Source organism: Cryptomeria japonica, chromosome 10, assembly GCF_030272615.1.
Source record: "Cryptomeria japonica chromosome 10, Sugi_1.0, whole genome shotgun sequence".
NCBI lineage: Eukaryota > Viridiplantae > Streptophyta > Pinopsida > Cupressales > Cupressaceae > Cryptomeria > Cryptomeria japonica.
This window is the reverse complement of record NC_081414.1, coordinates 294173232-294245320: the sequence shown is the minus strand read 5'-3', so window position 1 is coordinate 294245320 and position 72089 is coordinate 294173232. Positions and strand designations below refer to the sequence as shown.

The 72089-nt window shown below is 36.8% G+C and overlaps 1 protein-coding gene across 3 annotated transcripts; it reads left to right on the top strand.

The window, feature by feature from the left end:
* Nucleotides 1-18929: 18929 nt before the first annotated feature.
* Nucleotides 18930-66105, top strand: LOC131029350 (SNF1-related protein kinase regulatory subunit gamma-1). 3 transcript variants are annotated; one of them, XM_057959810.2, is made up of 6 exons: nt 18930-19370; nt 20098-20270; nt 31418-31513; nt 32176-32451; nt 65274-65437; nt 65560-66105. In XM_057959810.2, exons 1-6 carry the CDS (start codon nt 19187-19189, stop codon nt 65855-65857), a joined length of 1191 nt encoding a protein of 396 aa, XP_057815793.1. In that variant the 5' UTR covers nt 18930-19186; the 3' UTR covers nt 65858-66105. The 3 variants fall into 3 exon arrangements, with proteins under 3 accessions (XP_057815793.1, XP_057815795.1, XP_057815794.1); XM_057959812.2 differs by lacking the exon at nt 32176-32451 and having other exon boundaries at nt 18970-19370; XM_057959811.2 differs by lacking the exon at nt 31418-31513 and having other exon boundaries at nt 18971-19370.
* The last annotated feature ends 5984 nt before the right edge of the window (nt 66106-72089 follow it).

The window sequence follows — 72089 nt, the reverse complement described above, 5'->3', positions numbered from 1 at the left end:
TAACGGCAAAGTTTCTAGAGTCATGGGCAGTCCTGTTAGGCTCACCAGTAGCAAGGCGTAGGTCGCGTTCCTAGGGAACATTTCAAACTAATGGTTATAAAGTATGACGTAATGAAAAAGCCCTCTGAATATTGCTACTATTAAATGGGTGCTTGGGGAGGACTTTATTGATGATGTAGATAGATACCGTGCCAGCACGAATATTTGCTCACGCTTCGTGGCCTCATTGCTGGATGTTGGGGCAAATGATTATCTGGCAATGGAGCTGACGCAGACAATCTTCTCATTAGAGTATCTAAGCGGTCTTGAGGACGTTGTGCAATATTTTGTTCCTTTCAGAGGTCTTCCCTTGGCTTCAAACTTGCAACTCTTCATAGCCTCCGAAGAAGATGTGGACTAGCATCTGCTTATTAGCGATTTAAAGAAAATATCATTGTCTGCTCATTCCCTTCGAGTAGAGCATATTAGTGAGTTTCTTCTCTGAGTCCATATGATAGTGCCTGCTCCGACTGACACAACTTAGTACACTAATTTCTCGGACTACATCTTCCTGTGGATCCTAACACCACACATCCTTCCACATCTGGTAAATGTCTCAATTTTCCAGGAGTCAGACAGCAACTTAGGCTTCGAATGGATGAAGGAAGAAGATGAGGAGGATGATGATTCTGAATTCCTCATGGAAGAGGAAGAGGATGAAGAAGATGATTGAAGAACTGCATGCCTTGCCTCGACAACCTGCCACCCTACTTTGACAAACTTATGGGCTACGACCCTTTTTTATGCATTGTACAAAAAGATACTACAATATAATATAATGTCTCTCTTTTGCTTGTTCATAGCGTATCTTATAGTTTTACTTTTGTTCCTTACAATGCATGAAGGATCATAATTAAATAAATAAGGGCACACTAAAACTACACTATTTACATGGGAACACGAATGATTAATAGAAACATTTAAGGTGAAACCTGTTAACTGGGATTTCGAGGGACTCTCCTTGCATGTTTTCAAGGTCAAATGCATTAAACCCCTTGCAATTGGTTATGCGGAAAGGTCCCTCCCATAAACCATCAAATTTTGCATGCTGGACTAGCCTAGTTGCCCTCTCATTATATTTCAAGACGAGATCTCCCCACTTGAATCCTAGGTCAGAACTCTTCTTATTGTCAAACCATCTCTTAACAATTTGTTGGTGGTTTTGGAGTGACTCAAACGTTGCTTCTCTTGCCTCCTGTAATTCTATGAGTTCTGCTAACCTTACTTCCATAGGCTCATTTTCTTCCACCTCAATAGATTTGAGGAGCTATAAGGTGGGGATTTCCATTTATATAGGGAATAAGGTGTCTTACCCGTAACCCAACTTGTACAAAGAGTTCTTGAGGATTTGTTTAGGTGTGATCCGGTCTGCCCATAATGCACTTCTCAAGTGATGATTCCACTCCCTTTTGTATTCGTACCCGATCCTTTTGATGAATCTTATCAGGATCTTGTTAGTGGACTCAACCAGGCCATTTCCATGTGGATAATAGTTTGAGGAAGTTTTTAGGTAAATACCTTGGCTGAGAGCGAATTGGGTCACTCGGGAACCTGTGAATGCTCACGCATTATCTGATATTATAGTCTTCGGTAGGCCATACCGACATACTAGCTCCTTCAGAAATGCCAGGATTTATGTTTCTGTTGCATTTCTTAGGGGTACAACTTCAAACCATCTGGTGAAGTAATGACTGGCAGTGAAGATCCATTTGTGTCCAACTAAGCTTGGTGGATTAACCATCCCTATGAAATCCAGACCCCACTGATCAAAGGGCTCTTCGACCACTATTTTTCTAAGAGTCATCGCTGCATTTCTACGTCTACCACTGTAAAATTAGCATTCCTTACATTTCCTTACCAGAGCACGTGCATCTTTAAACATTGAGGGCAAAAAATATCCAGCACGGGTGTGTTGGCATAACTGATGGAGATGATGATGAGATGAGGAGATAATTGGTAAAGTTGATATGATCAATTATTTCTTATCATTGATGGCAACCATGTTTGTTTAGTCATCTAGGTCATCTAGACCAACCAGTATAGCCTAACCGGTAGTAGAATTAGTTAGACAACAAAACTGCTAAGTTGTTGTCAACCAGAAAATAGGAACAAAGTGATGATCAAGTGACTAGTATGGATGATTGGAGAAGATTTAGGTGTTGCGGTTCAAAATATATGTTCATAACATTGGCATGAGTATGTGATTGAAATCGCATCAAGTTTGGTAAACCGAAAAGCACATTTATAATTGATTGTTATGAATTTTGTGAAGAAGAATGAATACCGCTATCAGATCTTTAATCGGTAATGATTTAAGGTTTGGCGATGGATCTTATCATGATCATAACTTAGTGATGATGTGTCATAATCTATGTGTAATGATAAGATGGTATTTGAGTGCATACAAGGATCAGATTTCTTGGGAAACAACAAAGTGCTTAGAAGAATGAAACAAGGGTTTGATTGCTTATCAAATTGATGTGCGGTGATCATTCAACAACGAAAATCATCTAGAAATTTGGTGTAATGATATGTAATGCATTTTGGCGGAGTGTTTTGCCACACTAAATATAAATTCATTGTATCTTGTTGATGGAATTAGGGTTTGTAGCCGGCCTAACTAAAAAGTCTATTTAGGGCTAGTTGGAAGTGTCTAGATGTGTGTAGCAGAGTTATGTTCAAAAGGATCTGTACTAGCAAGCAAGGAAGTATTGTAATCGGATCATTTTCCATGTTGTTCCCTAACAGTTACAACAGTCTGAAATCCCTTAATTGGGTTAGGTTTCTAACTGGTCTGATATTGTAAATCCCTTCATTGGGTGGCTCATTAACTTGAGTTTGAAATCCTCTAACAAGGTTACTCTTAATAGGGTAGAGCTCCTAATAGGGCTAAGGCAAAATCCCTTGACCAGGTGACTCCTAACATGGTCTTCTCTTAACCGGGCTAGGCCTTTAACCGGGCGCATTCCAAAAGAGTGCAAATACATATTGTGGGTGCTAATTCCCACCGTGGTTATCCCAGTTGGGTTTCCACGTCAAAAATCTATGTGCTCATGTGGTGGATGCATTGTTGATTTGTGCATTTTATATCTTTACTTTGTTTGCATGTTGATGAACACTTGAATGAATGGTTTGTTAAATCAGTTTAGAAGATTGTTTGAGCAATTACCGTTACACTTTTGTGAAGTGTTGCAGATTTGTTTTATTATTGATTCACCCCACCCCCCTCTCAGTAATAATTGGATCATTATAATAACAATTGGTATCAGAGCACTAGGTCCTCTTTGTGCAGAAGCTTAACCACTTGAGGTAAAGATCCAAGATGATGAAGGAGGGTCCTAAGTTCACAAAGGGTAACTATAGAATCTAGAGCGATAGAATGAAGATCTGCATCAAAGGTATGGGGCCACAATTCTGGGAGCATGTGGTTAATCAGTACACACCTCCCATTGGTACTCCGATTGCATATTATCTCAAGGAACAACAAGAGAATATTCAAGCATTGGAAGCCATTGTAAGTACTCTTTTTGATTCCAAGTATATTGATGTTCATGGCTTAGAAACCGCTTATGAAGTTTGGGAAAAGTTGAAGTTGATTTAAGGTGGAGATGAGCATGTGCAAAAAGCTAAAGAAGAAGGCCTAAGAGGCAAATTTGATGACACAAGGATGATGGAAGGTGAGAACATCACCCAATATGGACAAAGAAAAAAAGTAGTTGGAGGAATCAAAAGTGTTGGTGGAACCATAGTAGAAGACACAATGGTAAGTAAAATGCTTAGAACCTTACTGCCTACTTATGCTATTAGAGTATCTGCTATCCAAGAATTCATGTCAGTCAGCAAAGATAAAGTTACAGTTGATTCATTGATAGGAAAGCTTACTACTTTTGAATTGAATTGCTTTGACAATAGTGTATCTAGAGAAGGATCTGCTTTCAAAGCATCAATATCTAGTGCACCACAAAGAAAACGAAAGGATATCTATCATAACCATGAATATAGGTCAAGTAATCATTGCAGTGGTAATGAAGGAGTGGATGATGAACATAACTTGATGGAAATTGAGGCTTTATTGGCAAAGAAACTTCCTAGAGGCACCGATAAGTACAAAGGCAAGCTTCCTCTTAAGTGCTTCTCATGTAACAAAATATGACATATTGCTGCTAATTATCCTAATAGTGATCAAAAAGTATAAGGGAAAAGGTAAGAAACAATGTTATGTTATAGTAGATGAAGGTGTTACCGATGGGGAATCAGAGGATGAAGAAAATGAGGAATTTTTTTTTGTAGAAGTTAAGGAAGATCTCTCTGACAAGAAAGCTTTAGTGTCCCATATTGATAACAGTGATGAGTGGGTCATTGATAGTGGTTGCTCACACCACATGACCAGTTACAAGAACAAGTTCATCTCACTTGAAGAATTTGATGGCGGAGTAGTGAGATTTGGCAAAAATACACCATGCTTGGTAAAAGGTAAAGGTTCAATTTCCTTAAATGGAAAAAGTAATGCTGATTATGTGTATTGGGTTGAAGGATTGAAGCATAACCTGTTGAATGTTGGTCAACTAAATGATAAAGGTTATCATCTTGAGTTCAAGAATGGAGTGTGCAAGATTTTAGGAAACAAAGGAGAACTGATTGCTACTGGTAAATAGACAAAAGGTAACTTATTCCATCTGAACACTAATGTTAACAATTGTTTGGCTGCAAAAGTTGAGGGCAGTTGGTTATGGCATAGAAGATTTTGTCATGTAAATTTTGATAATTTGGTCAAGGTTAGCAAGTCAAGTATGGTTAGAGGTATGCCACAACTAGTCAAACTAGACAATGTGGTTTGTAAGGAGTCTGAGTTGGGTAAGATGACTACTTCCTCTTTCAAAAGCAAATCATTTTCTTTTGAAAATATTTTAGATTTGGTGCACACTAATTTATGTGGTCCTATGAGGACTAGGAGTTTTCAAGGTGATAAATATTTCATGATATTTACTGACGATTGTTCAAGAATGACGTGGGTTACATTTTTTAAGGAGAAGTCTAATGCTTTCAGCAAGTTTAAGGCATTCAAAGACTTAGTGGAGAAAGAAACCGGTAAGAACCTAAAGTGCCCGAGATCTGACCGGGGTGGAGAATTCACATTAGCTGAATTTGTGAAATATTGTGATGAGAATGGAATCAAGAGACAACTATCTGCACCAAGGACACCACATCATAATGAGATTACAAAAAGGAGGAATCATACCATATTTGAAGCAACAAGAACAATGTCGATACAAGGGGATGTACCTAAAATGTTTTGGAGAGAAGCAGTTAGCACTGCAGTATACACAATAAATCAGATATTGGTCAAGAAAGGTAGTGACAAAACTCCCTATGAATTATGATATGGTCATACTCCTAATGTTAGTCATTTGAAAGTCTTTAGCAGAAAGTGTTACACAAAGAGAGATGAGTATACTGGAAAGTTTGATCCTAAAAGTGATGAAGGAACTTCCCTTGGTTACTCAACTAAGAGAAAAGCATTCAAGTGCTTTAACAAAAGAACCAAGAAGATTGTGGAAAGTGTTAATGTGAAAGTTAATGAGTATTCTGACAAATCTAATGATACCAACAAGTATGATGCAGTAGATGAACATAAGCTAGTGACCATTGAATCGAAAGTTCAAAATGATGCTGAGAAAAATAGTGCAGAGGATGCTGCTCAACTGGTGGAAGAAGAGGCTTCTACATCGGAACTAGTTATACCTAGATATGTAAAGTCAAATCACTCTATAGATCAGATAATTGGAGACAAGAATGTTGGAGTATAAACAAGAAGAAAGATTAGAGAAAGTGCTTGTTTGATTTCCATGATTAAACCTAAGACAGTGAGGGAAGCTCTCAAGGATGATGATTGGATAAAGGCTATGCAAGAGGAGCTTGATCAAATAGATAAGAACAACACTTGGTTACTTGTCGCCAAACCAGCTGATTAAAATGTGATTGGTACTAAGTGGGTGTTCAGGAACAAATTGAATAAAGATGGCGAAGTGGTTAGGAACAAGGTTAGACTAGTTTACAAAGGATATGCACAAGAAGAAGGTGATAATTATGGATAAAATTTTGCACCGGTTGCTAGACTTGAAGGAGTAAGAATGCTACTTGCATTTGCAACATTCAAAGGATTCAAGGAATACCAAATGGATGTCAAGTTTGCATTCTTGAATGGAATTCTAGAAGAAGAAGTTTACATTGAACAACCAAATGGGTTTGCATTGACTAAAGACAAGGGCATGGTGTGCAAACTTCATAAAGCTTTATATGGGCTAAAGAAAGCTCCGAGGGCATGGTATGAGAGACTCCATTCACACCTGATAAATATTGCATTTCAAAGAACTAGTGAGGACAACAACATTTACTTGAAGACAAAAGGAGACAAGTTATTGATTGCAAAATTGTTTGTAGATGATATCATATTTGGAGGAGATGATGACATGAGTTTAACTTTTACAGAAGAAATGAAAAATAAATTTGAAATGTCTTTGATAGGTGAAATCAAAATTTTCATTGGTTTGCAGGTCCAACAAATGAAAAGAGGAATCTTTATCAGCCAATCCAAATATGTGAAGGAGGTATTGAAAACCTTTGGAATGGAAGACTCTAAACCGGTTGGAACCCCTATGGTTATTGGTTGCAGATTATCCAAGGAAGATGATTCAGATCCAATGGATGAAACTGAGTGTAGATCAATAATTGGTAAACTACACTATGTTGTTCATAGCAAACCAGACATTTCTCGTGCAGTTGGTATGGTGGATAGATTTCATAAAAGTCCTAAAGAGACTCATATGGTGGCAGTGAAGAGAATTTTCAGATATCTTAGATTAACTATTGATTATGGATTATGGTATCCATACAAAGGAAACTTCTCTTTGAAGGTGTTTACAGATGCTGATTGGGCAAGTAATGTAGATGACTGAAAGAGCACAACCGATGGTGCATTCTTTCTAGGAGGAAGACTGGTATCCTGGACTAGTAAGAAACAAAGTTGCATTTCTCAATCTACAACAGAAGCAGAGTATGTGGATGCCTCTATGAATTGTACTCAAGAAATATGGATGAGATATGTATTAGAAGGATTCAAAGAGAATATGATAGAACCGGTGGTCATATATTGTAATAATACAAGTGCAATAAACATATCAAAGAATCCTCTATTGCATGCTAGAACAAAGCATATTAAACTGAAGTATCCTTATATGAGAGAAAGAGTGCAGGCAAAGAAAAAAATGATGGATCATTTGTCAAGAAAGGAGCAGTTGGCTAACATACTCACTAAGCCATTGCTTAAAGCAACCTTTGAGTATCTCAGAGGCAAGCTAGGGGTTATACCCCTATAGAAAATCAACTAAGATGTTATTGTAACATCAATCTAGTGGAATAATTGAAGATGTTTCACTGTGGATTGATGAGAAAAGGGCTACTCCTTAGGGGGAGCAACAGAGATGAAGATAACAATAGTAGTAGAAGATGATGAATTTGACACTTTGCACCTTTGGCATTGTTGTTAAAGGGGGAGAAGAAAAGTGATAAAGGGAGAAGAAAAGTGATTAAGGGAGAAGAACAGTGAAGAGCAGAAAGAGAAGAACTGATGAAGGGAGAAGAACAAGTACAACAGTCATAACAGTTAGAGTTCCAATTTTTCTTGGTGAGCTTTTGGTGTTGCCATCGATGCCAAAGGGGGAGATTGTTGGCATAACTGATGGAGATGATGTGAGATGAGGAGATGACTGGTAAAGTTGATATGATAAGGTCTTTGTTGTCATTAATGGCAACCATGTTTGTTTAGTCATCTAGGTCATCTAGACCAACCGGTATAGCCTAACTGGTAGTGGAATTAGTTGGACAACAAAACTGCTAAGTTGTTGTCAATCAGAAAATAGGAACAGAGTGATGATCAAGCGACTGGTACGAATGATTGGATAAGATTTAGGTGTTGCAGTTCAAAATATATATTTATAACATTGGCACGAGTTTGTGATTGAAATCACATCAAGTTTGATGAACTGGAAAGCACATTTATAATTGACTGTTATGAACTTTGTGAAGAAGAATGAATATCGCTATCAGATCTTTAATCGGTAATGATTTAAGGTTTGGCGGTGGATCTTATCATGATCATAACTTAGTGACGATGTGTCATAATCTATGTGTAATGATAAGATGGTATTTGAGTGCGTACAAGGATTAGATTTCTTGGGAAACAACAAAGTGCTTAGAAGAATGAAACAAGGGTTTGATTGTTTATCAAATTGATGTGTGGTGATAATTCAATGATGAAAATCATCTAGAAATTTGGTGTAATGATCTGTAATGTATTTTGGCGGAGTGTTTTGCTGCGCTAAATGTAAATCCATTGTATCTTGTTGATGGAATCAAGGTTTTTAGTCATCCTAACTAAAAAGTGTATTTAGGGCTAGTTGGAGAAGAGATTTTGTGTCGGTGGTTTGAGAAGAAGGTATTGCCGAACCAGTTTGAAGTGTTTAGATGTGTGTAGTAGAGTTGTGTTGAAAAGGATCTGTACTAGCAAGCAAGGAAGTATTGTAATCAAATCATTTTCCATGTTATTCCCTAATAGTTACAACAGTTTGAAATCCCTTAACTGGGTTAGGTTTCTAACAGGTCTAATATTTTAAATCCCTTCACCGGGTGGCTCATTAACTTGAGTTTGAAATCCTCTAACAAGGTTACTCTTAACAGGGTAGAGCTCCTAACAGGGCTGAGGCAAAATCCCTTGACCAGGTGACTCCTAACAGGGTCTTCTCTTAACTGGCCATATTGTAAGATCTTAACCGGGCTAGGCCTATAACCAGGCGCATTCCAAAAGAGCGCAAATACATATTGTGGGTGCTAATTCTCATCATGGTTTTCCTAGTTGGGTTTCCATGTCAAAAATCTTTGTGTTCATGTGGTGGATGCATTGTTGATTTGTGCATTTGATATCTTTACTTTGTTTGCATATTGATGAACACTTGAGTGGATGGTTTGTTATATCAATTTAGAATATTGTTTGAGTAGTTACCGGTACAGTTTTGTGAAGTGTTGCAGATTTATTTTATTACTGATTCACCCCCCTCTTAGTAATAACTAGATCCTCATAATAACAGGGTGATCTGAATGATAGTGTTTTATGCCGAATAGTGTCCCCCTAAGAGTCCATGATGGAATTCCTACAAGATCTTATGGGCTTGATCTTTGTCTACATAGCAGAGTAAAATTCCATCAAAATTTCTTTTGAGAAGCACCCCTTCAACCAGGCGGTATCCCCTATTTTGCATTTTGTAGAACCTCTTCTTTTCAAGGGAAATATGAGCTAGGAAGATCCTAGTCGTCATGAAATTCTTTTGATTTGTGACTCAACATGCTTTTGTTAGCTCAGAGGTGGCCATCATGACTTCCTCTGTAGTAGTCTCGGCTTCTCAAGGGCTTGACTCTTGGGCTATGTATTCACAAAGGCCCTTTTTGTGAATTACCTTAATCAATCTAACGTCGATGTCATACTCTAGGATTTTGGTAATCCAGTTAGCTCTTTTTTTTGTAATGTCACCTTCCATTATATATTCTTAGACTCAAGGATGAGCGACATATATAGTAGTTTTGTTGCAGGCAATGAAATGCCAAAATTTCTTAAGGCCTTTGACAATGGCCAGGGCTTGCTTCTTAACAAAGTTGTACTTAGCCTCATACTCTTTTAGTGTTTTGGAATGGAAGGCTATCAGGTGTTCACCCTTTTGATCTGCATCCTTATGGGTTAAAACCATGACAATGCTCTAATTGCAGGAGAAGACATACATTATGAAATCCCTAGACCTATCGGGATTTGAAAGGACCGGGGCTGTTGAAATGACGTCTTTGATTTTATTGAATGCCTCCTTTGCTTCAGGGATCCATTTAAAATGCATGTCCTTCTTGAGCATAAGTGTGATAGGCCTTATCATTCCGACGAAGTCAGAGATGAAACGGCTAACAAAATTAACCTTGCCCAGGAACGACTGAACACCTTTCTTGTTGACAGGAAGCGGGAGATCCTTTGTTGCTTTCACATGTCTGGGATCAATTGACACTCCTTCTTTAGACACTACATGACCCAACAATTTCCCTTGCGGGACTCCAAATATACATTTCTTTGGGTTCAAAGAGATACCAAATTCTAAGCATTTTTGGAAGACTAGCTCAAGGTGGTCAAAATAATCTTCCTTGTGTTTTGAGAACACAGTCAGATCATCCAATTAGATAAGGATGGTTTTTTTGATCAACTCCTTAAAAGCCAAATCCATGGCTCTTTGAAAGGTTGCACCCGCGTTTGACAATCCAAATGACATCTTCTGGTAAGCAAATGTTCCCCATTTGGTGGTGAACGTGGTCTTATGTTAGTCTTTTGGCTTGACTAACACTTGGTTATAGCACAAGAATCCATCTAACATTGAGAACATTTCTGACCCAGCCACAGTGTGCAACAACTGCTCCATTGGTGGTAAAGGGTAGTGATCTTTCAGAGAGGCTTGATTTAAGTCACAAAAATCTACACAGAGCTAGATATCTCCATTCTTCTTCCTGACTGGTACCAAATTTGATACCCATGTACTGTGCTCAATGGGATAAATGATCTTGGACTGTATTAACTTTTTTAATTCTTGCGCCATGAGAGCCTCAATCTTTGGATTAATGAGCCTTTATTTCTGTTGGATTGGCTTGGTGCCATCAACAAGTTCAATGGTATGCTAGATGATGTTAGGGTTATAACCTTTCAAATCCTCGTATGACCATGCAATCACACCAAGGTATTCATCACAATAGTGAGCCAACCTTTCTTTGTCTTTTGGAGAAACCTCCTTTCCAACCTTGAGTGTTCTCCCATTTCCCAATGTCATTTCAATGTAGTCACCCTTGTCAGCTGTGAATTTTTGTTTGTCATTTTTAGCATCATCATGATCAAATAGTTTCTCAAGGGAGATCAGTCCATTTGGGAGTTTATTGGATTTCAATTAAATGATTTGATCTCTGTAAGCCTCCCTTACTTTAGGTTGCATTTGATTAGCAAATTCACCAGAGTGCTGGATGAACATGGCAATTTTTTCATCACTTTTAAATACTTGCCAATGGGTGTCGTTGTTTGGAATAGATGGTCAAGCAACCACATAGACCGCTTGAGGATTGGTAAGCAAATATGTAGTAGGATCGAACTGTGACCCAATAGTGGCCATCCGATCAACAGTTGTATTTTCCTTGCGGGGAATCCTCTGGATGTTGAAAGCATCAAAATTTTTGATCAAATCCTATATTCTATGGTGATATGACCTCATGCGGACATGTTTGGCACTTGAGATCCCTCATACTTGGTGCACTATTAGCTCAGAATCTCCCAAGACTTTCAACTGTTTAATCCCCATCCATTCTACTAAGCTTAGGCCTTGAATTAGTCCCTCATACTCTACTTCATTGTTTGAACAATCAAACTACAAGCAGAAAGATCTCAGGACCTGATCGCCAGAGGGAGACGTAAGACGAATTCTAGCACCTAAACTTACTTTACATCCGACACCATCAAAGTGCAAGGTCCAGAGTGTAGAAGACAACTCCTCTTTGGTTAGTGGTTCTTTAGTCAATTTTGGAATAATCTGATCCTCATAATAAATACAATAGGTACCAAGAACTGTAGCATGGTAATTGGCATATGGGTCAGACTTTATGAACTCGTTAAGGAAAACCTCATGTTTTGGTGTAATGTCACCAATGACCTCTTTATCCTCTAGAAGCTCTACATTTTTTCTCTCCTCATTGGAGATGGAGGTATGGGTTGGCTTAAAGTTGATCATAGCTTGATCAACTATATGCTCGGTATGTAGGGGATTTGAAGGGATTTTGAGTTTGGCGCCATGCTGGGTCTAGAGGGATGAGATGGGACCAATCTAGGGATAGGTAACCTCCTATCTTAGCAGTAAAGTCGCAGGAGAGGCAAAGACTGAAAATAGGGGGGATATCAATGACTACTACCTCCTAGGATACACTGACACTAGGAGATGCAAACAGTGTCAGCGGGAGACTTTTGATAAGACCCACAATTTGGACTTTGTTTCCATGTAATTGCATAATGCCCCTACTTAGAGGTTCATATTTGATATTCAAAACCTCATCAATCTGCTTTGGCATGACGATGGTGCTAGTGTAGAGTCTATCATGAAATTATGCAAAATCTTGTCTCCTACTATGAGAGTCAAATAGAATGGATTTGGTTTAGGTTTACCCCCCGCTTGGGACTTGGGTGGTTCGGCCTCATTCATTAGCACAACTGATAGACGCGATTGCGTTGCGATAGGTCTCAGATCTTTCTTCATTAGTCTGCCTCTACCAAAGATTCTTTTAATCGATTCTTTTGTTATGGGATGCTAAGGATATCCCATAAGGAGACATTAGCTGGGGATTTCTTTAACTATTCCACCACGTCTAATACTGATGACACAGATGATTTTACTTCTCTCAACTTATAGGGGATAAAATGCTTTCTCTGATATGCGGTAGCAGTCGCGGGTTGTTCAGGAGCCTAATCTATGTTGAACTTCCCTTGTGCGCCTATAGTCTCTCCCGTGAACCATCTTTTTGACCAAAGGTTGTAGTATGACTGTACTTGGGGAGCTCCCGAACTTGATGCAATTGCATCATTTGTGAGTATGACATCCTCATCTTCCATCCAAGAAAATAAAGCATGATCTGGGGCTATCTCAGTTTCTTGCTCCATCGACATGCCTTGCATTTGAGTGATGAGGGTTGCATTGTCCATGCCAGGGAAAGCATAAACCTCTGCATATAAGGTAATACCTTGACTTCGCTAATCTACAATTTTTTGTTGCAAATTATCTCTTGGACAATTTCTTGGGGCGTGGGCATTATTACATGGGAAGCACCAAGAATTGGTGTCGTCAACTAGGTTATTTTGTCCTACAATTAATTCTTTATTGGTATTAGGATGGATGGTTTGTAGCAGGGTGGGCACTGGAACTATCTGGCCATTTGTTTGACTCGAGGAAGCTTGGTTGTTCGCGTATTGGTTTTGTTGATATGGGGATCTATTCCCTTGGAAATTTTGCTGGAAAGGAGGTCTAAAAGAGGGAATTTGGGATCTTTTTCAGGTTAATGATCTCATTAGAAAAATATCTTAGCAAATCTTTTATGTCATTGACTTCCGAAACCAGAGTTGAAGAGGAGGACGTACTGGCTTGTTGGGATGTGAGGTATACATACATGGATGGGGGTGCAAAAGTGCTAGGTACGACAGGCTCAAGAACTTGATTTGATATTTCGGGGAAGACCAACATGAGCGGTTGTGGTGTAAGCTTCAAAGCATCAATTAGATTGTTCTTAGCTTGGACTGCCAAATCATATACATTTGGGAGAGTGTTGCCTCTGAGAGATTGGATCATTACGGATATATCTGAATTGAAATCTTTCAAATAAAAGACGAATGCCATATCTATGGGTGGGTGAGCGGACAAAGGTATCCTCTGTCAGATTATTTAGAACCTCATATTGAAATTTGTCACCGCTTCATGAGGAGCTCTCTTGATAGTAATCAGCTGCTGCATCAGAGATGATCTATCCTCCTTATCTGAAAATCTCTCGAAGAAACGATCACCAAGATGAATTTGCAAGCAATCTCAGAGCTACATTTTGCTCTACAACATTGTGGACTATACAAACATCAACCACATCTTGTAGGTGCTCTCCTGGTGTCTTGGAATCTTCTCCGGTGAACTTAGGGACAACTTTTAGTGCAGAGGTGGGAATTGGGCCCCCTACTAGAGGTGAGATGGGGGGAATGAGGGGACTACCACTATTCCAAGTCACAAAATTCCTAGGAGGAACTTGAGCCATTGTTACGAGAACAGATACTGCAAGGATAACAGGTGGATTCTAAGAAGAAGTAGATGCAGACGACTGGATGTTTACGAGGGGTGGTAGAATAAAACTGGGGTTTGAAGTTGTTTAACTCCTGGTAACAGGTTTGTGGTTCATAAACATGCTTAGGCTTTAAGCACAAATTTGGGTCCCACCGGGCGTGTCAGAAAAAGAACTGCTGACTACTAATTTTGCATCAAACGCTAACAACCTTATGGGAAATTCAGTGATGGAGGACCTTTGTGCGAAGTTCATTGAATAACCTCCAAAGAAGTCGACTCTTCATTCAATGAGGGGGAGAAAAGGGAGAAATAAAACTTAAAGGCTACACTAATTAGGTGATGCGCTAGAATATTTTTAGAGCATTTGTAGCACTGAAAACCCAAGTAATTGCAGTTTTAAGGCCCATTCAATAATCTACATGCCCAATACAATTTGAGAAGATAATCAAACAAGACTCATTCAACATAATATGACATACACCGTTCATCTAACATATAACAAGTTTAACAACATAGTTTAATCTGCAAAGTCTCACAACATATATCATAGAAGTTATTGAATCAAAAAATAACACAAAAGTTAATCTATTAAGCTTCAAACAAAATAACCATAAAGGCCATAGGCACAGTCTGATATCTTTATCATCCACAAAACATAATCAACATAAAGACTTGATTTATAGAGCCAAAGTCTAAATCTCTTTTCTCAAAAATCAAAACCCCTAAAACAACAGAGGGAAGGCCAATAAATAGCCCTTGACCCTTAACCAATAGCAGGAAAGCACAAGAAAAACCCAACAACCACTCCCTGTTAGGAAAATCCTTGCGTGGCGTCCATAGAGATGCATGCAATCAAAAAGGCGAAAACAACCTTTTGATGTCATTATGCAAAACTGCATCATGGTGATCTTTGCACCTGCCAAAACAAGAAAATCACGACGACAACAACATTCTGGTTCATGAATCATCGAAGGGACATGTGGCAACTCAAAGGAACCTCAAAGTCGAGAGCAAAATGGGGACCAGGACATGAAGCGCGAAAATGCCAAGTGTCTTTGCTAGCACACGAAGAATGGTGGGGTCGGAAACACTTATACCAAAGAAAAATCCTGCGCCACGCGACACCTCTACGCTTTCTTAAGGCAAGGCGAGAAAGGCGAGCTTCTTAGAGAAACATCGTGACACCATGTGGCACGCACACACAAATGGAAGAGCAGGCCGAAAAGCAAAGGAAGATGATAAATACTTAACCAAAATGCCACCCCGCGAACAACCTCGAAAGAACATTATCATATATCACCAGGTAATTGGCCATGAAGGGTAACCCAAAGGCTAATGTGTTTACTATTTCAATCAAGGGGATATGGTGGAATAAAGATAAGAGTAGCACAATTTCCTACTATAGTTAAACATAAACTACTAATTGACTATTTACTCAATAATCTTAATTGATTCAAAACAAAATCCATTTTATTTTATAGATCATTTTCATGTTATATTAAAAATGAAATGGATTTAAAATTAAATAAAATTTAGTTATTTCGAATAAATTACAAGTTAAACCCTAATCTACATTCCGATTCCAACTTTATTATACTCCTAAATCTAATATATTTTTAAAGAATACAAAAAATAAAGATTAAGACAAAGATAAATGAGCTTCTTTTATAATGATGACAAATTTAATTTAATTGAGATGACAAATCCTTGAAATCAATCTCTTCCTTGACTGTATACACATAACAATAAGTACAAGATGATGTAGACATCTAAGAATAACTTGATACTGAGGAAAAATAAACAAGAACACCAAATATCATGTAAACCATGAACCTAGATATTCACAGTGTTCAATTTAAATGACATTCCATAAAGAACTTGATATCATTTATTAATAATTTGTTCAATTACAAAAATAATAACCATAGAAGAATAACTCATGTTTATAAATTAGTGAAAATAATAAAAAATATCTATGAAACTTGAAAATTGCATTCAAAAGTCTAGTTTCTAGCCCTTAACAATGTCCTACCATTTGTCTTAAAAAGATTCCTATCTCAAATTTTAGTAATCTTTTCCATCACCAAGGTGGTTACAATAATTAGATTCAAATTATAGACCTTAAGGTCAACATGCATAATTTCAAGATAATCAAGAAACTCAAGGCAAGAGACAATTTTTGTAGCATAGGATCCTTTGTGGCACTTGCGATACATGTCTTGTTTGTGGAAAATTTTCCTAAATAAGTTCCAATATAACATCTTTCTATTAGGAACAAATGGCCACCTTTATTTATCATTTACTTTTTGAAAACATGTATAACTATTCGTACACTTTCATATATAAGTCCTAATTTAAATGATTTTTTTACCATTGAAAGCACTTTTATCTCAAACAAAGTAATCACTGTGTGTAAGTAATTTTGCACAAACAACTCTTAAATTATGATAGATCAACATTGCATATTAATCTATAAATCTCCTTCACTACATACCATAGTTGGTAAAATTATAACAAATTGTGGAAGTTTGAGTACGTACCACATGACCAAATGAAATTATAACCTTTACTACATCAAAAATTGTTATGTGATGTTGGAATTTGTACCCTAGGACTTCATATTTTGGATTTAACAAGGTACTAGTACTAGAAAGATTTACTTCATGACTACATTATATTTGACTACATTATATTTGATCACTCTTAAGAGATTTTTGGCATTCCTCAATATCCTCACTTTAATGCAAGTATTCCATTAAATGAAACCATCTTATTTATTTTTATTTGTGGTATTTTTTTCACATTCATTTATTGCATTTAGGATTTAAAACATCGATATCTATCTTGGACAAAAATGATTTGTTGAGTTACTCCATTTTACCAATTATTTTTCCAAACGACATTGTTTTTTGATACTACAATGCTCTTCCATGCCACATTTTTTCGTACAAGATGATCATGTCAACCTTGCAAAATCCTACAACCAAGTAGAGAGAGAATTCTCTTATTCATCAAGCAAATGATGTATTCTTGTATCTCATTGTATGCTTGCAATAACAATTAAGCTCATCAACAACCAAATGACACACTTTAGTATCATATTTAACATTTGTAGCAACAATTAAGTTCACCATTAACATAATTCTACAAATTTTTGGAGCACAAGATGAGATTAGAATGTTCCAAGTCACAAATAATTTAAATTTTAGACTACAAATTCTTATTAGATCATATCTTAGGAATTGTGGTTAAAAATATTCATGTGCTAAAATATACCAAGTTTAAATAATGTCTAGACTCAAAATGACCATGTAAGAATTAACATAGGCATGGAACCAACATAATGATACACCCCTACAACATAATGCCATGAATCATCATAAAATGCATAATCAAAACATATTCAAATAAAATTGTAGAAATGCAAAACTAAAATTAAATAATTCAAAAAAAGTCCTTGTTTCTTTTAAAAAATAAGAAATGTTGTAAAACTAATAACAAACTTTAATTCTATATAGGCAAAAAAATATTATGAGACATACATAATATCAAAAAATATTTCTAACAAAAAATTAAAAAAATATATAATATCTTTTATATTATAATTTAAAAAAAATAAAAATGGATGACTTCCTCTATGGAGAGAGAGAAATTAAATCTTGTAAGAACTAAGCGAATGATCCATTTTAGTACTATATTGTATGCTCTTGGTTAATTTAGTTTGCTAGTATCAAATAAAGGATGCATTTTAGTATCATATTGTGCTTGTGGTAATACATTGTTTATCAATCAGATAATTTGAAAGTTCATGAAAGATGAAATAAGATGAGAATGTTCTAAGTCACAAATAATTTAAATTAAGGGCTCTATATGCTAACTAGATCATATTTGAGTAGTAATGTTTAAAATTCTATATATGTATTAAAATACATATTTAAATGATACCAAAGTTTGAAATGATCAGTAAAATTTCATATAATCATAAAAACCTACCACATAATATCATAAATTATCATAAAATACAAAATCAAAATATATTGAAAAGAAATGTAAACATATACAACAAAAACAAATTTCAAAAAATATTTTCTTTAAAACAAAAGAATTATATACCCTAACCAATTTTTTTGTTTTTAGCTTGCTATATAATAACCGACTTTAATCTTATATAAATAAAAAATATTATGAAAATCACCAAATAAAAAATACCAAAGTGAGAAGATTGAGTTCCTCTATGTTCAATCCTTATCCACAACTCAGATGAAGACCCCCTAAAACATTTATATTATGGATGGAGACCAAGGTGAAAAAATTAAAAATCAAATCAGCTTACAATGACATGTCCTTGTCATTGTTGATCCTTAATGGATAAGAATACACTCTGTCCTTGATTTGATTCATACAAGACAAAGCGAGATAAACTTAAAAAAACACAATAACCTTAAAAGAATTTAAACCTAAACTAAATCTTCATTATTTAAAATTTATTATCTTCTCAATTCCACATCAATATTTCATAAAATTATATTTATAGATATTATTAAAATTTATATGCTTGGATATTACTAAAATTTATAAGAATAATTTATTAGCATATATGCAAGCTCTATAGAATTTGGATCTTATTTTATTTAGAAGCTCTTTTAAAATATAATTTTTTTTAAAAACAAATATAAATAAGTAAAATCATTGATTAACTTCATATTTCAATTCCATTTAAACATGGAATCAAAGAGAGGAAAAAGGCCAAAACAAAATGATTTTAAGTCTGCTCTCCCAAAAATTAAAATTAAAATCAATTAAAATTGTAAATTCTTGTGAATTGATTTATGGCAGGCAATTTAACTGTATGGGTTGGTCCATTTGAATATTTAATAAAATTAAGTATTAAAAAAGCATAATTTTGACACGTTAAAATTGTATTTAAAAGATTTGAGATAACGCTTGTGGAGATATTATGATTTTTTTTAAAAGTCGTTGAAGATTCTTGAATCTTGGAAAAATACACATTACTTAATACACTGGAAAAACACCAAAGATATTTTTACATCGAGTAGTTCTGAGAAATTCTTTTATGATATTTTATGTACTGCAGAATGGCAGTCTAGCATTGTTTCGTCCCATATCCAAGCTTTGGATCTGTAACCTAAACTGTAATAACGAAATCAATTGGAGCTACTGCTGGTGCAGAGTTTGATGTTCCTATTGCTGTGAGGATGGAGAACATTCTTTTTAGCCCGAGGCATAGATTAGATGAGGATGCCGAGAGAGAGCTTGGCCGAAGGCTAGAAGCCCTTTGGGATGAACAGAAGGAGCCTTCCTTGTCTGACACCCAGAGGCTCAATTCCTGCTTGGAGAAGATCCCTGTGTCAAGTTTTCCTGCACCTCCTGACAAACAAGGTGACTTGCTTCTTCTTGCATTTGGGTCACCTGCCAAATGATTTTATATGCTAATACTATGTTCATTCCACACAAACATTTTCTTAGTATCTCTTATAGTTCATGTAATTGATCTGTTCAGTTGGTTTTTTAATTTCTGCTGTAATGATCAACTTATCAGCTTGTAAATTTCCTAGTATCGCAAAACAGTTGTGGGAAGTTGCCCAATTACTAATGTGAGTCACATTCATTGTAGTTCTATGAGTGATCTGTTTGGATTAAGAAGATTTTGGTCTGAGCCATATTCATTGTAGTTTTATGTAATGATATGTTTGGATTAAGAAGCTTTAAGCGGAGTTGACCTAGTTGTTTCTTAGTAACTAGTGTACTCCAGGTTAGATGGATTGACAATTTTTGGCTTCTGAGGTCCATACCATCTAGCACGTTCGTAACTGAAAAAAATGCTTGTGACATGTCCACATTGATAAAGGTAAAGGGGGGGCTCTTCAGGTCTTGGCTTACCAGGCAAATCTTCTTGGGTGTGATACGTCCGTTGGGAGCAAGGGAATTTTTTCAGTTTCTTTCTATCAATATTTTGGTCCCTTAGGCTTATCACTCAAACATAGGCACGTGGACTGGTTTTACACCTGCTTTCAGGAGATATGTTTATGCAGAAGGGAACACATTAGGTTCAACCACAGTATGTCTGTTATGTACTTATAAGGTTCTTTGTTTTGATCCTTTTCAGTGGTAGAGATCAATTCGGATGCCAGTCTTGCTGAGGCGGTTCAATTGCTTGCCAAACACAAGATATTGAGTTCACCAGTAAGGGATATAAATGCACCAGAAGATGCAACTTGGATCGACAAGTATATTGGGATTGTTGAATTTGCGGGCATTGCTGTGTGGTTACTTCAACAGGTGTGCTTTAATCTCAAAATTTTTATTAGCTGTTTAATAATTCAAGGCAAATGCCTGTTAGGCCGATGACTTGGGTCAGTATTCTCCTTGCGACATGCTTGGTGTTATGGCAGACGAGATATTTGTAAGACTTTTCTGTTAATTCCAAGGGGTTTGAACTTGTGACTGTTATTTAGAAAAATGCCATTGATTGAGAGAAAAACCTAACTTGAATCTGGGCTTTTATTCAATGTAATCTAGAATTGGACTGTATGTTTGACACCTTGATAAGACCAAATTTTACAGAACAGAAAAACCTGACGTACTCTGGATGTTATGTGTTCCTTTTGTTGGATGGGCAGATATCAAAATGCTAGAACATGCACCAAGGAGTACTTCTTCTGTAACCACATCACCTTCTAACTATTTTACATGATTTTACTTCGTGGAGAAAACGTGGCACAGGCAGCCAATAGCTTATGTTTGTATATCTTTACATTGAGTGTGATTTTGAATTGCCACTCAGATTTCTACTCAAGTATTTAAAATTGTGGTAATAAATACTGTGATTTCATATATGATGTTTTATAGAACCAAGGAACTAGATCCATAATACTCTGAGCTCTCAAGTTGATTTAGTGGCCTTCACACATAGATATGATACTTTGATTTGTGATGCTGGGACCTATTTGGTCTGCGAGAGTGCAACTGATGCATTTGCAAGGGCTTTTATAGCTTAAAATATGAGCCAGCAATTCCCATGATGGCAAGTGTCCCCCTAAAAAATAGGAGTAGCCTTTAAAATAGGAACAGTTACCTAAATAAAGGTCCTAGCATATTGTTCACAACCATTGGAGATCTGACTTTGGTTTAAACATCTGTGGATGAAAAAAGAATCATGATTATTCAAATTCAAACTTTGTTTATCAGCTATGGGAACAGCTCCTGTAAATGGATAATGTTATTTACATTCACCTACGTAATAAAGATTCCATATTTGTAAAGATAAGAGACTAAAAATGCAGTTCCATGGAAGGGGCTCCTCCTCCTATTTTTACTTTGAGACTGGTCCCATGGAATTGAAAAAAAACAGCTACAGGAATAATCTTTTCCTGCAAAATGGGAGTCGTGCATTTTTGGCCCAGACTTTGAGTGGCTGAATATTTACTCCATATGCTCAAGGATTTTTATGTCCACATGGCACCTTGCATTTCCTTTATTTATTTTCTGGGATTCCCACCAGGAACTTCGATAAAAACTGCAACTCTATAACTTCTGGGAAAAATGATGAAATCCATGGAAACATTTTGTTGTTTTTATGATCAGATTTGCAATGCACAGAAACACAAAAATACAACACATGAACAAAATAGAACACAGCACATATCCTGGGAAAACCCTCCTTCTCGAGGGAGAAAAAACCCAGCCAAGAATATTTCTCTTCTATAAAATTGATTGATCAAAATGAAATGATCATCACCTTCTATATATACAACGTAAGGTGCCTTTTCTGAAGCAAGGTGACTCTTCACAAGAGTCGGCCTCATTCAAGAACCAAGGTGACTTTTCATCTTGGTTTGGCCCTTATAAATATAAAATAATAATTTGCAATAGGTCGACTTGCTTCTAGGAATACCTCCTGCAGCTGTAAAACACTAACATTCCCTCTTAGCTAGGGAGGTATTTTTCAAATATTCTCGTCATGTAGTCTCTCAACATGATGCCCACAATGGCTACACCCATTTGTGGAAAAGACACATCTTAGTCTCAGAGATGTACAAAGGTTCATCACGGAGTTTCTCAACGTGATGCCCACAATGGTTACTCCCATTTGTGGAAAGAAACACATCGTCATGGAGTCACTCAACATGATGTCCACCATGGCTACTCCCACGTGTGGAAAGGAATATGTGCACAAGTGCCCATCACGGAGTCACTCAACGTGATGTCATCATGGAGTCACTCAACATGATGTCCACCATGGTTACTCCCATGTGCGGAAAAACACAAGTACAAAGGATTCATCACAGAGTCTCTCAATGTGATGTTGTCATGGAGTCTCTTAACATGACATCCACCATGGCTACCCCTAGAGGATGGAAAAACACAAGTACAAAGGATTCATCACGGAGTCTCTCAATGTGATGTTGTCATGGAGTCTCTCAACATGACATCCACCATGGCTACTCCTAGAGGGTGGAAAGAATCACATCTTCGTCTCAGAGATGGACAAGGGCTTTAACCTCAAGTTTCTCCGTCTCAGAGAAAAAATGCATTAACAAGGGCTTTCACCTCAAATTTCTTCATCTCAGAAAAAAATGCATTAACAAGGGCTTTCACCTCAAATTTCTCCGTCTCAGAGAAAAATGCATTAAACAAATGATAATGTGACTCCCTCTGAAGCTCCAAGTTCTTGCATCAACCTCTTGACCTCCTCGTCCAAGGTTGCCTTTGTTGTTTTGTTAGACTCCCTTTGAATGTTAAATCCTCCTCTTTGAAGAAATTGATTGCAATGACAATAAGGTTTTTCCTCTTTGAGAGATGTCTCCAATCACAATCTCAGTCTCATGGCTGCAAGCATCAAGTTCTTCCTTCCTTGAATGCAGTCTATTATTGCTTGTTGGTCCGTCCTCTTTATTGATTAATCTTCTTCACAATTCACAAATTGTCTTTTCTTGGTCTTAGCACTTAAAGATTCAGATTTTCTTTAGTAATCCTACTTATTATAAAGAAGCCACACCCCTCCTCTAATAATGTTCACGTCAACTGTTTTCTTTCATTAATATAAATAAATCAGTGGCTTTTCATTCAACCAACAAATGTTGGACTGTCATCTTAGTCCTTTCTTACAAAGTAGCACAATCTTGATCAAGATTCACGTCACAAACCAAGAAATAGTCTTGCGTGTTGTTGAGGAGTATCCACTCTAAAGAGCATGCTACAAATATCGGTTATATTAATTCTTGTCCCTGTTATTCATTTCTAAAGGTAATTATATCATTCCATAACAGTTTGCATAAACTCGACTGGAATATTTGTTCACGATGCCTTTCGCCCAGCATTATCACATCGACTTGCACATAATGAACAATATTGGGTTTGCTAATGTTGACTTCTTTCTTAATAAGGAATCACAACTCCATTAATCATCGGTTGTCTCTCAATCATCAGTCGCTGCTTATATCATTGTCTATGAATAATGATAGCTTCATTTCACTAATCTCATTAATCACATCTGTTGTATTTTTTTTTTCTTAATCGCATCACCTTTAGTCACTCATTGTTTGTTAATAATCAAAGTCATGTCTTCATTATATAATTGTTGATCGCACTATCTCTTCTTACGGGACTTGATTCTCAAACACCATGCTTTCTTTAATATATCGCTGCTCTTAATATTAAATTTCACCTGTGTCTTTAACAGATGTAATTGCTGCTTTTAAGCTAGGTTACCAGTACGTCTAGGATTTCCCCCAAATCCGGATGCGATTTGTCTTGGATTCGGATTAGAAGTGGAATCCTTGTGGAATCAAATAGGGTTCCTCCATTTTGATCTTGAAACGTATCCGCGTTTTTACTCACGCATATTGACGAATCCGATGTCGACGTGGCGTATTTCTCGCGGTTTTTTGACGAATCCGCTTCACGTGCGAATTTCGAGAGATTTTTTGTTGACTTTTGCGAAAGGAAAATGGGTCATTTAAACCCTAAAACAAAATAAGAAGACGTATTTCCTATTTCTCTTCGGCGACGACACGAGCAAATAGAAAACGCATTCAGATTTGTCTTCGGCAACGCTTGTCTTCGTTTGTCTTCGGTGATGCCTCACAAACAGGCGACGGTTCACGACAGACAAGCAACACGAGGGCTCACGGCAGACAGGTAACGCGAGGGCTCACAGACAAGTGACATGCAACGCGACAGCTCACAGGTGAAGGCGACGTCAACGACAGGCAACGCAGGCTCAAGTATGTAGATTTTTTATTTCTTTCAAAATAATTCTATAGTTCGTTTATTAATTTTACCAGTATGTTTATAATTATTATTTTAGAATCTATAGTTTGTTATTAATTTTTAGTAGTTTTTTGATTATTTTAGAATCTATACTTTGTTTATTAATTTTTAAATTTTATTAGTTTGTTTAAGTTTTTAATCAATGAAAGGAAATATAAATTTGTTAATTAATGATAAATTATTTAATTTATATAAATTATTAAATAATAAATGTTAAATATTTAAATTCCATTTAATGGGAAAATGAAATTATTCATAATTTTAAGTAAACATATATACGATAATACTATTTTTACAAATTTTTAAATTACAAAATTGAAAATAGTTAAAATATTCATATTTATAATTTAAAATAATAATAATAATACAAATTAAAATTAAATATCATATTTGATATTTAATTTTAATTTGTATTATTATTATTTTAAAATTTAAATATGGATATTTTAATTATTGTGTAATTTCGAAGTTTGTAAATATATTAATATCATTATAGGTTACTTTCATAATTATTAATAATTTCACTTTCACTTTAAATTAAATTTAAATGTTTAACATTTATAATTTTATTATTTATATAAAATTAAATTTATTGTTAAATATTTAAATTTTAATAATTATTTTTTAACTTACATTGTAGATAGTATAATGGCAACGACTGCTAGCTCTATTCCTCAACGGACTTTCAAAACCCACCTAAATTCACCTTTATGGAAATATGTCAAAATAACAGACCAACTAAAAGGTGGTGGAACGTTTAATTGGATATGCAACTTTTGTAGTGTGAAAAAAACTAGCTCCTATAGCTGTGTCAAAGCCCATTTTTGTGCCATTCCCCAACAAGGAATCAAACCATGTCCAGGAAGGGATGGAAATGGGTTGCCACCTCAACAAATAGCAGGATTTATTAGAGAGCAAGAGGAAGAAGATGCAAGAGTTGGTAATGCCTCAAACCATCCTTTGTTGAAAGGAAGAGGAAGGAGATCAAAGAGGCCCCCTACTTCTCCATCTCATAGTAATTTTCCTGATATCGTTGTATAGAGCCACCCATTCTTGGGCATAATTGATGAAGAAGAACCTGTTATTGTGAAGAGAAGCAAGGGACCATTAGAGAGAGCATTTAAAAATGATGCTAGAGGGATTGCAGATCAATCCGTTGGAAGATGTCTATATGCAAACAGTTTGTCATTTAATGTGGTACGATCACCATATTGGCAGGATATGTTGAGAAACGTAAATGAGGCTCCACAAGGGTACACAGGACCAGGTTATGAGAAGGTGCGTAGCACCTAACTAGCAAAAGAGGTAAAAAGATTAGAAAATGCATTGGCTCCCATTAGAAATTCATGGAAACAAACAGGGGTGTCCATCATTTCTGATGGATGGAAGGATACCAAAAATCGACCATTAATTAATGTAATTGCAATGTGCTCTAAAGGGGCAATGTTTCTGAAAGCTGTGGATTGTGAGGGACAGGCGAAGGATGCACAATTTCTTGCTAACATCCTTATACAATGCATTCAAGATGTGGGACCTCAAAATGTTCTCCAAGTAATAACGGACAATGCAAAGAATTGTAGAGCTGCAGGTATGTTGATTGAGACACTGTTTGAACACATATATTGGACACCTTGTGCTGTCCACTCTCTCAACCTCATGCTACAAAAGATGGGCAGGAAAATACATTGGATCAAACAAATTTATGCTGAGGTTGAAGAGATCCAAATGTTCATCACAAACCATAACATGTCATAGGCCATTTTCAGATCATTTTCACACTTGGGAGTTGCTAAAGGTAATTGAAACACTTCAATTTCTAAAATCTACATTTCACTTTAGTAATCCTTAATTTAGTTTTTAAATTTGATCATGTCTTCTTTGTATTCTAATTTTTTATTTTTTATTCTTGAATAGGTTGCTGAGACTCGATTTGTATCCAACACAATCGTCTTGAGGCGACTTGGGAAGTTGCGGGAGCCACTTGCTAGCATGGTAATTATTCAAAGTTGGTCCCTATGGAGGCAATCCAATATTGAAAGGGCAACAAATGTAAAACACATGATCCTATGTAATGTCCCCTTCTCGTTGATGTCCTTCCAGTGGTCCATTAGCCTATTCCTGAGACCCGTAGGCTAGGTGGAATGAAGAATGAGGGTCAAGCATTGATGAGGCGAGACCTTACTATTTTTAGTAAGTCAGGGGTTGGCCATTTTGGTGATACTGTCCTACTGAGCTCTCCATGCTCTGTCACTGGGCGCGAAGATCATGCTTTTCAGAGCAGTAGTCCATGACTTACTATTTTTAGTAAGTGGCAGTATGACATATTTCTATTTTTGGCAGTGGACAGGGTCCTGATCTTGCAACAGTTCAGTGGTCTTCCTGGCTTAGCTTCATCCTGATTTTGACAATAATCAGTATTGGAGTCATAAGTGACATAATCAAATATTATTTCCTTATCCTAAGGTTTAATATTTAATTAATTTGATTAGTTTTACTACCGATTTATTGGCTTTGGAAATGGCCCATAATATCTCCTAAGTGCTAGGCGAATTTTATGTCTAGAAGGGGACGTCAAATTGTTAATGGAAATATTATTTTATTTCACCTCAAGTGTTTGCTAAGTAAAATCGTGGTCCTTGCTGTTTGGCGTGAGGTTTGACTTGAGGAATGGCGCCATCCTTGGGGTCCACGTGAGAGTAATGAAATGCAAATGGGAAAGTTGAATTTGAAGCATTTGAATTTGAATTTGGTGATGTTGAAGTTATAAATAAGAGCCTTGGGCTCCCATTCTTATCATCTTGAAAATTTGCATTGTTATGCTGCTGGATTGGCGTTAGAACTTTGAGGCTTCGGAGTGTGGCTCCCTAGTGCTTCCTAGTTTCGTACTTGAAATATAGTACCTAGCTGTGTGCTGTAATCTACCATACTCTCAGTGCGTATCTTAGTCCTTTTTGGTGTTTGGAGCGATTTTGGAATTTGCTGGTTTGCCTGTGGCTGAAGTACATTTTGATCGTACCTCTCTGTTGGAGTGATTGACCATTATGGGTATTGGCTCATTCATCCTTCCTATTACTGGCGATTACACTGTAAGTTTGTGGCACCTTTGGTTGAGCATTGAATTTATTAGATAAAATCGAAATTCCTTAGCTAGGTGTGGGTTTTTGAAGTGCATTGGGATGCGTGCCAAATAAATAAGGGAGTTATGATAGCTTGTCTTTGGTTGGTTTTCATCGTTGCTAGCCTAGTGTTAGTTTGGGACTGATTTTGGTTGTTTTGGATAAGTATTGAGAGAGTTGTGAGCATTTTAGTGATTCCATAGGCTGCTGGTTTTGCAATTCTAGCCTTCAGATTTTTATATTAGCAGAAATTTCATGTTCTTATTTGGATATTCAGCATTTACTCTCTTCTCACATTATCTTTATTGTAGTAAGGTTAAGTAGTAGTACTACTAACCAATTCTGATTTGTAACTCTCACCCCGCTGAAAAGTGGAAGAGGCTGGCTTGCCACCTATTTTCAAGTAAATTGTAATTCAGTCCTCCCACTGCATAAGTCATTTGAGCAAAATTGGAGCACATACTCCTTTATCCACTCAGTGAAACGCAATCAATTGGCAGCGAGTAAGGCGGAAGAGCCAGTTTATGTGCATTCAAACTTGCGCCTTCTTACTCATAAACAAAAAGATTACAAGGATGGGAGCACAAAGTTTTGGGATGTAGATCCAGAGCGAACTGATTTTGATTTTTCAGCTGGCACACAATCTTTACTTTCTGGGGAGTCCAATAGCCAATTTGCTGCTAGTGCAAGTGGCAGTGAGGCTGCATGTGGTTCCACTACTCTAGCTACATCATCTAAAGTCAATGCTGATGTTGATCTTGAACTTCCTAGCAACCCATATGATGCTGATTATTAATTGTGTTATTTTATTGTTGAACCAATGAACAATGAATTCGATATATCTATCATAACTGATTCAAATTTTGACAAATGGAAATTAGATTAGACTTATAGTAAATTTGTTATATTTATATCATATATGATGGTTCCAAGTTTTGTTTAGCATGTGGATGATATTTGAGATTCTAAATTTAATTTTTGTTTCTACTTTTTAGGCTGGATATATGTGCATATTTATGTTTTTTACATTTTTTTGTACGGACGTACCCAAACGTACCCAAACCCCCCCCAATTTTTTTGCCGTACCGGCGTATCGTACCCACGTACCTGTACTGGCAACTTAGCTTTTAAGCAACCACTTGTTATGCCTTCTTAACATCTTATCGCACTTCTCAAGGTAATTGCGATTTATTCCTTTACTATTTCCAATTGCATCTTCTAATAATTTGTATGTTGCCTTATTATCACTGAACATTATAAACTTCTTAATACAACCGCTATCATTTTAATCAATTTGTGCTTCATAAAACTTCTTCGTACAATTGCTTTATCACAATCATCATCTTATTTTAAAACATACAGATCGCATATCTCTAGTATTATATATTTCTTCAATCGCTGACTTGAGAAACTTGACTATCATTGTAGTCGCTGTCTTCTACTTGCTCAGATCACTAATTTGATAATTATATCGCCACTATTGTATGCTCGGCAATCTATCAATACGTTCTTCCCCTCATTGTCTTAAAAGACTTTAATTGCTTGATATTCATCAGAATTGCTATCATTGCTGCACACAATACATGTTGATAATTATATAGATCACTGTCATAGAACAGATCGCTGCATATTAATTATCGACTCAGACTTATGAGAACCGACCATATCTTGTTTTGACGGTTTATTGATTTTTGTTTATTGTGGAATTTACTGCTCCTCCATACGTATATTCTGGTGTTGTATAGTCACGTTTTAAGCCTGTACTTGTGCCATTCTGGCTGCTCTTCGTATCACACATCAACCTCTTAATATGGCAAATACATTATAAATTTATATATATTAATATGCCTTAAAACATGATCAACCTTCATGACTTTACTAAGAATAATCCTTTGTCTCAGTCTTTTTACAGAATTGCTGCATAATGAACTTGGTCGCTGCTTTTATTTATTCATTTCCTTGTGTCTCTCCACTTTAATTGTCGCTATCTTTGTCTTGTACTAATATAGCGCTAGGAAATCTATTCAAATCTCTGAGGGAGGCGATTAACAAGAGGGAGGCGAATATCTCCAAGGATGCTGATTTCTACTGCTTACACAAATCTGATCAGGTCTTGTCTTAAACCCGCTCTGATACCATGTTGTTTTTATGATCAGATTTGCAATACACAGAAACGCAGAAATACAACACATGAACAAAATAGAACACAACACATATCCTGGGAAAACCCTCCTTCTCGAGGGAGAAAAAACCCAGCCAAGAATATTTCTCTTCTATTAAATTGATTGATCAAAATGAAATGATCGTCACCTTCTATATATACAAAGTAAGGTGCCTTTTCTCAAGCAAGGCGACTCCTCACAAGAGTCGGCCTCATTCAAGAAACAAGGTGACTTTTCATCTTGGGTTGGCCCTTATAAATATAAAATAATAATTTGCAATAGGCCGACTTGCTTCTAGGAATATCTCCTGCAGCTATAAAACACTAACACATTTTACTGGAAAAGCTTCCAAATTTTTTAGCAGAACGTGATGAGAAATACTAGTTAACTCTCCTCCATGGGACTATAGCCTTAAAGAAAAGGCTATTTTGCTGACATAACAAGGATTTTACATGAAACATGATCGATGATGCTTAAAATTATCTACCAGAGATGAACCTTATGTAAGGTTCTTTTTTTGTTGATTAAAAAATGGGTTAAATAAAAATAGAGCCAAATTGAATTACTTTTTTTTGGATGCATTGAAAAGATGGTGGAGAGTTGAATAATGTTTTCTCACCAATATGGATGTCAAAGAGCAAGGATGGTAGTTCAAATTAGTCAAATTAACAGTGGCACATTGCAATGAATGCACAATAGAGCAGAAAGAGAGAAATTATATTATTCTCAAGGATGACAAAAAGAGGTCAATGGGATAAAAAATGTAGCATGTTAGAGTAGATAATCAAGAGCGCAAAAGAAGCTCTAACAAACCAAAATAGAAAACCTAAAACTTAAAAACTAGAAAGCAACAAAACCAAAAATAGAACAAATGGTGAATCCATAGAGGCATTTTCTAAATAGGTCAGAAAAACAAGAAGACTATAAATGTCCTAGACAAGTCAGCATATACAAAATCAAAGATGTAAAATTTCTTTGAAAGGAAGCCTCCCTGTTGAAAAGAACCCTTGCCAGAGGAGGGTGCATGTGCTTGATTTGCAAAATTAGTAGAGCAGGTTGGAATAGATAATCAGGAGAACAAAAGAAACTCTAGCAAGCCAAAATGAAGAATATAAAACTTAAAAACTAGAAAGCAACAAAACCAAAAATAGAACAAAGAGTGAATCCCGGATTTAAGGAAGGTGTGGTTGTTCAGTTTGCAAAATTCTATCTTAAGTGTCTATCACAAAATGTGATTGTGTATACAAAGTAGTAATTGACTAAGGTTTAATTGAAGGATCTGCCTTTTGAGTACTTATCACTAAGATATATAATTAGTGTATTAAATAAACTTTCTACATAAAGGTAAGGGTTCATTACCCTTAGAACCGAATAATATTATACAATCAATCATTTCCTATCAGTTCCTCCTAAGGGTGGAGCACTGGAATCTATTGCTTGAGAAAATATTTCTGTATCTGATGACAAGATATCCACTTGCATGGGGAGGGGACTATCCTGTTGTTTTTGGGAAATGTCAACTTTCTATAGACCTGAAGGAACAGAACTATTAGCTAAAAAATATTGTCAAAGGCCATGTGATTAAAAGATTATATAATATATATTGTTTTTTTTAATGTTAATCTCTCTCTCTAGTTTAGTTGAGAGCTAATGTAAAGCAAATTGTTATCCCCAGTCAAAGAGGATCCAAATGTTGTTAGCAATATATTGAGCATGGAGACCTCTTCTGTTTTAAATGGAATCTCAGTAATGTCTCTAGTTATATACAAGGAAAAATTGTCATTTCCAATGTTTCTTTTATCTTCATGTTTCTCATAATTAGGTTTGAAACATTAATATTAGATTCCTGAGCTGCTTTGACTTTGGTTTCCTGCAGTCGGAAGCATTTGGAATAAACTCAGGTTCTGAAGCTGCAATGGGAGGTGACTTCTTTGAAATGTTGACATCCTCAGAATTCTATAGGGAGACAAAGGTTGATCTTCTCTCTAGTTCCTTCCCTTTCTGAATATTAAGAAGAAATGATATAATGTCAGCCTTTTGGTAGAAATATGCATGTTGTCTCACGTGGCTATGAATGTGTAGTTATAACAGTCAAAATCTCTGATATCGGCTTCACCTGTATACAGGCATTACCTGTACAGGGTACTGATTATGGTCAGGTCCACATATGGTTCTGGATACAGCTTCCAATTATCCCTCTTCCCTGGTAGGTCTGAGATGAACTATGGGCATACCTGGGTCATACCTGGGGGCAGGGCTAAATATGAGGTGAAATTGGGGCATCACTGCCCAGATTTAAAAATAATAATATCAGAATGAAAAAACATTAAAAAATATAATTTGTCCTAACCTTAACTGCAACTAAACTAACTTCACTAACAGCCTAGCACCACTAACTAAAATATCTATCTTGAGCAAATTATGCCAACTGTTTATATTTTTAACATTTGATGTACTTTTTGTATGGCCATAGCAAACGTGGGTAAATATTTTTGTTGAACTGCCATATCCAAACCTGAAGGCAACTTAGGTCAATGCATAGGTTTGCTTCTTAACATTACTGATTTTTCTATGGCTTGGGGAACACATTTTCACTAAAAGGTAAAAGCTAATAATGGAGTATTATCTTTGCAGGTCAAAGACATATCGGGATCCTTCCGTTGGGCTCCATTCCTACCTCTACATCCATCTGACTCATTTTTAACAATGCTTCTCCTGCTTTCAAAGTATAGGATGAAGAGTCTCCCTGTGGTTGACATAGGCGAGGGAAAGATTGGAAACATTGTTACGCAGTCCGCTGTAGTGCATATGCTTTCTAAGTTTGTTGGACTCCCTTGGTTTGAGACCTGGGGAAACAGCACACTTTCAGAACTTGGACTTCCAGTAATGAAACCAGATCAAATGGTCAAGGTATGCTCTTTGTGCCAATCACAGTTCTATGCTGGCTTGAAATACTTGATAAAAACTATTTCACCCCAATAAATTGTAATAAAATTAATTGTATGCATTCCTCCCTTTTCCATACACATGCACATAAATATACGGACTCACCCTTGCATACAGTTGTAAGTTTTACAAACTATAATTCACATTTCCATATTTGAAAATATATTCTTTGTGCCAGATGCCTCAGGGAGGGTTACATAAATCATGGTACCTAACATCTGAAAAATAGGAGTTCCTTACAAACTTTCTTTTAAATGTGTTACGACTCGTAACACATTCCAAGATGTCAATTATCATTGGATCTATTTGAACTAAATAGAAGGTGCTAGTGAGTTTAAGATAAATAGCCATCTAGGGGTACAAAGTCTTGTTTAGCATGGAACATTTTTGGTCAATTTTAATGGAGTGATAATTAATAGTGATTTAAAAGAAAGTTTGTAAGGAACTCCTATTTTTCAGATGTTAGGTACCATGATTTATGATTTAAAAGAAAGTTTGTAAGGAACTCCTATTTTTCAGATGTTAGGTACCATGATTTATGTAACCCTCCCCGAGGCATCTGGCACAAAGAATATATTTTCAAATATGGAAATGTGAATTATAGTTTGTAATTTATCAATGTAACGTTAGACTGAGATCCTTACCACAAAGGGAGTTTGTTGTTTTTATGCTCTGTATATATATAATTGAGTATTTTTAATGTGCTGATTGCAAATAATTAGAAGCATTTAAAGCATGGCTGGCTTATCACCATCCTTTTCAACTTCCTTAACAATTAAATTTATTCTAGTAGTCAAAGCTCTAATAATTCTAGCAGTCAAAGCTCTAACAGCTTTATGACCTGAAATTAGAAATGAGAATGATTCTGAAACAGATTTCAGTATTCCAGAGAATGGAAAACGCTGCAGGTGTGCGAATGTATATATATCATAATTATATTATTTAAAATTTTAGAAAATTTCTTTCAAAAAATTGATGAGTAATTAAAAGAAAAATACCAATATAACTAATTAAGCATAGAAGTATATGTAAGTACACAAACAAACTAAGTTGCTATTTAGGGTTCAGCAAATCATTACATCAATGATCAAGGTCAAATAGCTTAGAGCTTAGCCATCTGTACCACAAATTTAGAAAGAACTGTAATCGTTGAGTCCAACATTCTAGATGGTAATTCCATGGGTTTAAGAACTTTCTAAGACTCTAACACTAGTATGAGTATTTGAACAATTAAAGTCATCAAGGTCAACACCCAAGCCCTTTTCTGTGGCTCCTCATGACTACTAATCTTTGTTTGAGAGATGAGGCAAATATTATTATTCATCTTTGTTTTGAGAGATGATTTGAGGATTAGAATGAACGAAAGCAATTAGATCCAACTTACTACTTTTTAACGATTGAAAAAAGGATTCCCTGCAAAATTTGACTCTGCTTGGAATACAAGGGCTACATTCCCACCCCCTGGATCAAAACTGGGCATCAAGATGGATAGTGCAAATGTATAAAGGAAGAGACCTAAATTGCAATAGAACTTAAGTGCTCTTTTATGTTTTGATAAATTCCTCACACTTTATCACGTTTTCTGGGGATCTGAAGCTACAGAGGTTTTTTCCCCATTGTACACCTTTATTGGATCTTGTCCTAGGGCATTCTCTACATGCAATAAGGTCGTAGTTCCTTCCTTTTCACATTTATCATGGATTACCCGTCACCTAATCTCCTTACATGTAAGTGGAAATTCAAGTTTAACATTACATCAATTTTCTCTTGCTAATAGTTTCCCTTTGCTTAGAACTTGGGATATGTTTTCTGAAGTTGATACTCCTATAGGTGAGTTAGGGATGTGGACTCAAGTAGCAATGTATTTAGATTTCTAAAAATTCTTGTTTATCCTTTCATTTTGTCAAAGAACAACTTCTTTATAGGTGAGAAAATTTGGAAACAAATGTCATCAATTTAATGTCTGATGTCTCAAGTCTCATTACTAGATTTATCTTTGTGTGTGCCCTAAGAATTTGTCTAGATTTTCCGATTTCTTTTTCTTGGAAGGGTTATGGTTCCTACTTCCTACAACACTCCTAGATGTTGCTAGTAACCATGTTTAGAAGGCTGGATGTCTTTTTTATCCAATTTTAAAAGTCAGGCTCTTGTTGAATGAGCATATTTCTATATTATATTTCTTGCATTTACAGTTTTTCTCTCCCTAAAGTGTTAGGGTGCAAGCACTTAAATTTTAATAGCGTTGGCTTTTAGTTTTGTCTTTTCTTTAACTTCAACTTATTTGATTGTGATTTTTATCATCCTTCTTTTTGAAGATGCCAAAAGCTAGAATCTTGTCATTCTTGGCCACTTTATTTTAATTCATTTTTACAGTTAGGTGGAAAAATGTAGAGGAAAAACACATTGCACATTTTTAGTATAGGGTTGGAGTTAGGCTTAGGGGTAGAGAATTTTATATTTTTTGCAGTTTCATTTTGAATTATAAGCTTGAATGATTCAGCAAAAAATAAAAAGCTTATGCACTAATAGCGGTTTTGGTAAAATACTAAAAACACAAGGCTGAAGGCACAACCTACTATTTTAGAGTCAGCCTTTCGCTTTTGATATAAACCCTCCGAGAGAAAAGTAAAATAGTTTTTTGACAAGTAGGTACTGTTGTGACATTTTCACACATTGCCCCATTGCAAATGGGGACCCCCTACTTTTTAGGCCCTCTCGGTCTTTTGGTTTTGGTTTTTTGGGTCTTTTGGTGGCAATCTCTCTAGTCTCTTTGCTTTGCAAGTGTTTAGGGGTAGAATTAGTCAAGTCTGCTTTTTGTTTGAGCGAATTTGGTTGAGCCTAGGGTTCGTTTTGTCAATTTTAGGGTTTTATCCTTCGGTCCTAGATTTTAGTGGTTTCTTTTAGGGTTTTTGAAAAACTGAGCTTAGAATTGGAATCAGGACCCTTCGGGAACCTCCCAATGAAATTTGAGCGAAATCAGAGAGAAAGTTCCTATTTTTTTAGGGATTTCAATGCCTCCCAGAATGTCTTCATTTTGCCGACAATCAAACTTACTATTTTTAGTAAGTTTCTATTTATAGTAAGTCATCCTACGTCCTGTTTTGGGCTCTAACTCTATTGTTTTGAAAAGTTTCTATTTTTGGAAAATTTATCTGTAGCAGGACCATTTAGGCAGACATCGAAGACTGAGCATTCCTGAAGAATCTATGCATAGAAAGCAGGTAGACTGATCAAAATTTGGTTGTGTGTGGGACTGGAATCAGGACCCTTTGAGGAACCTCCCAATGAAATTTGAGCGAAATCAGAGTTTTTAGGGATTTCAATGCCTCTCGGAATGTCTTCATTTTGCCGAAAATCAAACTTACTATTTTTAGTAAGTATTTTTTTAGGGATTTCAATGCCTCTTGGAATGTCTTCATTTTGTCGAAAAGCAAACTTACTATTTTTAGTAAGTTTCTATTTTTAGTAAGTTATCCTACGTCTTGTTTTGGGCTCCAACTCTAACGTTTTGAAAAGTTTCTATTTTTGGAAATTCTATCTGTAGCAGGATCATTCAGGCATACATCGAAGATTGAGCATTCACGAAGAATCTGTGCAAATCTAGAAGGTCAGAAAGTAGATAGATTGATCAAAATTTGGCTGTGTGGGAATCAGTCCAAGAATGTTAAGTGTCAAAATCTCCTAAGGCATGGAAGAATTCTTCAAATTCCCTAAAGTGGCATCTTGGATCTAAAATCACCAATTTGTCCAAGTCTGGTGAGGGAGGATAATGAAGTTCCATCATCCAGTGAAATCCACGCCCAAGGATGAAGTAGGGCGCCAAATCAAGGTGCTCATGGAAATCAAGAAATTCAATGAATCCTTGACCAAGTGAAAAATCCGCCCTAGGTAGTCAAATGGGCATTAAAATGAAGTATCCATGGAAAACCAAGAGAATACAAAATTCCATGAAGGGGTGAAAATGGCGCCCAGTCAGAGGGTAAGGCGCCAAATCCATAGAGTCAAGGAAAAATGCAAAATTATGGAATTCCTCCTAAGTGCCAAAACAGTGCCCAAGAAGGTGGAGGGGTGCCAAAATGCCTATGCCTTGGAAAAGTTGAAATTTGCAAATTCCATGACCAAAGAAATTTAGCGCCCAAGACAAGGGGTAGGGTGCCAAAACTAGGGGTCCATGGAAAATCCAAAATCAATCAAATTCCCTCCCCAGTGAAAAATAGCGCCCATGCATGGAGAATGGTGCTAAAATGCTTGTGCCAAGGAAAACTTCAAAAAGTCAAAATTCCATGACTTAGTCAAAATCCCACTCAAGAGTCAAGGAGGGCACTAAAATGACAGGGTCAAGGAGAATGGAGAAAGTGTAAAATTCCACACCTATAGAAGAATAGTGCCCTAGGAGTTGAAAGGGTACTCAAGGAGAGGTATCATGGAAAGTTCCAAACTTGACAAATTCCTCCACCACAGGCAAATAGTGGCGCCAAAGGAGGGTCATCATGGAAGATAGAAAGAATTGTGAAATCCTTCCCTGCATGGAAATAGCACCCAAGCTTGATTATAGGCACCAAAATGAAAGGCTTCAAGGAAAACTTAGAAGGTGACGGATTCCTTGATGGCATGAAAATGGTCAAATTTCTTCAGCAAGGAAAATTCCAAGTCCAAGGTCGAGAATGAAGAAATTTCCAAGTTAAAGGGGAATTTGAAGGTCAGGGATGGAATGAAAAGCAAGAAATCTCCTCACGAAAAATTTAAAAATTTCCAATTTTAGGCACCAAATCTCATCAAAACTCGAAATTTTTTGCAGATTTGGACTTGTGAGAGAAGTCTCTCTCTCCTGTACCCAGGTCCTAAATTTTAGGAAAGTTCCTAAAAATCAGGAGATGGTGGAAAAGCGTGGAAAATTCCCTCCGGAACAAGAAAAGTCAAGCCAAGTGAATGGATAAGGTGAATCTTGAGAGAATCCTCCAAAATTAAAAAATGGAAGGTTGACAAGTAGTTGTGGCACACTTATTGCTGGAATATTCCAATTAAGCGGCGGCCCGATCAATGCATGTTGAATGCATGAAGAATCTTTTGCATGCAGCCACCATATTTATGATTTTATGACAAATTCCTTCTGCATGTCACCGTCGCATGGAGGAATGATGGGCATTTATTTCTGCATGAGGAATATTCATGGTATTTTGGGTAAATTTGATGTAATGGGGTGCATTTAATGCACAAATGGATGCCATTTTGGGCTTATTTGAATTAATTGTATGTGGGCTTAATGGGTATTAAATGCTGATTCCCACCTTGTTGCACCTTGAGTGGGGAATCTTCTAGGGTGAAACCCTAATTAGGGTTTGCATGTAGCCAAGGCTTGAAGCCTATATAAAGGGGTGACCCCCTCATTTGTAAAGCAAGAGGGAGATTTGTATGAAATTGTTGCAATAAGTTTTGAGATAATAACAGTGAAACATGGTTTTGTAATGGTGTCCACTTAAGTTATTTTTCAAAACTTGCATGGTTTCACCTTCCTCACTTTGAGTAGAATTTTATTCTCACTTGTTAGTAAAGTGCTTTGATTTTCAATGGAAAATGTGATGGTGTTTGATGAATTTCCATGGTTCATACTTTTGGCATCTTGTTGATTATAAGATGTTGTGTAAAGTTAGTTTGAACCCCCAAATTTGTGCTCTGTTCGATTATGAATAGTTGTTCGGATTGCGCCGTGTTGGGTATTCAAATGCACTTTCTCAATATGAAAATCCTTTAGCATCCTCAAAAGATTGCACCGGTTCTTGCAGAGTTGTAGTTAAAGTTGGCGAGGAAGAGCTTGGTTTATTTGGAATTTGTCCACCAAAGCATTAACTATTGATATCACTGTCCTTAGGAATAGATTTAAATCCTTCTAAACCCTTTACCCTTTATTTTCAGTTCATTTTAGTTCGTTCAAAGCAAAAGCATCACAACATCACTATATTTGATGATGGAGTTCTGACCACAATGAAGAAGTGAAAGAACGATCCAAACGTAAGGCCCCTTGGATTAGTAGCAATCACATCCGCCAACTAGGTCACGTCCATGTATGAAGGATCCTTAGAGTTAGCCGTTTGAACTTTTTGCAATCTTAGCACATGGTATAACTTTGATCAAGAGAGAATAGAGTGACTGTTGGTAAACTTTATTCTGTGTTAGACGCAGTCCTAAAAAACACGTCAATAGGTACTTTTGATGGTGTTTCAAATAATGATGTTTTATTATAATTTAATTGTGTAGTTTTTTTAGATTGCAGGAAATTGTGTAATTTGAGTCAAACTCATTGACCCATATTTCATGGGTAGCGTTTCAATGAATTCATCTCTCATGAGCATGGATGGTCCACTCAGCACTTATTGCATCTAGTGATGCTCAAGGAGGTAAATAATTGGGAGTTCTCAGGAGGTCACCCATCCCAGTACTACTCCAACTCAAGTGCAAATAATAAAGGAGTTACACTAAGAAAAAACCTACTTAGCTTGCTACTCCATTTACAAAACCTTTATCAATGAGTACTAAGGAAGTCTTGATGCTTCACCTCTGCAAGCATTATATATATGTAGTGAGTGCTAAGTGGATCATTCATGCTCATGGGAGATGGGTTCATATGACCCACTACTCATGAAAAATGGGTAAATGAGTTTGATCTAAAAACTTTGCAGTTGAATCTTGATAAAATATCACAATCTGACATATTGCGAAATACACCTCTTACTTGTTGATGGATAAGCTAAAGAAGCTCTATGACGAATGTTTCATAAGGTACAACACTTGAAGATTTTGCAAATGGGGTAGTATGCTAAGTGGGCTTGATTGTGGGAAAATTCCATAGTTATACTTGAATCAAAGTAGTATCCTCTTGGGAAGTCTCGATGCTTCAGCCTTGTGAGTATCACCTAGATGCAATGAGTGCTAAGTGGACCACTCATGCTCATTAAAGATAAGTTCATGTGAAACTACTACTCATTAAATATGAGTCAATGAGTTTGACTCAAAAACTATGCAATTGAATCTTGATAAAACATCATAATTTGACACATTACAAAAAATACCTCCTCCTTATCAATGGACAAGCTAAAGGGTATCTATAATGAATGATATATAGGACATGTTTTATGAAGGTTTTGTGAATTGGGTAGCAAGCTGAGTGGGCTCGATCTTGGGGGCAAACTCCATAGTTAAGCATTCTTGAGTTGGAGTAGTACTAGGATGGGTGACCTCCTGAGAAGTCCCAATGCTTCACCCTTGGGAGCATAACGGTAACCTTAGATGCAATAAGTGTTAAGTAGACCTTTTGTTCTCATGAGAGATACTCATGAAATATGGATCAATGAGTTTGACAAAAAAACCATGTACTTGAATCTTGAGTAAAACATCATAATTTGGCACATTGCAAAAAAAACCTCCTTGTCAATGGATAAGCCAAAGAAGCTCTGTAATGAATGGTTCATAATGCACAACACTTTTTGGAAGGCTTTGCCAATGTGGTGCAATCTAAGTAGACTTGAATCTTGTGGAAAAATCCATAGTTAAGTATGGTTGAGTTAGAATGGTACTTGGATGGGTATTTCTTAGGAAGTCCTAATGCTTCACTTTTGTGAGCATCACCTAGATGCACTGAGTGCGAACTGGGCCTTTCATACTCATGAGAGTTGGGTTCATGTGATCCACTACTCATGTAATATGTGTCAACGAGTTTGACTCAAAAAATAGGTGGTTGAATCCTAATAAGACATTGTAAAATTGTTTTTTGTTAAACGTTTACATTTTTTATTTATTTATTATGTCTATTTTATCTCTACACACTATGTTTTATATGAGCTAATTTACTCTATCTTTACAATTATTACATTGTTCTTTATTCCAGAGATTTTCCCATTCAAACCCGGGAAATTGATTTTCATTTAAACTTTTGCGTTGCTGTGAAATGGAATGCTAGTACCATGAAATTTTTTAATATTATAAGTAATTGCAATATTTGGGCAAGTTAGTCCCAATGTTTATTTTAAGGAAGGATATAAATTACACAAATAACAATGATTTACATGAAGAAGAACAGGGCATTAAATCATAGGGCTACCTCTTCCTACCTGTTGATGTGTTTTTCATGCACATGCAAACACAAAATAAAATACCGAAATATCTTATCCTCTCTTGAACAAAGTTCCCGACTGCTGAAGATCTCGCTGAAGGATCAGTCGGAGTAACTCCAAGGTTCTGTTATGTAGGAACTCCACGTGTGGATAAGCTCTTTGTGGTATGATGTGATTTTGTTGGAATCACAAGGGGACTTACACTTGATGACTAAACGTCTGATTTGCTTTGAATATTGCTGGAACACAGGATTTCACTAGCCTAGATTTTTTGAAAAAAAGAAAAAAGGATGAGGGTGAGGAAAGGATCTAATTCTGACACTAAGAATGTAGGAGCAATGAATGATCTTTGATGAAATTCTAACTAAGTCTTGTTTTGACATCCCAGGACCATCTCCACAAGGTTAGTGCGATCTTCGGAGGAAAGCTTTATGATGTTTAGATCATCGCTACAGGCATAGACACCATCAGGTTGATGCATATCAGTGAAGAAGCGACAATTGAAGTTAGGCTTAAGTTGAATGATTCCAGTTGACTACACAAGGCAAGTTTGCAATCAACAAACTGCTAGTAGTATGGATATACAAATTTCACCATCAATCAAACACATTTCTTCCACTCATCTAATAACATGAAATCAAATCTGAGAAGTATAGAGACCATGCAAATTGTTGAATCAACCCATAGATTTCACCATTTCTTCAATGAAGTTTTACAAGCCTTTTACAACAACATCTTGGCAACAATCTTTGCCTTCTCTTTCTATTCTACTCTAATTGCTATACTATTAATTGACTTATTCACTATTTCTAACTATTCACCTTCTAACTCCTGACTAACTATTAGCCTTTACAAATGAAGAGCCAAGGCTTATATGGTGCCCTCAATACAATTCGATGGCTCAGATCAATTTGAGATCAATGGCCAAGATTTTACAATGAAACCCTAATTAGGGTTTGCTACAACAAACTTAATTCTGACCAATGAAATAATTGCATTATTTGGACACATGTCTTCTTTGGAATATTCGACCAATGGATAGCCGGGGTAGGTACATCGAAGTTAGTGCCATCTTTGATGAGTCAAGTACATTGAATCTGGACATGCTGAAATGGACCAACTCGACTAGAGGGATGATGACTGGGACACCACCTTGTCTGACACTTGCAAATGTTGGACTGGAAGAGGTCGTCCTTGATGAGGCTGGGTTGGAGAAGGTCGTTCTTGTTGATGTTGGGCTGGAGAAGGTCGTCCTTATCCTAGCCCGGTCTTCTTTCATCTGCCAAAACAAACCAAAAGATGATTAAGGACACATGATAAATTCATTTCAACATAGCATTTTCAACTTAAATCATCAACAAAAAGATATTAACATGAAACTTGCCTAAGATTTTCTTCAGGAACAGACCCTATAAGAATTTCACCTTGGACCCTTTGGAAGGGTCAGGAGCGAAATTCCAACTTTAGCTCAAAATTCACATTTTTGAAGGTCAAACATCCTTCCAAGGCATTCCAAATAGCTTTTCTCACCCTAGTCCAGGCCCGACTTAGCACAAAATTTGAAGAAAAGGATGGTTTTAGTGATTTTTGCTCTAGACCCTTTGGAAGGGTCAGGAGCGAATTTCTTGTTTGTAGCTCTTTTTTTCATCATTTCAACTTCAATCCACCTCACAAGGCAAGGAAACACTTTTCTTCTCTCATCCAACCCAAGTTTATCTTGATTTTGCAAGGCAAAATAGGTGATTGAAGGATTTTCGTCCTGGACCCTTTGGAAGGGTCAGGAGCGAATTTCCTCCTTGTTGTGACGTTTTCACACATCGCCCCATTGCAAATGGGGACCCATGTTTTTTTTGCTCGTTTTGTTCGTTTTCGCTTTGCTTTTTCTAGGGTTTTGTTAGTTTGTTAGTTGTCTGGATTTAGGGTCAAGCCTTAGGGTTCTAATTACCGTTTTTTCGGACCAAAATCCAGTCGTTTTTGAGGGCTTTTGAGTTTCCTTTTCTAGAATGCAAATTTTGAATGAAATGAATTCGCCAGAATGGTCTAATTTTCAATTGGAATGTTGATGCAGAGCTTAAATTTGTCTAAAAGTGTTGAAGATGAAATGTGAATTTTTGTCCAATTGAATATTTTTGACCAAATTTTGACTTTTTTGAATTTTGATCCTAGGCATTTCAAATGATTTGTTTTCGCCTTGTGAAGTGTTAAAATGTGAAAAATCTTGTTATTTTGGCCTGTAGGAGCAAAATCGCTCCTGTCCCTCAGTGAAGGACGGGAGCTCAATTTCAAATATCTCATCATCCTTGCAGAGTCCAGACAAATTTTACGTTTGAAGTGATGGAGAAAGGCGAGATCTTTCCATTGAATATAAATTGAAGATTTTCATGAGCACAGAAATGCCTCCAGGGGAAAGATCGCTCCTGTCCCTCAGTGAAGGACCGGAGCTACAATTCAAATTTCATCTTGTCCTTGCAAGATTTTGATAGTTTAATGATTTGAGGACGTCCGAAGGAAGATACTTTGCCAAATGAATATAATTTGATATGCAAAAACGAAGGAGAATGACCTATATTGACCATATCGCTCCTGTCCCTCTCCAAGGGACCAGGGCGAGGTACCTTGTAGCTCTCGTCCCTCTCCCAGGGACCAGAGCGATTTCCTTCATTTTGCAAAATCCAGACAAAGGTCAAGGCAAGTTTACGTTCAAAAACAAGGAAAAACATGAGATAAATGCGTTGAATATAAATTGAAGATTTTTGGGACGTCCATAACAGTGCTAATTGCCTAAATCGCTCCTGTCCCTCAGTGAAGGACCGGAGCTACAAATCCAATTTTGCTTTGTCCTTGCAAGATTTTAACGTCTTGACGATGTGAGAAGGTCCAAAGAGGTACATTTTATCAAATGAATATAACTTGAAGTGCTGTCGGGGAGATCAATAGGGTAGCAAGTCCGGCTTGAGTGAGGTCCTGATCCTGAAATTTGGCTAAGTCTGGAATGTCCTGATCCTGAAATTTGACTAAGTCTGGAAACTGAAAAAACCTCCAAAAACTAGATTTTGCAATATAACTCCTGGAGGTCTGAAACCACTCTCAAACATCCTGAAAGTATATATGGAATATAACTTAAAGTATAAGAAAGAAGAAACATAGAAGGAAATGTCACTTATACTTAAATGTTATAGTCCATTAAAATTGTCCTGATTGAGAGTGCGAAAAGTCAAATTTCGCTCGTGTCCTTCTCCAAGGGTCCAGAGCGAAATGCGCTCGTGTCCCTCTCCAAGGGACCAAGGCGAATCGCTCGTGTCCCTCACCAAGGGACCAGAGCGAAAATGCTTAGTTGAGCCATTTCTGACCTTGTTTGGACGAATCGAGACATCAAAGGCATGGTGAAGGACGAAATGAGCATGATAGAACATCCAGACTTGATCAAAAAACAATGAAATGATGAAGTTTTGCCTAGAGGGTCAAATTCGCTCCTGTCCCTCACTGAAGGACCAGAGCGAAGTTCTTCATAAGGTACGATCTGGGCAAAGATCAAGCAAATTTTATGTTCGAAGGCAAGAAAGGAGGTCAATCGAACCCGTTGAAGACAAATTGAAGATTATCAAACGTCAACAAAGGACCAAAATGCTTAAGTTCGCTCCTGTCCCTCAGGAAGGGACCAGAGCGATTTTTGTTGTAGATGATTTTCTCGCCAAATTTCAACCGATCTCAAGGCATGAATGAATGAAAGGAGGCATTGCGAATCCGTTGAATATAATTTTCAAAGGTGATGAAGTGAAATGAGGCCCATAAGAGCAAAATCGCTCCTGTCCCTCTCCAAGGGACCAGAGCGATGAGGTACATATTTTCCATGTTTTTTAAAATTTTGGCGCTCAAACGCATTTTTGAATTTATTTAAATGCTAGGAAAATCGATATTTAATTAATGGCATTTAAATTTAGCGCTTGGTATTAATTGATTATTTTTGCCTTGTAAGAAAATCGAATTTATTAATTAAAAATAAAGGCATTTAATAATTAATTATTAATTTAAAAAAAAAACAAAAGGAGCGCTAAGGTTATGAGGTCGGCCTTGTTATTGATGTAAAAATCGTTTTAATTGCTTAATTTTTCCAAAGTCGGCCTAAGCAAATTAAGGTGTGAGCGCTATAAAAGGAGAGTGGAAGATTTCATTTTCACATCATCATTTTATCCTTCTACATGCGAATTAAGGAAGACAAGGGAGAAGTGCGATTTGGAGTTTACTAATAGAGGTGGTGCGATATCTTGGAGAAGGCAAAAGAGGAGCGAATTTCATACAAAGGAAGGGCGAAATTATCATTCAAGAAGAGGAGCGAATTCAATCAAAGGTGGTGCGAAACTATTATCCAAAGGAGAGGCGAACTTGAAGTTTCCATTTGAGCGAAGTTGCCTAGGACGTCAAAGACATATCAAAGATGGCGAAATTGCTAACTTGAAGAGGAGATCACGTCCAAGACTTGAAGGGTGACGAAGTTGATAAGAGGAACATTCTTTTGAAGATCACATCAAGACTATCGAATTTTGATTTTTGCCTAGGCAAATTCCTCATTTTGCATTCTAGAGTTAGCTCTCTAGTGAGGTATGGCGATATGGATTTATTGTTTTGATTTTGATTGTTAATCGTCATAGCTTAGGTTTTGAAATTTTGAAATTTTGTTTTGCCTTAGCTCAGTCTTTTTTAGGAAATGATTAATAAAGGACTTATCATTAAGTTTCCTAAAAAATTGCTCTCTAATTTATGTTATGTATTGCAAAATCATGTTACTAATTTTGAAATGTTGTGTAGGCATCAAATGGAGGTCTCTTCAAGGAAAATCAAGCCGGATCAAGGACGGTCTTCGCCAGGACGATCAAGCCAAGACATGGGCGACCTCTTTCAATCCAGCGTTCCAAGGCGAGGTACATCGTCATCCTGCACATCAAGGACAAAAGGAGTTAGAACAAGAGTTAATTAAAGATAGCCTCTCAACGACATCAGATGAATATCCACCAAGTTCCAAGTGTCAAATGAGGTGGCGTCCTAGTCATCATTTCTCCAATCAGTGAAGTCCATCTCAGCATGTCCAGATTCAATGTACTTAACTCATGGAAGGTGGCACAAACTCCGATGTACCTACCCTGGCTATCCATTGGTCAATTTTTCTAAAAGGGACATGTGTCCAAGGAATACAATTTTATCATTGGTCAAGCATTAAATGTTATGTAATGGTTGTAACAAACCCTAATTAGGGTCTTCATTGTAAAATCTTGGCCATTGATCTTGAATTGATCTAAGCCATCAAATTGTATTGTGGGCACTATATAAGCCCAGGCATTTCATTTTGTAAGGGGGAATTTTAGATGATTAGAGAGAGTTGTAAATAGTTGGAAGAGTTAGAATATAGTTGATAGAATAGCAATTAGAGTAGAATAGGAGGACAAGGCAAGAAATTGTTGCCATTGATTGTAAACAAACTCCATTTTCATTGAAGTAATGGTGAAATATGTCGTTTTCTTGCAATTTGCATGGTTTCTTGTTGAGTCTTCAATCTTAGATGGTAGATGATTAAATGAATGGAGGGAATGTGATTGATTAATGGTGGAATTCGTACATCCATACTACTAGCAGTTTGTTGATTGCAGACTTGCCTTGCGTAGTCAACTGGAATCATTCAGCTTAAGCTCAATTTCAATTTGTCGCCTCTTCATTGATATGCATCAACTTGGATGGTATCTATGCCTGCGGTGATGATTTGAACATCATAAAGCTCCCTTAGAAGATCGCACTAGTCTTGTGTAGATGTTCCATTGATGTCAAAACAAGATCTAGTTAGAGTTTCATCAAAAGTCAAGTCATTGCTCCTACATTCTTAGTATTAGGATTAGATCCTCTCTTCGCCCTTCCTTTTTCATTTTTTCAAATCTAAGTTAGTAAGAGCCTGTGTCCAGCAAAGCAGATCGGAAGTTCAATGTAAGTCCCCTTGTGATTCCAGCAAATCACATCATACCACTGGAGCTTGTCCACACGTGGAGACCCCACTAAAAGAACCTTGGAGTCCACCTAACTGATCCTTTACGCGAATCTTCAGCAGTTAGAGACTATTTTCTCAAGAGAGGATAAGATGCCTTTAGGTATTTTATTCTGTGTATGATTGTGTACAAAATACACGTCAACAGAATTGGCGCTAGAAGGAGGGCTCGTACGTGAACTCCAGATTCTATCACTTCAAATTTACGGAGGTTATCTCAAGAGCTTTTGTCCCTCCTCCCACGTCAACAGAATTGGCGCTAGAAGGAGGGCTTGTACGTGAACTCCAGATTCTATCACTTCAAATTTACGGAGGTTATCTCAAGAGCTTTTGTCCCTCCTCCCGCGTCAACAGAATTGGCGCTAGAAGGAGGGCGAGCATTTGAAAGACCGATCTTGTCAAGTCACATCGCATTTGAAGGAATTTTCAAGAGCCTTTCACCCTCCACGCTCAACAGAATTGGCGCTAGAAGGAGGGCTTGTACTATCATGCCTCGATCATTATCAAGCTGTTCATAGATAATCACATTCGCAAGGAGTTGTGCAGGACTTTTGTCCCTCCTCCCGCGACAACAGAATTGGCGCTAGAAGGAGGGCAGAGCATTTGAACGTCAGATCCTGAGGAGCGCCTGACAGTGAACACGAACTCTTGAATCCAAGGAAGATCAGTGGAAAGCTTTTTCTCAAACAAAGAAGGAAGGTGACTGCTGGATCGTTAGTTGGACTTACGCAAGAAGGAATCAAGCTGGAACCAGTTGAACGTTCAAGTTGAATCTGAGATATTCAAGATCTCTCTTATTCCAGAAAATCCAAAAAAGTGAAAAATAGAAAATCCAAAAAAAGTGAAAAATAGAAAATCCAAAAAAAAGTGAAAAATAGAAAATCAAAAAAAATCAAAAAATCAAAAAAATCAAAAAAGAAAGATTTCTCAATGGAGCGACAACAGTTTCACGAAGAGCAACAAGTTGATTTTCCTGAACTTTGGTGGAGGTTAGATACACAACTTTATCCACGCAGATTGTCCGAGTTTGCAAGACCAGGGCAGTGTCGAGTTCATGAGACAGAGGAACATGATGAGATGCATTGCTTGAAGTACTTATCAAGGATGGAATCGGCAGCGCAGGGAAAAATCTTCTTTTGGGATGTCCCCAGGCCAGAAACAGAAGAAGGCAATTTCAGTGTCCCAGAGACTAAAGATCCTCTTCTAAGCTTCATGTGGATGATCGAAAGTCAACTCGTTTTGGATGGTGAAATGCGTCTTGAAAACATATTGCTACCATTGTGGTGTAGAATTCACAACTCACCTCACTCGGAATTTACTTGCTCAGTATGTGAAATGGCTATCAATCAAGTCAGAAACCAGTTTGGAATGCCAACTTTGTCCGAGGAAGAATGCATCATGAACAGATCTTGGGGTGCACATCTCGCAGCCGAATTCAGGAGAACCTATGAACAGGACATTGCTCCAACATCTGAATGTGAGAAGGATCAAGTGTACGTTGACGATACCAATGCACCTGATGATCAATGTATTACAATGGATAGCCTGCCATGCCTTGCACCTGAAAAGGAATACTATGAAACAAAAGTTGAAGAATCAGTTGAGAATATTCAAGCAATAATAAAGGAAGATCCAGGAGTTGAACAAGCAATTAAAGAAGAGGACGACTCATTCCTTGAAGAATTCTCACTTATGCTACAAAAGGAGATCCTTGAAATTGAATTGCAAGAGTTTTCAAATGTTCTCATTGAAGACGACAATCAAGTTGAGAATTTGAACAAAGAGATACAAATCATCATAAGTGAGCCCAGATATGAAGAACAATTCAAAGGGGCGCTTGAAGATTTCATCACCATTATGCTATTTGAGGGAGCATTGAAGGATCTTGTAGAAGAAACACAAATGGAATTACTACCAAAATTTTTTCTAGATAAGCAAGTTACTGGGAGTGATATGATCCACCATCAGCTCCGACCTCCCGAGACTATACTTGAAGAAGAAAGGCCACTTGAGATTATCTTTGATCCACTAGAGGAGATGTTTGAAGCTCAATCCATCAAGGAGACTCTCATTTTTGAAGATATGCTAACAAAATTTCATGAAGATGCCTGGTTTATGCAAGATACCTTAGTGAAAACAGAGAATCTTGAGTTATTCGAAGGGGCGCTGAGTTTATTTCAAGAACTTCCTAGTCAAGATCAACATATTGCGAATGCTCGTGGAATAGTTCATCATCAATGGCGACCTCCTGAAGCGGCTGGTGACCTCGCTTACAACAATGCAGTGCCATCTGAGCCTGAAACATGCCAGGTTGTTTCTTTCCTTAATCCTAGCCTTGAAAGTTATTATGATTTTGATTATGGGGATTTTGGGAAAACAACTTGCATTTGGATTGATCATGGTCCTAACGAATTACCTCAGTTGATCATTTTGAGTGAAAACTTGCTTGAGTATGAAAGATGCATGGTGAGAGTTTGCCTTTCTGTATTTAAGGATGAATTTGCCCGATTGAGAACCATCATGTTTGCCATGCTCCTGTTGCACAACCTGAGAAATCATGTGAAGTCGTGTATATATTTTGCTTCTTTGAGTCGTGTCGAGTCTAGGACTCTTGTATATAGGTTTAGAGTAGGTTTTCTTTTCGTGTTTTTAGGTTAGAGGTCTTTTGAGCCTTGTTCTTGATTTGCCTTGAGTCATTTGACTCATGATCTAGTGTGGCTCAGGTAGTTTAGTTGTTTGCTTTTGGTGTGCGTTTTAGTTTAGTTTGCTTTGGGTCGGTCTGTCGGTCGGTTTGCTTTAGTTTAGGTGTCTTGAGTGGGAGCCTCCATTTTGTGAGAAAGGTGTTTGTGTTGTTGCTCACACACTGGCAACATCCTGGATCTTATGTTAGACTCATTTCTTAGATATCTATTCATGAAGTGCTTGGAATCCGAGGTTGTTCCTCTTCAGCTCTATCATCTGATTAGGACCTGTATTTGACTTGGAAGGGAATCATTTTCTGTGTCTTGATGCCGACATCTGTTGATTACTATATCTTCACACATTAATAGACTCCGAGTCATTATGGTTTTCAGGCAAAGCTGTGATTGGTGAAAAATCTAAAATCTAGCTTCAGCGCCACCGCAATCCTCAAACCCTAGTAAGCTTCACTGCTTACAAGCCAAAGGAATTGACGAAGAGAAAAAGCAATATCAAAAAAAAAATAAAAAAAAAAATGAGAAAAATGAGAAAATGAAAGAGAAAAATCAAAAGAAAGAGATGAGCTAAAAAGAAATATCAAATTTGGCTAAAGGGAATATGCGAGTAACTCCGTCGGGGCTATAGACGCCTGACTGGCAACAGAGCAATATTTGCGAGTTTGCGGCGATAACCTCGTCGGGACTATGGACGTCTGGCTGGCAGCGAGGCTCTATCCAGGATGCTTTTGAAGTTTAGATAAATTACGTAGCTAATCACAGGGGAACCTGAAAGTCATGGTTGTCTTGTCGAGAGGAATAAATACACTTGCACACACTTGGGTAATCAAAGACTAAGTGTCTAGATTTGGTTAAAGATTCTCCTTCTACTTTGAGTGCATTCTCTAATCTCTTGATGAGCTAGGATGAATTTTCCGGAGGTTCTAGGTGTCGATTGAGTCTTCATCTCTGAAATGTTTTTCAACATTTATTCAAGGTGGCGCTAGATGTTGTGACGTTTTCACACATCGCCCCATTGCAAATGGGGACCCATGTTTTTTTTGCTCGTTTTGTTCGTTTTCGCTTTGCTTTTTCTAGGGTTTTGTTAGTTTGTTAGTTGTCTGGATTTAGGGTCAAGCCTTAGGGTTCTAATTACCGTTTTTTCGGACCAAAATCCAGTCGTTTTTGAGGGCTTTTGAGTTTCCTTTTCTAGAATGCAAATTTTGAATGAAATGAATTCGCCAGAATGGTCTAATTTTCAATTGGAATGTTGATGCAGAGCTTAAATTTGTCTAAAAGTGTTGAAGATGAAATGTGAATTTTTGTCCAATTGAATATTTTTGACCAAATTTTGACTTTTTTGAATTTTGATCCTAGGCATTTCAAATGATTTGTTTTCGCCTTGTGAAGTGTTAAAATGTGAAAAATCTTGTTATTTTGGCCTGTAGGAGCAAAATCGCTCCTGTCCCTCAGTGAAGGACGGGAGCTCAATTTCAAATATCTCATCATCCTTGCAGAGTCCAGACAAATTTTACGTTTGAAGTGATGGAGAAAGGCGAGATCTTTCCATTGAATATAAATTGAAGATTTTCATGAGCACAGAAATGCCTCCAGGGGAAAGATCGCTCCTGTCCCTCAGTGAAGGACCGGAGCTACAATTCAAATTTCATCTTGTCCTTGCAAGATTTTGATAGTTTAATGATTTGAGGACGTCCGAAGGAAGATACTTTGCCAAATGAATATAATTTGATATGCAAAAACGAAGGAGAATGACCTATATTGACCATATCGCTCCTGTCCCTCTCCAAGGGACCAGGGCGAGGTACCTTGTAGCTCTCGTCCCTCTCCCAGGGACCAGAGCGATTTCCTTCATTTTGCAAAATCCAGACAAAGGTCAAGGCAAGTTTACGTTCAAAAACAAGGAAAAACATGAGATAAATGCGTTGAATATAAATTGAAGATTTTTGGGACGTCCATAACAGTGCTAATTGCCTAAATCGCTCCTGTCCCTCAGTGAAGGACCGGAGCTACAAATCCAATTTTGCTTTGTCCTTGCAAGATTTTAACGTCTTGACGATGTGAGAAGGTCCAAAGAGGTACATTTTATCAAATGAATATAACTTGAAGTGCTGTCGGGGAGATCAATAGGGTAGCAAGTCCGGCTTGAGTGAGGTCCTGATCCTGAAATTTGGCTAAGTCTGGAATGTCCTGATCCTGAAATTTGACTAAGTCTGGAAACTGAAAAAACCTCCAAAAACTAGATTTTGCAATATAACTCCTGGAGGTCTGAAACCACTCTCAAACATCCTGAAAGTATATATGGAATATAACTTAAAGTATAAGAAAGAAGAAACATAGAAGGAAATGTCACTTATACTTAAATGTTATAGTCCATTAAAATTGTCCTGATTGAGAGTGCGAAAAGTCAAATTTCGCTCGTGTCCTTCTCCAAGGGTCCAGAGCGAAATGCGCTCGTGTCCCTCTCCAAGGGACCAAGGCGAATCGCTCGTGTCCCTCACCAAGGGACCAGAGCGAAAATGCTTAGTTGAGCCATTTCTGACCTTGTTTGGACGAATCGAGACATCAAAGGCATGGTGAAGGACGAAATGAGCATGATAGAACATCCAGACTTGATCAAAAAACAATGAAATGATGAAGTTTTGCCTAGAGGGTCAAATTCGCTCCTGTCCCTCACTGAAGGACCAGAGCGAAGTTCTTCATAAGGTACGATCTGGGCAAAGATCAAGCAAATTTTATGTTCGAAGGCAAGAAAGGAGGTCAATCGAACCCGTTGAAGACAAATTGAAGATTATCAAACGTCAACAAAGGACCAAAATGCTTAAGTTCGCTCCTGTCCCTCAGGAAGGGACCAGAGCGATTTTTGTTGTAGATGATTTTCTCGCCAAATTTCAACCGATCTCAAGGCATGAATGAATGAAAGGAGGCATTGCGAATCCGTTGAATATAATTTTCAAAGGTGATGAAGTGAAATGAGGCCCATAAGAGCAAAATCGCTCCTGTCCCTCTCCAAGGGACCAGAGCGATGAGGTACATATTTTCCATGTTTTTTAAAATTTTGGCGCTCAAACGCATTTTTGAATTTATTTAAATGCTAGGAAAATCGATATTTAATTAATGGCATTTAAATTTAGCGCTTGGTATTAATTGATTATTTTTGCCTTGTAAGAAAATCGAATTTATTAATTAAAAATAAAGGCATTTAATAATTAATTATTAATTTAAAAAAAAAACAAAAGGAGCGCTAAGGTTATGAGGTCGGCCTTGTTATTGATGTAAAAATCGTTTTAATTGCTTAATTTTTCCAAAGTCGGCCTAAGCAAATTAAGGTGTGAGCGCTATAAAAGGAGAGTGGAAGATTTCATTTTCACATCATCATTTTATCCTTCTACATGCGAATTAAGGAAGACAAGGGAGAAGTGCGATTTGGAGTTTACTAATAGAGGTGGTGCGATATCTTGGAGAAGGCAAAAGAGGAGCGAATTTCATACAAAGGAAGGGCGAAATTATCATTCAAGAAGAGGAGCGAATTCAATCAAAGGTGGTGCGAAACTATTATCCAAAGGAGAGGCGAACTTGAAGTTTCCATTTGAGCGAAGTTGCCTAGGACGTCAAAGACATATCAAAGATGGCGAAATTGCTAACTTGAAGAGGAGATCACGTCCAAGACTTGAAGGGTGACGAAGTTGATAAGAGGAACATTCTTTTGAAGATCACATCAAGACTATCGAATTTTGATTTTTGCCTAGGCAAATTCCTCATTTTGCATTCTAGAGTTAGCTCTCTAGTGAGGTATGGCGATATGGATTTATTGTTTTGATTTTGATTGTTAATCGTCATAGCTTAGGTTTTGAAATTTTGAAATTTTGTTTTGCCTTAGCTCAGTCTTTTTTAGGAAATGATTAATAAAGGACTTATCATTAAGTTTCCTAAAAAATTGCTCTCTAATTTATGTTATGTATTGCAAAATCATGTTACTAATTTTGAAATGTTGTGTAGGCATCAAATGGAGGTCTCTTCAAGGAAAATCAAGCCGGATCAAGGACGGTCTTCGCCAGGACGATCAAGCCAAGACATGGGCGACCTCTTTCAATCCAGCGTTCCAAGGCGAGGTACATCGTCATCCTGCACATCAAGGACAAAAGGAGTTAGAACAAGAGTTAATTAAAGATAGCCTCTCAACGACATCAGATGAATATCCACCAAGTTCCAAGTGTCAAATGAGGTGGCGTCCTAGTCATCATTTCTCCAATCAGTGAAGTCCATCTCAGCATGTCCAGATTCAATGTACTTAACTCATGGAAGGTGGCACAAACTCCGATGTACCTACCCTGGCTATCCATTGGTCAATTTTTCTAAAAGGGACATGTGTCCAAGGAATACAATTTTATCATTGGTCAAGCATTAAATGTTATGTAATGGTTGTAACAAACCCTAATTAGGGTCTTCATTGTAAAATCTTGGCCATTGATCTTGAATTGATCTAAGCCATCAAATTGTATTGTGGGCACTATATAAGCCCAGGCATTTCATTTTGTAAGGGGGAATTTTAGATGATTAGAGAGAGTTGTAAATAGTTGGAAGAGTTAGAATATAGTTGATAGAATAGCAATTAGAGTAGAATAGGAGGACAAGGCAAGAAATTGTTGCCATTGATTGTAAACAAACTCCATTTTCATTGAAGTAATGGTGAAATATGTCGTTTTCTTGCAATTTGCATGGTTTCTTGTTGAGTCTTCAATCTTAGATGGTAGATGATTAAATGAATGGAGGGAATGTGATTGATTAATGGTGGAATTCGTACATCCATACTACTAGCAGTTTGTTGATTGCAGACTTGCCTTGCGTAGTCAACTGGAATCATTCAGCTTAAGCTCAATTTCAATTTGTCGCCTCTTCATTGATATGCATCAACTTGGATGGTATCTATGCCTGCGGTGATGATTTGAACATCATAAAGCTCCCTTAGAAGATCGCACTAGTCTTGTGTAGATGTTCCATTGATGTCAAAACAAGATCTAGTTAGAGTTTCATCAAAAGTCAAGTCATTGCTCCTACATTCTTAGTATTAGGATTAGATCCTCTCTTCGCCCTTCCTTTTTCATTTTTTCAAATCTAAGTTAGTAAGAGCCTGTGTCCAGCAAAGCAGATCGGAAGTTCAATGTAAGTCCCCTTGTGATTCCAGCAAATCACATCATACCACTGGAGCTTGTCCACACGTGGAGACCCCACTAAAAGAACCTTGGAGTCCACCTAACTGATCCTTTACGCGAATCTTCAGCAGTTAGAGACTATTTTCTCAAGAGAGGATAAGATGCCTTTAGGTATTTTATTCTGTGTATGATTGTGTACAAAATACACGTCAACACTCCTCTGGCCTAAAATCATCATTTCTGGAGACAACCATCAACTCAAGGGCAATCACAAGGGCATCTTTTACCTTGGTCTAGGCATAGCTTAGCTTAAATTTGAAAGGAATAGGTAGATTTTAGGATTTTCGCTCTGGACCCTTTGGAAGGGCCAGGAGCGAAAATCTTGTTTTAGGGCTATTTCACCATCCTTTCAACTTCAAATCACCTCCAAGACTTAGAACACCTTGCCTCACTCCTCTCCAGGTCATAAAAACCAAAATCTTGACTTGATTTGCAAGGAAAAAGGGTGATCTTAAGAATTTCGCTCTGGACCCTTTGGAAGGGTCAGGAGCGAAATTCTCATTTGGCTTCAAAATTTGCATTCTTGGCGACCAAAATCCACTCTAAGGCAATCCAAATGACCTCTCTCATGCTTGTCCAAGCTTGGCTTTGCTCAAAATTTGGAAGAAAAGATGATTTTAAGGATTTTCGCTCTAGACCCTTTGGAAGGGTCAGGAGCGAAAATCATTTTTAGGCTCAATTCCTTCATCTTTCATGGTTTCTAGCAACTCAAAGTCACTCTTAGGGGCAACTTCCTCTTGATTTTACCTTATCCCACACTTGATCTAGCAAAACTTGATAGCAAAAAGAGGTTTTGAGAAAATTCGCTCTGGACCCTTTGGAAGGGTCAAGAGCAAAATTTTCATTCTCGACCAAAAATCATTATTTTTTCAACTTGAAACTTCTTTGCAAGGTAGAATTTCATCCTTCATCGCCCTAGGAACAAGGTTTTAAGCCCAAGAAAGGTCAAAAAGATAGGCTTGTAAGGAATTTTGCTCTGGACCCTTTGGAAGGGTCAGGAGCGAAATTTCCTTTCCAGGCTAAAATCCTTCATTTTCACAACTTCCAAACACTCTCAAAGGCAAGATCATGTCCATTTCCCCTTTCAACATGCTTTGGACATCACAATTTGGTCAAATAGGGAAGGAAATGAGGTCTAGGAGGATTTTCGCTCTGGACCCTTTGGAAGGGTCAGGAGCGAAAATCATGATTTGGGCTTGATTCTTCTTTTTTCCAACTCAAAATCACCTCAAGAGGTAACTAAACATCATCCTTCACCCAAGGGATAAGGTCTTAAGCCAAAACAAGGTCAAAAGAATAGGTTTGCAAGGAATTTCACTTTGGACCCTTTGGAAGGGTCAGGAGCGAAATTCACCTTCTTGGCTAGAATCCTTCATCTTTTCAAGGCTTTCAAACATTTCCAAAGTCCAAACATGTCCACGCTTCCCTTTAGATGCCTTGCTACTCAAAATTTGGTCAAACTAGGGAGGAAATGAGCCTTAGGAGGATTTTTGCTCTGGACCCTTTGGAAGGGTCAGGAGCGAAAATCTCATTCTAGGCTAGATTACTCACTTTTCAAACTTGAAACCACTTCAAGAAGCAAACTTAGATCATTTTCCACCTGAGGAAGAAGGTTTCAAGGTCAAACAAGGTAGCAAATGAAGTTTATGATGAATTTCGCTCTGGACCCTTTGGAAGGGTCAGGAGCGAAATTCGCTTTGGACCCTTTGGAAGGGTCAGGAGCGAAATTTGACATTTTGGACTCTCCGTCAAGATCATTTTATGGAATATAACATTTAAGTATACTTTAAGTTATATTCCATATATACTTTCAGGATGTTTAAGAGTGGTTTCGGACCTCTAGGAGTTATATTGCAAAATCTAGTTTTTGGAGGATTCTTCAGTTTTCCAGACTTAGTCAAATTTCAGGATCAGGACATTCCAGACTTTAGCCAAATTTCAGGATCAGGACATTCCAGACTTAGCCAAATTTTAGGATCAGGACATTCCAGACTTAGCCAAATTTCAGGGCATTTGAAGATCAGGATGACATTCCAGACTTCATCACTCACCAACTTGACCTAGCTCGGACCTTCAAGAATGATACCCACTCACAAAGCAAGACACAATTAGCAACAAGAGCAAAACCAGGCCCTAAGGAAGACTCTCAAAGAAACCCTAATTCTGGGGCCCTGTGGACTCACCCTAGCTCAAGCAAAGCTTGCAATTCAACGATCCCCTCGACAACACTCATCCTGCAAAGGCTAACAGACAAAACTCTAAAAGACCTAGAAAACAAACCCTAGAAAGCAAAAAGCAGGGGTCCCCATTTGCAATGGGGCGATGTGTGAATACGTCACAACACTACCCAAGCATATGCAATTGTGTTGCACATTTCAAATCCCGAATAAATTCCAATCAATAAGAATCTTAGTTTGTGCTTTAGTACATAGGCCATTTAAAATATGTGGAAATCCATAATAGAAAATTCTCTTCTAGAATCCTTATTAATAGCTTTACACAATAAATAAAAAATAGGAGAAAGGTAGATGGCAGACAATGATCCTTCATTGGCTGTCAATCGAACTAGGCATTTCTAATGAACATGGCAACAAAACATGCCCAAGAACCATTAATTACATTAAGTCACAATTGACTGGTAAACTTTGTTGGCATTTGCATGAAGATTGCATTAATGATATGTTATGTTGTCATTGATATCAATTGAACCGATGATGGTATTTATGATATTGCTGATATTGTTGTTGTTATTGATATTGTCTTGTAACCGGTAGGAAGAGCTTTGAGGAAGATGTTGTAAACTGGCATGTAAGTTTGTGAGTTGAACCGGTAAACCGGTGTATAAGGTTAAACCCTTCTATGCAATGTAACCGGTAAACCCTACCAATTGTTTTTGTTAAACCCTAACCGATCAAGTTTGTTGGTTTAAGATCTAATGATGAGCACTAATGATAGTGACATGTGTGATCATTGTATGAGGAAAGTTCAGATTGTTTTGGCGCGTTTGTTTGATTGTCTAGGGAATGAGCAAAGTGGATTGCATTTAATGCATAGCATGTGATGAGTTACAAAGTCTGATGAAGCGGTTGGAATTTTCTTGAAGAATGTGTATAGATTGCTATGTAAATCCAATGGTCCCACTTGAACCGATTTGTTTGTAATCTCTATGAGAGAATTAGGTTTTTGTTGTGTTGCTGACTTAATTGATTTGTATTTAAGGTCGATGAAGTTGTTTGTAAAGTTGTTGGCAAAGTTGGCAGAAATCAGTTGAGTGTGTGGTTGCCTAATCGGAGAATGGATCTGCAGTTTGTGTAAAGGCAGATTGAAGCTTAAAAGGATCTGATCAAGCAAATGTAGTGCTATTCAGACAGATCAAACAAACCTGTTGTTTTCTAACAATTACAGTAGAACTGAAATTCCTTAACCGGGTAAGCTCTAACAAGGTGGTCCATTAGCTTGGATTCTCAAATCCTCTACCGAGGTTACTCCTAATAGGGTATTTGCTTTTCATCAAGGCATTTTGTAAATCCCTTAGCCGGGTGATTCCTAACAGGATCAGTTCTTAACATGACTTATTGTAAAAACTTTAACAAGCTTGGCTCCTAACAGGGCGAACTTCAGAAGAGTTTAGATAGCTATCTTGTGATTCTCATCTCACCGTGGTTTTTACCTATTTGGGGTTTCCACGTATAAACATTTGTGTCATGTGGTGAATGTTTTTGTGGTTATGATCTTATTTGTTGATTTAATTGACTACTTAACTATTCTGATAAGGCATGATAACTGGAAGCATTGAGAGATGGAATATGTTGATATATGATTAAACATTTGTGTCATGTGGTGAATGTTTTTGTGGTTATGATCTTATTTGTTGATTTGATTGACTACTTAACTATTCTGATAAGGCATGATAACTAGAAGCATTGAGAGATGGAATATGTTGATATATGATTAAGCATTTTGATGTTTACAAGATTGAAGTTGTTTATTGTTAAGTTATAACAGTTAACCGGTTGATGTTGAGTATTCTTATGAGTATTGATCTTGACAATGAAAGTTTACTTTGTGTGATTGAGTTTGAGATTGGAAAGTTATTATCAGTTTTTCAGTTTACTAATTCAACCCCCCCCCCCTCTCAATAATCTACCAGATACTTATTCTTTCATCATACCATCAAACTTACGGTCCCAGAACTTATGCTTATGTTCTATCACTTGTGTTAAACAACCATCCATCTGAAAGACTTGTCCTAGCTATGATTGCTAGGATAGAGAGCCTGTAACAAGTGCTTTTCCTTCCAAGAATTCTAACTTTAAAAGCTTAGGGTGTATACCATGTAGTGTTGATCCTCCTAATCCAGTGTACCTAATCATTCTTGACCCATCATTTGGAATTTAAATTATCTATCATGATGTGCTTTGGTTTGAGATACTTGTAGAGAACATTTGAGTCACAATAAAGGTTTATGGTTGGTCTAGAGTCTAGACTCCAAACAAGGCCTCTCCGACCAGATTCCACTTTTTGGACAGCTTTCTTAATTTTATTTTTTATCACAAAATATTGATTAGGCTTTTTAAGAACATCACATGTAATATTGGAAATATGCAGCATATATCAATAATATACTGAATATAATAGAGATCAAACCCTTAAGGTAGGGTTACACTATAATGCTCCTTAAGGAAAAATCCACTCCACAATTTATCTCCATGTTGACATCCCAACACATACAATACTCTCCACATATTATTCTCTTTTACCTAAACACCACAATAAGAGTTAACTGCCTATAACTACCCGTTCCCCACACGTGGGATAAATACTTATATTCTAACTTTGTCCAATATAACTAACTCAAGACTCGACATTGAGAGAAAAATGGGCAGGAATAAATTAATAATAGAAGCTGAATAATTTTTTTTTGCGGACATAATTATATTATGCTTCTATTTTCTTCATTCTGTTCAATAACATTTTACATATTTATAGGTTTCACATATCTTATTATAGGAAACCTCCTATAACAACTCCTTAATATGTTGAGTTGTTTCAAGTTTCAACAACCCAAACGTACAAACAAACAAACACTCATTAAATAATTATTTTTACATCTATAATAGCTTTGTCAGTTGTGTTAACAACTCACATTATTAACTTATGTGAACACTAAGAATAAATTTCCCAGCAGGTATCTCTATCAAACAATATTCATTATAATATCATACCTGTAGGTGCCGGACAAGCTTAAAAAAAGCTGGCATGTTTTCCTGGCTGATAGAAACTCTCAGAAACTGTCCTCTGAGAGAATTAATCTTTTTGTTCAAAGTCCCACAGCTCATGCTGTTTGCAGAGTTTTTCTTGGGAAAGAACCTGCCTTTAAATTTCAAAGGGGACATAACAAGGCTAATGCCCATTCAAATGCATCAGCTGCTATTTTCAATAATTCCTAACCATATTTGAATCCCCGAACCTTCCATCTGAGATGAGAAGCAAACAACTATTGAGCCTTCAAATAATCTATAGCATTGCAAGTGACATCCATAAGAGAGAAGGGAACCCAAACATCAAAGACATTCTTTACTGCTAGCACCCAATGCCTGATTAGAACCTGGCAAACAGCATCTTTGGATATGTTCCTAAGAATCCATTTGTTTGCAACAACAAGGCCTTTTAAGTTTTGAGCTCACATCATCGAGCCCTCGTGTTGCTTTCTATCTAATTACATATGTGAAACCGGAATTTTACTTTTAACTTCTGATAACACAAATCACCAGGGAAAAAGAAAGAAAAATAATTGATAACTAGCTTTGAGATTGGTGACAGAGAAGTGAGTTCACCTGCCACTGAAAATTTCCCATTATACAGTTTTTAGATTTTGTTTTAAATTTTGGCAAGCACCTGCTTTCAATATTTTGTAGGCGGATACATTTCCAAAAGCAAGGTATTATGGTATATTACCATCTAAAAATGACTTCCAGATAGGGTTAATCCAACTTGGAACAAAATTAGAATCCCAGAAATCAATCTTCTGTAATTGATCAGTGCAGCTGAAGCTGCTCAAAACACACTCCAAATTACTTGGTATCAATTGCTACATGAGTTTGGGAGAGAGATCTGACCGATGTTAGAATGGACATTAAGCAACGGACAGGTCAAAACTCCTGCCATTACATCCCTTTCAATTCTGTTAGCAAACCTCTTCCAGTGCGTGGTCTAGCACCATAGTGATAACTTTATAAGAAACATTTAAAAAATTCATCAGTTAGCACCCTTCTATCATGTTTCTGTACTCCAAATGATTTTGTGGCTAACATTTTTCACATATGCGAATTCCAAATAAAATGTGTCTCACATGGACTTGTAATATTCAAGTAGTATGATGGAAGGTGTCTCTTTTGAATGTGTCTTCTAGCTTTGGGAATTTGAATCTTTTTATTTTTGTCCTACTCAAACTATTGTATGTCAATGATTTTTTGCAATACATAGGTATGTACCTCGTTTTCTAATTGGTTCATGAATTATAGCTATAATTGTAAGTGTAATTTGTGTTTTGTCGTCCACTTGGCAGACCCAAACTTTGTGACTGGTCAAAGGCTCAAAACACAAATTTGAAATTACACTTAAAAAACAAAAGGGCTATATATCTGTCTGGAAGTGGAACTGTACAGCATGTGTTTCAAGGTGCTTTTATTTAAATTCATAGCTTGATATCAAGTACGTAATGGATGTAGTTGAAGATAATAGGAAATCTAGAAACACATTTCATCCTCATTTCTAAATTAGGCAAAATGGGCCTTGCTGCCTTTTTTATTTTTTCCCCCATTTTTCTAATCTGGGAAAATTGTTAATTGTTTATGAAATTCCACTCAATTAAAAGGTTTTTCAATTGGTGTTCTGACAGAGTTTCTCCAAGCTTCTGAGATGGGGGGTGTGGGAACAGCAATTTGTGGACGGTGAAATTTTTTCTAGATTTTTGGGATGGTGGGGCACGACCAATAAAAATTATATTAAAAAAATACTATTTAAAATTTTAAATTAAAAATGGCTTAAAGCAAGTGAAAAGAAGAGGCCCAATAATTTTATATTCACGTGAAATAAAAATTAGAAACATAGAAACAAAAGTATGCTTATTTGTTTTAGTGCAAGTGTCTTACAAATTTTCATTTTTTAATCTTGTGACCTGCTAGATTTGGTTGAACATTAGCACCAGTGTCAACTATGGCCTGCCATTACAGATATAAATGCCTCATTATCACAAGAAGATTGATGCTAAATATGTCAAAGGTTAAAGCAGCCCCTTAAAGTTGATGGGTAAAATGAGTTGAGTTAGCCACAATTACTTGTAGCTCGCAAAGGAAAACATATTAAATCCTAGATCACATTACAATGAAAAACTATACAACAGTACACGTGCTGCTTCTTTTGAGGTCATTAGATTATCATTACAAAAGCCCCACGTGAGGATAATGCAAAATTTTCTGTTACTAGAGCAGGCCGGATAGAGCAGGTTATCCTATTTAACTATTGAAAGAAACTACCCTTGAGATAATACAAAATTAAACAGTTTGTAGTCACATAAATCTGTCCACTTAATTAAATGAATACTTAGTATTTATTTGATTATTTAACCATCAATTAATAATTAATTAAATTAATATTTAATTAATTCATCTTAACCCTATTCTCCTATTAATTAAATAAATTATTCAATTTATTTGATTTAATTCACTTAACCAAATTCAGACCATTAATTAAATAAATAAATCATATTTATTTAATTAAATCTTCTCTCACATTTAAATAAATTAATATTTATTTAAAACCCCCAAAATCCCACCTCACATTTAAATAAATAAATCATTTATTTAAAATCACCTTTATCCTCCACCCACTTGCATTTTCCTACAAATACAAGTTGCACGATTATTTTAAATAAATAATTTATTTAAATCACCTTTATCCTCCACCCACTTGTATTTTCCTACAAAAGCAAGTTGCACAACTATTTTAAATAAATTATTTATTTAAAATCCTATTTATCCTCACCCACTTGAAACCTTTAATGGTTTCCCTTAAAGTATTCAAACTTGATGGCTTTAAAGTCTTCAAACTTGATGGCTTCCTTCTATAGTCTTCTTAAGACTTTAATGGTTTTCCTTAAAGTCTTCAAGCCTTTAATGGTTCCCCTCAAAGTCTTCAAGCATTTTAATGCTTTATCTTCCTTTTTCTCATTTAAATAAATTAATATTTATTTGAATATTTATCCAAATACAACTTGCACACATTTATTGAAATAAATGAATTTTTATTTTAATAAAATCCTATTTTCCCTCACCCACCAAATCCACTTGCAAAATCTAATCCCCTTCTAGATTCTTCTAACCCCTTCCTAATTAGCTTAATCCATCCCCTAATTATTGTCACATTCCTAAGCAAAATGGAGTCACTTCTCAAAGCCTAAAAGTCTTGGATAACCTTTGAAAGCTTCCAACCTTCAACCACTAAATGGCTCAAAGTCTTTGATAACCATTGAAGGCTTTCAACCTTCAACCACTTAATCCCAAAAGTCTCCAATAACCATTAATGGTTACCTCAAACCCTCCCACATGGTTAAAACATTTGTTTTGACTCAACCTCTACCCAACCCAAGGGTCTCATCAAGCCTTTAATGCTTTGACCATGATTATCTCTTAATCATTTGCACAAAGGTTTATCCTTGCATTAACTCCTAATCCAGTGGGTAATCCTAATTTAGACTTGACCCTTACCTTCTAGATAACCATGAGGTCTTCTCAGGCCTTTAATGCCTCCAACCTCTTCTCTCAAGCCAATCCTATGTTGACACTTGTCACCATTTTATTGGTGCCAATTGTGCACATGGATCCCCAACTTTCAATCATAACCCTTGTTAAGATTGCTCAATCTTAACCCTTCATTTCCCCATTTCTTCTATAAATAGAATCCTTCTCCTCAAGCAAAAGAGGAAGCATTTTAGAGTATTGTTGTTATACTGGCATTAGCATAGAGCTTTTTCATAGCATCACTATCTACTCTTGCATAGTATTTGCTTATCATATTCAACCATCTTGAATCTCCGTATGGCATCCATGGCTAGTGCTAAAAGCTGAGAGCTACACTCATTTGGGACTTGGAGAGGAGAGGAACAAGGGAGGAGCAACTATGAGCATCTTGATTAGCTATTTCATTCTATGTTTATATGCTTTCTATTTCATGCTTAATATCTCTCTTGATATGCCTGTTTAGGATAATCTTTTGTTGCTAACACTAACGTTTGTTTCTTGTGCTCTTGTGTGTGTTGCCATCAAACAGATTTTCTAATCCTTTTTGCAGAGCATCACAGTTAATAGGGATGGCTCATTAAAACAACATGGCCATGCCAACCAATCATCTTTAGTCTTTACCACCTTATTCATTTCTCGCTTCATCCTCTCCTTCCTTCTCCAGTAATGCAAAAGATATGTTGTTCTCCATGGTGGGGGTCATGACAATGACACATTTCAGGAAAATTATGCCTGGGCCTGCATGTCTTCAGTCCACCTCAGAGGGCCCCAATGCTAGGATGAAAGGAGTCTAGGGGGCCATGACCACCACATCATTAATTTGCATAACCCGATCCATTTGAGGGAAACCGGAAATCCAATTCCAAAATCTCTTTTTCTAAGACCATCTTCAAACCTGTTGCCACCAGTTATGAATCAGAATCGTGGCCTTTGCCCTACCCAAGTCCATGGATTCAGCCACGTCCAAAAGCACCCCAACTAGAATTGGTGCCATGTCCATGATGACTTTGTACCCATGGTCTATAGACATGAACTTATTTTTTAGCACTAATTTGAGTGTGTAGCATGGTCGCTGTTTTTGTCTTGAAGACTTTCTTCCAATGGAGATTTGTTATATTCCCCAGAAATGCAACTTGCCTCTTCTTTGAAATGAGCCAAATGGTGGTATCCATGCTATGAAGATCAGAGCAATTGTATGCACCTTAGTAAAGAGGAGAAGAGTAAATCTGTCGAATGGTGTAGGTGTGATTCGTAGCTCACACCACCACCCAAATGATTCCGTTGCCTCTTCCAACTATTGATGATCCTTGTTAAATCTCCAATGCATATTCTTTGCATGCCTGAAACAGTTGTGTTTTTCAGCTGACGCTCGCCAATTTGAAAGTTATGGGTTAGATGATTGGCCCAGAATACAGTAGCTTAAATGACTTAAAGCTTGATTGTTAACGTTTAAGTGCTGTACTTAACTTTATTTACTATTAGTTCTTCCATTCTTATGATGCTATCAAGAGTTCCTACACTAGGGAAAACATATTATTTAATTTTTACAATTTAATTGATTATGGAGCACAGATGTCTTCTCTGATCTTTTTAACGGATTATTTCAGACAGAACATTGTTTTTCATTCATCTGTTACTCTTTCTTATTTTGTTACTTGCATCCATGTTTTCTGATATTTCAAGATTAATTTCTCACAGTTAAGTTCAATGGTACAATTTCTCATGTTTGTGTTCAATAGAATGGAGAAAGTTCAACCTTAAATTTTTTATATAGTTTATATTATGTTATAATTTGTATTGACTTCTCCGGTTTCTTTAAAGAGGTCCGTTTCTTATTTATGAAATAGGTATATTCAAATGTATGTACTATCATTTTCTATTCAGAATTATTCAACAATGATGTGCTTCTAAATATTTAGTGCATTCTTTTCTATGAAATGAAGTTGATTGAAGATCAACCTGTTCTCCAAGCATTCAAATTGATGAGTGAAAAGCGTGTAGGAGGGCTTCCGATTATTGAGAAAGAAGGGAATAAAGTTGTTGGGAACATAAGTTTAAGGGACATCCAGTTTCTGCTGATGGCCCCTGAGATATACGAAGAGTTCAGGTAAAATGGTTGCTGCAGTCTTCTTAGCCTTGTAAATGTTTATCATTTTCTGCTTGTGTCTTGCGCCTACAGTCAAAATTGTCCTAATTTAGGACTAAGGAGATTACTTTGTTACATTACAGATCTGTCACAGCAAAGGCCTTCTGTACAGCAGTTAGATCTCACCTCCGTTTAAAGCAAGAGGCGTCACCTCTCTTGGAAGATGTGATCACATGCCAAAAGACCGACACTATTGAAAAAGTCATATTGAAGTTGGATAATGCAAGGATACAAAGGATATATGTTGTCAATAGTCATGGCGATTTAGAGGGTGTTGTAACTCTGCGAGATATTATATCAACATTTGTTCAGGAACCTCCTGGGTATTTTGGAGATTTCTTCTATCAGGTGGTGCCTTTACCTATTAATAGCAGCGTGTGAGATGTATTTGTATAATTTTTTGTAGAATTGAAAACTGGGAATAGTGTGGTTTTAAGGTTAAATACGAAATTTCCGTGTAAAGATTTATCGTTCCATTTTGTTAGAAATGCAGTTTAGTAATGCTTTTCATTGGTTACACCAATGACTAATTACATGCGAAGATCAAATGTGTAGAACTTTTTGGTTTCTGATTTGGTGTATGTGTACAAATAACTAATAAGAGATGCCCTGAGCTGCATTTTTTGTTACAGTCATCGCATATCTTTCAAACCACAAATGTATTTGCTTTTCAAAAGTAACTAGTGTTATTCTGGTGGCCAAATTATTTGAATTATTGAAATGGGAATTATATTTGTGAGCTGAGTTAAAATGAAAAAAGAAATGAAGTGCTCATGGTGGGACCTAGGTCTCACTTCTCATTTCTGGGTATTCTACTTTCTAGTTCAGCTAAATTTAGAAGCATTCTTGGTAACTTTTCTCTTTTGATATTCATGCACGTTTACTTTAAAAGTCTTTGGCATTGGATGCTATATTAAGCTGGGCTGTGTTGATGGTTTTGAGTTCAGGTTAAAACTGTTTGTAATACATATGAGCTGGGTGGTAATGTAAATAATAATGCCAGTTGACCTGAAAATACGTACTTAAGGAAGCAGCATCTCAGTGTCTCCCTGAGATCAATATGATACGAGAGTAATAGGTTTCTTAAAGCATATTTTTAAGTGAGAAGCATTTTGATTCAGCTGGAGAAACTGACGTCTACACAACCCTCGTGGCGCTTTGATGAGACATTCTAACAAAACATAACTGTATCAGAAGCATACATGAAAAAGGGTAATTGAAAACTTAGAAAAATTACGTAAGAGCATTTTACGAATGCTAAAAACCTAGTTTTATCTTGAGACAACTCTTGTTACTGTCAGTTGCATATATTCAAATGCTAAGCAATGATATGCTATTCTTTAAAAAAAAAACGAGATGCACCACTTCGTTATCTTTCCTTTGGATATTGACGAGTTAAACAGAAAGAGTAAAATAGGCGCACAGTTTCATATTGTTTATTTTTAGGTGAATATGAACTTAGAAACAGATAATGTTAATAGTGGTGAAGCAATTTAATTTGCTTGTTCAGTTGGATTCTTAATGGTTTGGGTGTGGTAGTTTAAACTTGTAATGGTATTATGGCTCATGATAGTGAAGAGGTCTAATAATTGGAAATAAAAACTATTTGATTTTTGTTTCTTCTCTTAGATGTTTGCATTGAAAGTTGAAAGTACTATATATGTTATTGTGAAAATATGTCCAGAAGATATGCATTACATTGATTGTGCCTATGCCGTTGGTAGTAATTTGAACATCATTTTTGCTCTCTTTAGAAGATCGCACCAGCTTTGCTTAGTTGTTTCTTGCATGGCGAAACAAAGCATGGTTGATTTTCATTAAGTCATTCATAGTCTCTTACATTCTTAGGAGTAGATTAACTTTTTCAATCCTTTATCCTTTTGCTCTTTTTTTTAAAGTCAAGTAAATCTTCATGTTTCAGCAGCATTTAAACATTCAAGTATCAATGTAAGTCCCCCTTGTGATTCCAACAAATCACAACACTATCACTAAATCTATCCATGTATAAAGTCAAGACTTGACTATTAGAACCTTGAAGTCATCTCGTTTGATCATATTGTTCAACATTTGAGAGGTCTTTGTTCAAGAGAAGATAGAATACTTAGTATTTTATTATGTGTTGGATAGTGTCATAAAAACACATCAGCAGAATTGGCGCTAGAAGGAGGCCAAGAATGCAAACTCTTGAATAGGTGAATCTAGTGGAAGATCAGTGGAGAGTCATCCTCAACGCTTGACGAGTCATCACAAGAGGAAAGAAAAAACATCAGGTTGTCAATTGGACTTGCGAAGGAAAGAGGCACTTCATGTTCAAAAAACTTTCGTTGTTGGAACTGGTTGAACTTTCAAGTGACATTTGAGATATGCTAGATCTCTTTTAAGTCAAAAAAAGAAGAAGAGGAGAAAAGTCACCACCCCCACCCCCCCCCCCAAAAAAAAAAAAAAAAAGAAAAAAAATTGAAAATTTGAAGAAAAAAAAGAAGAAGAAGAAAGATTTCTCAATAGAGTGGCAATAGTTTTGTGAAGACCAACAAGTTGATATTCTCAAGTTTTGGTGGAATCTGAATGAACAAGTGCACCCACTAAGATTGTCCAAATTTGCATCAAGGAATAGTTGTAGAATACATAACACAGGTGGACACACTGAGATGTATTGTTTAACATTTTTGTCAAGGATTGATTTAGAGGGGAAATTTCTTTCTCAAAGGTACGAGCTTGTTGTACTCTCAAAAGAAGAACCTAGGCCTCCAATTAGTGAAAATGAGTTCTTCATGAAGTTCAAAGAGATGATCAAGGAAGGGTTAAGTATTGAGAAGGACTTGTGCATAGAAGACATTTTTCTCCTATGTTGGTGTAGGATTCACAACATAAGTCACTCAAAATTGACATGTGCATCATGCAAGGAAGTTATTCACCAAGCTAAGGCACAGTTGAGGTTAGAAGAATCTTCAAATTTGTACACCTTAGACAGGTTGTGGACTACATGCCTACAACAAATCAGCTTGAAATGTAAAGAAGGAAGTGATTCCACATCATCCAACAATGAAGATAATACTATTAAGCTTGATACTCAATCTGCTATTGTGGGGAACAAATTTGTGTACTTGATGCCCAAGGAAGGATGTGGTGATGTAGAGAATACTCAAGCTAAAGAAGTAGTGACAAGTGATGATCATAGTGTTGATACAACAATCAAGCAAAAAGAGGAGTTCCTTTATGAATATTCATTCTCGCTACAAAGGGAGATCCTTGAGAATGAATTGTAAGAAATTTTAAGTGTCCTTGGAGAGGAAGACAAACAAATGGACACAATGAATGAAGATAATACTATTAAGCTTGATACTCAATCTGCTATTGTGGGGAACAAATTTGTGTACTTGATGCCCAAGGAAGGATGTGGTGATGTAGAGAATACTCAAGCTAAAGAAGTAGTGACAAGTGATGATCATAGTGTTGATACAACAATCAAGCAAAAAGAGGAGTTCCTTTATGAATATTCATTCTCGCTACAAAGGGAGATCCTTGAGAATGAATTGCAAGAAATTTTAAGTGTCCTTGGAGAGGAAGACAAACAAATGGACACAATGAATGAGGAATTACAAGTTATCACAAGTGAGCCCAAATATGAAGAGCAATTTGAAGGACTATTCGAAGGGGCATTGAAAGATCTCGTGGAAGAAGTACAAATGGAATCACTACTAAAAAAATTTCAAGACAAACAAGTTGTGGCGAGTGATATAATTTGTCATCAACTTCGACCTCCAAAGATATTGCTTGAGGATGAAATACCACCAGAGATTGTATTTGATCAACTAGAGAATTTTTTTGAAGCTCAACCTATTAAGGAGACTCTAATTTTTGAAGATATGCTCATGGAATTCCACAAGAATGTGTGGCTTATGCAAGATCTCACTATGAAAGCAAAGAATGTTGAGCTATTTGAAGGGGCGCTAAGTTTATTTCAAGAAGAACTTGCCAGTGAGAATCAACATGTTGTGGATGCCCATGGAATGGTACATCGCCAATGGCGACCTCTTGAAGCAACTGATAATCTCTCTTCCTACGATGCTTTGGTGGAGAGCATGTAGGAATCTCCATTTGAACACGAAACACATCAAGTTGTCTCTTTCCTTAATCTTGGCTTTGAAAGTCATTATGATTTTGACTATGAGGGTTTCGGGAAAACAACTTGGATTTGGATTGACCATGGACTTGATGAATTGCCCCAATTGATAATCTTGCGTGAGGAATTGATTGAAAATGAGAATTGCATTGTGAGAGCCCGCCTCTTTGTATTTAAAGATGAATTTGCACATCTCTGAACTATCACTGTTGTCATGCTCCTGTTGCATAATTTGAGGAATCATTTAAATTCATGTACATATGTTGCTTCTTTGAGTCTTATTCGCTCTAGGAGTCTTGTATATAGCTTAGAGTAGGTTTTCCTTTCATGCGTGATTTGCTTTAGTTTAGTTTTGTCGTGGAGGTTCTTAGTTTGCCTTGAGTTATTTGACTCATGATTCTTGGGTGGCTCGAGTAGCTTAGTTTGGTTTATTTTGCTTTGTTTTAGTTTTAGATTTCTTTAGTTAGTCGGTTTGCTTAGTTTAGGTGTCCTAAGTGGGAGCCTTAATTTGTGAGAAAGGCATTTGTGTTGTTTTCTCATGCACTGGCACATTTTGGATCTTATGTTTGGTCCAATTCCTAGATATCTATTTATGAAGTGCTTTTGAATTTGAGGTTGTTCCTCTCTAACTTTATCATTTGGTTAGGAATCGTATTTGACTTGGAAGGGGATCACTTATTGTGTCTTGATACAAACATCTTTCAATTACTATATTTTACACATTTAATGAATTTCTCTAAGTCATTGTGGTTTCTTAGGTGAAATTGTGGCTAGTAAAAAATCTAAAATCTTGCTTTAGTGCCACTGTAATTCTCAAATCCATGTAAGCTTAATTGCTTATGAGCCAAATTGTGCAAAATATGTAAAAAAGAAAGCATTATCAAAAGAAAGAGAAAATGAGAAAGAAAAGAAAAGAAATCAAGAAAAGAGAGTAGAAAAATGAATGAAAATGAAATATCAAAGTGTTTGGCTTTGAGGACATGTAGGTAACTCCATTGGGGCCATGGACACTCAATTGGCAATGTAGCAATATTCGTGAGATTACAACGATATCTTCGTTGGGGCTATGGACGCTCACTAGCAACGAGGCTCTATCCAAGATGCTTATGAAGTATGGATAACTCATGTAGCTAGTCACGATGGATTCTAAGTGGTCATAATGTTCTTATGAGTTGGAATGAGTACATTTACACCCACGTGGGTAATCGAAGACTAAGTACCTTGATCGGGTTTGGGATTCTTCTTCCATTTTGAATATGTTTCCTAGTCTCTCAATAGGTTGGGTTGAATTTTCTGAAGGTTCTAGGTATGGATTGAGTCCCTATCTTTGAAATGTTCAGGAACATTTATTCAAGGTGGTGCTAGATGTTGTGATGTTTTCACACATCACCCCTTCGCAAATGGGGACCCCCCCACTTTTTTCTTTGCTTTAGTGTTTTGCTTGGCAATGGTCTCTTAGTTGTTAACCTTTACTTATGATTAGAGGTTGGTTCTATCAGTCCAGGATGAGCAGTTGAGGTTAGGTCGCAAGAAGTTGTCAAGTTGCAAGGACATAGGTTAAGTTACCATGATTTGTCATAGTCAATGTGTCTAGATGAGATCAAGTAACCCAACAATCATTGAAAGCTTAACGAGCAAGATTGTCTAGGTGAGCATGACATTTGATATTTTGTGCAAACTAGGCTAGATGTTGTGCCTTAGGAAGTGTGATCTCAAGCTTACGAAATTACCTTCCAATGATGAAATACATCCAAATAGCAAATAATGAAGGCAATGGACCTATGGAAGTTTGAAGAAGAAAAATTGAGTGAGTCAAAATTTTGCTTAAGTCATGGTCTTGACGCTAACTTGCTCACCAAGAGCAATTTGTGCAAATGGACCCTAACAGTGCACACATTCTAGAGAGGCAAGAATCATAAGACAATATAAGGCAATGCTAGTAAGGGATCAAGATTGAAGAATTTGGGTGCGAAGACAAATTTTGGCTGTTAAGATTTAGCTCAAGCCAAGGACCATGCCTTGAGCAACAAATTTGTGCAAATGAAGCAAAAAATGTGCCCAAGCAAGAGAGGCTTTGAGAAAAGGCATCATCAATGTGGATGTTTGAATGAATGAATTATGCAAGCAAGGATGAAAAATAACGATCAATTTGTGCAAATACCCCCTTAATTCGTGCCCGTTGTGTGAATGCATGGTCAATTTACGCCCTTCCTTGAAGCTTTGTGCACATGATCATAGAAAATGTGCTCAAGCAAGAAGTTGTGCGAATAAAGATGAAAAATATGCTCAAGCCAAAAGTTGTGCGAATAAAGATGAAAAAATTCACTCAAGTAACAAGAAGTGCGAATGAAGGTGAAAAATGTGCTCAAGCAAGAAGCTGTGCAAATGAGGGGTGAAAGTGTGACCATGCAAGGAGGTCAAATCAAGCATAATGTAACATGTTGGAGAGCATGAGATGAAGTGTGTGAAGTTGAATTTGAACCTAGACCT

Excerpts from the sequence above, each read along its gene's own strand:
- LOC131029350 (XM_057959810.2), top strand. The coding sequence starts at position 19,187 with ATGGAGAACATTCTTTTTAGCCCGAGGCATAGATTAGATGAGGATGCC. Across the intron at positions 20,271-31,417 it reads CTGTGTGGTTACTTCAACAG|TCGGAAGCATTTGGAATAAA; the intron begins GTGTGCTTTAAT and ends GGTTTCCTGCAG. Across the intron at positions 65,438-65,559 it reads GAGATATACGAAGAGTTCAG|ATCTGTCACAGCAAAGGCCT; the intron begins GTAAAATGGTTG and ends GTTACATTACAG.